Source organism: Manacus vitellinus, unplaced genomic scaffold, assembly GCF_001715985.3.
Source record: "Manacus vitellinus isolate BGI_N305 unplaced genomic scaffold, ASM171598v3 scaffold_49_pilon, whole genome shotgun sequence".
In the NCBI taxonomy this organism is placed as follows: domain Eukaryota; kingdom Metazoa; phylum Chordata; class Aves; order Passeriformes; family Pipridae; genus Manacus; species Manacus vitellinus.
In genome coordinates, this window is record NW_021940603.1 from 4,959,066 (window position 1) to 5,022,163 (window position 63,098).

Here is a 63,098-nt window from a genome sequence, read left to right on the forward strand (position 1 = left end):
AACAACCAATTGTGCTTCTTCTCACCCCATAACACTGTGATCACTAATGAGCACCAAGGCAGGCAAGCAGACAGGCCTGTGCTCTGGTGAGAGTGCCTGAGGGAGGGAATACTCACCCTTTAATGCTCCAGGGCTCATACTTACCCTGGACACTGGCACAAGACCATGATTAATGTCAAAATCTACTGGACAGTTTCTGGTTACTGTTGACCTGGGCTGAGGAAAGACTCCTGTTTAATCACAGATTGTTTTGGTCCCTTGTGTTAATCTTTCTCCTGTTATTATTTTTCCAGACAACCTCACATTTTTGCTGAATACAGACAGCAAAAGATTAAATGGCTGGCTGAATCGGTTATTTTAAAAAAAAAACATCTTATACTTGCTTTGCAATTAGGAGAAAAAATGTGTCTGGAGAATATGGAAAATTTTCAAACTTGTTTTTAAACCTGCCATCCTTTTCCACAGAGAATGCTTCCAGTCATAGAAATGTCAGAGCAAAGGCCAACAGCTGTCCTCATCCACATGGCAAGGACTCCAGGAGAGGGAGCTCAGAGGCTCCCAGGTGCTCAGGATCACCTGCAGACTCAGGCTTTGGTGTCCCAGAAGATGTCTTGTTGCTGATGGCTTCTCAGTGTTGTAATACATCTCACATGGCAAATTTCTCTGGGTGGCTTTTGACAAACTCTTCAGAATTTATTGCTTTCTTTTATCCACATCGTCTCAAAAATCCTTTTCTTTTTTAATATGGTATTTGACTACACAATGCATCTGATTTCTCAGGGAACAACAGCTCTTCAGTAGGACCCTTTTTAATGAACAACCATTAAAAAAAAAGCATCTTTTGTAGAATCAACATTTGACATAAGGCCTCAAAACCAGTGTTCTTTTTAGATTTTAACTGCTTTCCTCCTTTTGATTTTGTTTTATTCCCATACTTTGTAAGTTCCTGTTTGATTTCCCCTATTTTCATTACTCCTCAATTTTTGCTAGCAACTCTGCTCTGAGAGATGACCTTCATTATTATTCTATGCCATACAATGCATACTCCATCTGTGAGCAACACGATTTGCTTTGCTGATACTTTTTCCCCTGCTAATATAAATAACCAACCTAAGCTGTGATATCCAAACTGGGCTCGATCCCACATCCCAGACTTAGTGGCTCGTGATGCTGAGGAATTCAAATCTCACAATATCAGGAATTATTACTAAAGCCAGGTATTCTTATAATGTCAGTAATTTATTAGAATCACATCTTTCAATATGTAGGTTTCTCCAGGCCTTGAAATTATTAAGAACTTGAACAGAGGAATCTCAAAGGCTCAGAAGGCAAAAAAAGAAGAGCTCTAGGAAGGATGTGCCACAGGATCTAAGTTACAAATCATCCATCCTTGGACATCCTTTTTCTCAGGCTGAGATTCTATGGGGAAAAAGTCACTTGGTTCATGATCTCTGATTGCTTGTGACAGAGTTTATGCAGAACCTCTTGCTGTTGACACCTGTAAATTGAGCTCTACCCCTGCCAAAATCAATGCAAACCTCATTTCCTCCTGATCACACCTTCCATGGGTTTGCAGGGACAGTGCTACCCACTCCCCACAGCAAGCAATGATCTGAGAAGCTGGAAATAACCTGCTCACTTACTACTTCATCAGTGCTGCTGCTCTGCTATGTGAAGTAAAAAATTTTCCCTCTCATGGTCCCAGTAGAAAGCAGGTCACCTTTGTGAAAAGGGCACAGCATTACTGGTTTTCCCATCCTGCTCTCCCACTTTAGTCCCAGTTTGTTCCCAATCTCTCCATAGCCAGTCTCCTGTGCTGTGTGATGGTACACAGCAATCTCTCATTCACTTACAGACAGCACACAAAACCTTAACAACCCCAAACTCACCACACTGACACATCAGCTGTCCTAGTCCCAGCATTTACCACTTCTCAGGGTCACCTCTGGTCCTCTTGGGAAAGAGCCAGCCCAGCCCCTGAACTCCTCAGCAGGGACATCCTGCTTTCTCAACTGAGCTAATTTCTGCAGGTCTGCAGAGAAGCCTTTCCAGCGTTCCTCTGGCCTTCCATTTGCCTCTGCTTCTGCTCCTCTTCAGAAGAGCTACAGCTCAGCTGCCAGTTTATCCTATTGCTGTCCCCATCCTTCTGGCTCTGGTTTCCCAGCTCGGGACAGTCAGTCTGTTGCATCCCAGGTTTCAATTTATTCCAACAAACCCCTCTGCTCCCCAGTATAAGATTTTCATATAATCTCTGCTGGTCCTCCACTGCCCCCTAAATATCTAAATAGCCCCCATACTCTCCTACCCCACCAGGAAGCCTGTACCTGCCCAGGGAGCAAGGCCAGTTCTTCTGAAAGGGTCCAGACTGGCCATCATATCTGCAGACTGAGAAGTGGGCTCTGGAAATCATCTCACTGCAGAAATGGCAGATCATCAGCTACTGCAGTTCTAGGACAACTCTCTGTTTCCCGGTGATACTATCTGGTTTCATCTGCCAACATTTTTTTTCATCTATCAAGAATGGTGCAGCCCATTGAATAAGTGCATTTTATTATCATAAGAAGCTTTAGAACTTGGGGCTAATGTGTGTATGGAGAAATGGATACAATCAGTTAAAGTTTTCTACTAATCAATTCAAGAAGGCAAATGCACAGTTAATTGGCCACAGTGCTGAAAGAAGAAAAACATATTCAGTTTTCAACAAGTTGTTTCAAACTTTGCTCTTTCAATGGCTGTAGCTAATTAGGTTCTGCCTACATATCTGTGGGATTTCACAAGTCCATGAAAACAATGCCCAAAGACAGAAAGGTTTATAAGACTCAAATGGCTTCGTAGTGTGGGTTTTCTTTCTCATTATATATCTGACAGGCAGAATAACAACTTCCTACTCACACTGTATAGGTAATTAAAGTCAGTGTTTGTAAGCAATCCTACACCCCCCACCATCCCAGCACTCCAACTGGGTAGGCGAAGCTAAACCTAACATTTTGTCAAGGCCAAGCAGTATCCTTCTGTTCTAAGGCAGCTTCAACTGCCCATTAGGGGATGGGATTGCCCATCTTATTCTACCTCTAGGTAAAAGGCAGCAGCTCTTGTCTAAGACATTCAACCTCGAGAGGAAGAGCTGAGCAGTGAATAATTCACCATTTAGGTATTTATCCAGTTTGGATAAATGTTCTTGTCTAAAATAAGAGTCCTACTCATCCAAAGTGGAATCTAATGAACTCTTTGATCACAGCATGTTGGCAATTGAAGTTAAAGCTCATCACAATGATGAGTGCAACATCTCTTGTCAAGATACTGATTCAGCATTAACTCAAAATGATCCAAGTCACCCCCAGAAGGTGTTTATGAGCAGGAGAACCATCAGTGAACAAACCTAGACAACTCTGCTTCCTTTGACAATACACAGCTTTAGGCTATGAGACACATCAGAAATACAGCCTTCCAGTGAAATCCATGTCTTGCAAATGTCAAGGGCATTTGCTTCCCCAAGAACTCTCTTCTAGAAAACATGGGTATGGTTGAAGTGGTTGCAACAAGTGAAATGTAGCTGGTGGTCAGAGCTCTATTACATAAGCTTTGCATGAAATTGTTAAATCATGTAATATGCTTGACTGACACCAATGACTATCCAAAAGCTATTCACAGTGGTATCAACAAACCAGTGAGATCATTGTCCTCCTCTCTCACTTCCCAATACCTGGATTCTAGCAGATCCAGGTAAATCAACTGCATCTTCATAATGAAAACAGAAATTTAATTATTCACAAGCATTCCCCTTGAGCTTTCTCTGGGCTTTTTGTGAATGATTAACAGAGCAGCTGCTCCAGACAGCACTCTCAATCCCTGCTTGCTGGCCTGTTAAAAGCAGTGACTCATCAGCACATGACGTCAAACCCTCCTCTCCTCTGAAATGGCAGGAAGGAGGTTTCATTAAAAAGATAAAAAAAGGTATCAACATAACAGCCTGAACTTCCTCCCAAACACATGGGGTTTGGTCAGGGGTCATCTCTGCTGCTGCCTGAAGAGCTACACTGTGCATATGCACCAACAGCTCCTTCAAAAGGGTAAACTTTCCTGTTGAATACTAAACCCATAAAACACACTTCTTCAAGCAAGTTGATTTATTAGAAACTGACTCAGAAATCAAAACAAACCCCCAGCATTAGGCCTTCTGGTAAATCCTGCTCGTGCATCCCGCAGGAACGCTTCCTGCTCAGTGGGCTCAGCAGGGCAGTGAGTGCACACCCTGTCCTGGCTCTCCCCACACTCACGGCGAGGTGGGAGGACTTTCACAAGATGTTGACACAACCCAAAGTGGCTGTTAATCAGTCCTTGAGATTACTCAAATAATACTGCCAATTAACACCCCATAAGGGTGCCCAAATAGACAGGCAGAGAAGCATCAACAAGGCCAGTGCTGCCAAAATCCAGATCCCCTGTCCTCTATATGTACCTTGCTAAGGTTGTGCTGAAATGTGCAGACATCCGAAACCTCATAGATGAACACAGCCCCGGATTTGTAAAAAAACCCTGGGTCTGGTGCCATCGCAGTTAAAAGCAGAGGTAGTAACCTAGAAAGGAGCTGTTTCTCTGTAGTTAAAATTCTGGTTTTTACTCCAGGCTGCAAGTCCTGTCTCATGGACCACGACATTTTACCCAGAAAACCTGCAAAGTGATGGAGAGGGGAACAAGCCGGGTAACTTGAGATTTAGCCTTAAACGGGATTAATTACTAACATCTGTGATACCTTATTTTCTCTGCTAGCTTTAGGCAGCACAGCCAAGCCCCAGCCTCCTGCAAGCCCAGCTCCCGCGGCAGCGCATCCCAGACAGCAGCCGCTCCTCAGCTGGGAACGGCAGGGCAGGGCAGGGCAGGAGATATATTTAGCTCCGGTCCCGGCTGCAGCATCGCTTACAGCTCGCGACTCCTGACTTCCCCAGCACAGCGCTGGAAGTAGAAACACTGCTGCTGCCTCAATCTCTTCACCAAAGGCAGTCAATTAGGGAGTAGAGTGAGGTTTGGAAAGAGCACATGGCAGCGTTTGTGCCAGAGATGGAGAATGCAGCTGGAGAACGGCTGCGCTCCCACCTGCGCTCCTTCCCCTCACACCTCCTCAGGACACAGATATGGTATGAAAGCCACGAAATGACTGACCAAACACATATCACAGAAAAGGTGCCAGAAACACAGTATTACACGCAGGCTGAGAGTTGCCATGACAGCGGCCTCTGCCCAACACACTTTTTATTTAAAAATAATCAACGCTGTCTTTCTGTCATTCTGGGGTGAAATGGGTTTCCTGTCCAACCTTTTGGCTGTTAGTATTCTTAGCCTTGATTCAGTTTAACTGCTCATTTTTCTGTGGGGTCTCTGTCTATCTGCAGTCCAAATCAGAAGTTTTCTCACATAGATATGCAGCAAAGAGATGGAAAGTTCACAGCAAAAATGTCCCCTGGGTGTCCAAGTTAACGCTGGACAACAGAGTACACTGAAATGGGAGTGCTCATCTTTCTAGAATCAATTAGCAACAAAGGTGCCAATAGACTTGAATTTTGCATGTGCCTCATAATCTTGTATTTGGACCCTAAATAACATTTCAGTTTGCAAAAGCACCAAGCTGCCATCTGACAGCTGCCATAACACCCTATGCAATTACTTAGGGACAAGAAATGGGGAATACAATACCAAAAATGTGGTCATTCCTCACACAAGACTTTCCAAAAGACTTTGCATTCTTGGCAGAAGCACACACAGAAAAGAGAAGAGAGGAGAAGGTTGCAGAAGTGCTGTCAGCAGGAGCTGAGTAGAACAGAGCTCCTGGGCTCCACTGCTCTGCCTTCCCCGGAGAGACAGAGCCTTTCCTTCCCTCCGTGGAAAGTCAGTTAAAAGTGAGTAGAGAAAGGAAGAGACGGGAGATGAAGGGGAGTTTATGTAAGAACAGACATCACGAAAAAGAAAGGAAGAAAAACAAGTTTGGAGAAAACTGGGAAGATTTGCAAAAAAGTGGTAAATAGAGTATGGGGCAGTGGCCATCCAGAAATAAAAAGCAGAATGAGTGAAAGCTGTGGATAACACCACTAGAACTATCCCTCTCCAAATGGTGTGGAGACTGCATCTGAAGATCCTCTTTCTCATACCTCCTTCTTACAAAAGTCTCTCCTCTGGAGTAGGGCTCACCTTCTTTGCCCTGCTCCCTGCTCCTGCAGGGACACTGGAAGCGGGGGAGTCTGCCTTCACTCCTGCCACCGGCTGGCACCAAGGACTTCTCTAATGCTCTTGGCTGCCACCCCTGACTAAGAGATCTCCTGCTTCCCCAGGCTGTGCCAAGAGAAAGTGGCGTGCCAGAGACCTGGAGGACCTCCCTCCTGCTCTTGGCCAGGATCACCTTGGAGTAGAATGGGAGCAGTAAGCACTTTCACTCCTGTCTACCTGTGCCACGCTATTGCTGCTTGGCCTCAAACATGCAGCCTTCAGCAGCTACAGAAACTCATTACTTAAAAAAATTACAGAAACCTCTTAACAACCCCATATTTGCCAGCAGTACCTTCTTATAAGAAAACGTGGTATTTTCATTAAGGAACAGAAGGAAAACAGAGGTTCTCATCCATCCCTCTTTAAGTACCCCTTTGCTTTTCTGTTAGTTTTTTCTGTTACTGGAGATATTTAGGGTCTTAGATATTCCCCATTCTTCTGCTCCAACGTGGCTATAATATTTAGGAGAATCTTTTTCACACAGGATGCACAGGTTGCTCTGATTTGAATTTGTTAGAAAAACATCACTCAGATACGATTTAAATCAGCTGATCCTGCCTGGGACTGAAAGATGAACAAGACTTCTTGAGGTCCCAGTCTTTCCACTTTTGTGCCAGACTTAAACATAAATGCTGGAGTATACATAACAACACAACTTTTTTGGCATATTGATTATTTTCATCATCATTCACTGAACTGTCATGGTAAATGTTGCTGTTTCCTCATATTAGCCCAACCAGAATGAATCAATGTTTTATCATATTTAAAAATAATGTATGATATTTCATTGCCCTCTGCAGTACCTCTTTGCCAGCAGAACATTCTTGTCATTGCCAACACAACACTCTGTGTCAGCCATTGCCAAACAAGAACTGATTACCCAAGCCAGTTTTCCCTCAAAGAACAAGGAAGGACCACCTTGTCCCTGACAAAAGAGACCAGAAAAAACCCTCCTTCATCCCAAATGCAGCTGTCAGCTTACACACCCAGCCAATTCTTTGTTGTTTTTCCCAGAATATTTCCTTCTTGCCACATCATCATGTTGTGCTTCAGAGTTGTTATCCAGCATAATACTCATCTAGGACCACATCCCAAGCCCTCCTGAGAAATAAAAAAGAACAGATTCTTTCACCTGAAACTTCTGTGGAGATGTTCCTCTGTGACTTGTCATTGTTGGCTCAGCTCAGCTAAGGCTGACTCCTCACTGTGAGCTTGCAGAAGGACCCTGAAGCGTGATCTCCACAAGGCAGGGAGACTTAAAGCCTCTGACAATTTATTCATGCAAGATCCTGGTTCAGAGAGCAGCTGAAACCCTCAGCAAGTTCTAATGAATTTGTCACCCTGTGTAACTGGGGATTCTACATTCAGCATTGTTTTTCACAACAGACACACCAAATTGCCTCTGCAGGAAAAAATCATCAGCACTCTTATTCTCCACTGCAGAGCCTGGTGTGTAAAGACAGATGCTGGGTTTGGAGTAGGAACTCCAATTTTAAAAGGAGATGACAGAATGCTGAAGTCAACTTTAAAATACCTTCTGATCGTTCCCCCCACCAAGTTTCCTTTCAGCATTAGAGAGCAGCAGTTTTACCACACTGATACACAGGGGTAACCAGATTTTTCCATATGGGTAAGTACACAGACATGTTCCTGACCTCATATTCCTGCACTGTCTTTGAAACCTACAGCTACAATCAAAGGCAAAAGTCCTCAGCCAAACTGCTACTGTCCCCTGCCTTACTGGGGGGCATTCCAGACCAGCCACAAGTTTGTTTTCAGTGTGTCCCTTCCACAAAAGTTGTAGTGTACTGGGAAAGAGGAATGCAAATAAGATGCTATCTATTTCTAGACAGCCGAAGGATTAGCTCTTAACTATTTTCTTTGCATGAAAACATGTGGTTACAAGAGCTGTTGAATGAGTAAATAAAAAGATAAAGTTAAGTGAACCAGATAACAGAATTTGAAATAACTACAATTCATGATAATATATACTGCTGGTCTTGCTTAGGCTTTGCTAATCACTAATTTGAAGAATAGGTTATTCCTTTCCCTTAGCCTGTGTCTCATTAGTCATGTTCCAAGGCAACAGGTTTCCATGACAGCAAACATTAACTCTCTGGGAGCACAGCCCGTTATTTCTGCTACGAACACTAAGCTTTCACTACTATACTTTAACCTAGACCAGCTATCTTCATGAAAAAAAAATCCCTGAAATATCCTAACAGACATTTAAATCAACAGCTGTATTTTATTTGTACTGTGACCTTGCCAAGGAACATGCAGGCTATTGAATTTAGTAGGAATGTCATCAACTCCCCCAGAAGGATGCTGTTACCTGGTCTGAGCTCACAAATTCTGGCAGCCATCTAAATTGAAAATACAATGATGCAAGATGATGATGCAGACTCCATGCTCATAAAGACACTGGATAAAGTTAATGAAAACCCCACCATAGGGATTAACTGCAGAACTGAGACCTTTGGGTTTAGTCATCTTATGCAGGGTGAGAGCAAAATCCCCCTCACACAGGAGCTGTACTGACAGAAATATTTTCAAACGCATTTTCAGTGGAGCAGAACGTCATGGACAGGCAGGGATAGGAGTTCTCTCTCTGTATGAACTGTTATTTTGAGGGGACTGTTAACTGAATGTCTCTGGGTATCTTTGAAAGCCCCACTCACAGTTACACTCTTGTAATCTTTCCTTATAAACCAGTCCCTCCTGACACCTAATGTACCGGTTTTGCACGCTGTATTACTCCAATACAGCACAGTGCTAAGCAGAGGATAGAAAAATGTGTTATCTATGCAAAGGACTGTAAAATAAAGGAAAAAAATGGTAAATCATCCTTTTATAAGTACAGCATTATTCTGTCCAGTGAAAATTCAGACACAGACTCACATCCAAACTTTACTGTAAGTTTCCCACCTGAGTTTCTGGAAGCACAGCGGGGCTTCGCAGGAGCAGTGAGGGGGACACGTTCAAGATTCCCTTTCAGTGGCTCTTTGTTAAACAAAGGATGATGGGAGGTAACCTAAATGTCAGTTTTTTTCCTACAGTTATTTGTAAGAGTTGACACCTTTTAATGAGCCATTACACTCAGAAATTCATAATGAAAAAAGAAAACAAAAATTATAAAAATGGATCCTATGAGATCCTGCCACTCTTGCCTCTCACTCATGATGATCTGTCATACTTTTAATATTCCTTTTGACATTATTACACTTATTTTTACCCCAGTCTAATATCTGTCTCTTTCTTTTTAATTGCCATCATATGTTCAAAGATGTCACAACTCATGAGTTGCAAACAGAGAACCAGCTCTGTCCCAGCTGGTGAGTAGTAAGATCACAAGAAGAATCCTCCAGGCAGAGATGCCCGTATGAAAATCAAGCAGCTCTTTGTTAGATGCAGCTGGCAAAAGCAAGGAAGGGAATCTAGGCTAGCAACATGACTGTGATTCATGGTTATTTTAGTAAACACAACTTTGGAAACTAGGAGATAAGTACTTGAGGCTTGTCAGCAAGGTGAGAGTTTAGGTAACTGCAAAAGATGAGATTAAATGGGGAAAACTGTTAAGGAATCTGCTGATACCTTTTTGGATAATAATTTCATAAAGTCATCTCAGAAAACTTTACACTGAGCATTGCCTAGTATAGTCAGGCAAGTCGAAAAGAGCAAATATAAATGAAATGGGCAATGCTTCCCAGCTCTGTCAATTATGTACAAAGATACGTGCACCTCCTGCTCTAAGAAAAATCAAGGAACTAAGATAACAAGAGAGACATCAATCTTCTGATGAGCTCTGCTCCACAGTGCACTGATCTATGCAGAGTCCTGTTGGTGGCAATGGAGTTCCACAGAGATGGAGACACAGGCATTCTGACAGTGACCTAAGGGTAACCTGACAATAACGGGGTTTCATTTGGGCTTCTTCCCTTTGGGAAAGTTGGGTTGAGTTGAATTCCATTACAAAACCATTCAGGTGAGTAATCCCTTTCTCACTGTAGATTGTAAAAAGTATAAATACAAGTTTTATGCTTCAAACCAATCTGGTTTTAAGTATGCCATACATGCAGGCTGACACTAGCAAAACTCACATTAATTAATGCTCCCCTGCCTGCTTTGTGTAGCCCACCTGTAGGCAACAGGAAACTGAAGACATTTCTTAGAGCATGAACATAATTTAGCAGTTCTTTAGAGTACTTGACATATACTTTCCATTCAATTTTGTAGTACAAAGGCAGGTGGCACAACAAGCACACCATATTCCAATAAACTTTTGCACTAAGCAAGGAAACCATACTAATTCCTTCACACTTCTCAAGTTGAGACTGGATACATCAGTTTGGCAATGCTGTTCATTTCAGATGCTATACTGACATGGCTAAGTACCCCTAGCTAGTCTATTATTTTTTTTCCATAAGGAATTCTCCTTCATTTGAAATTACAGGGAAAGAAGTCTTCTAGCTCTCCTTAGAAAAGACAGGTTTATGATATCCTTATTCATACCAAAAATTTTTTTTAAAATCTTATTTTGATATAATCCAGAATTCAAGCAACATGACAGTTTCAAGAGTCAGAGAATCACAGCATGGCTCCAAAAAGGAGAAAAAGCAAATCAAACTACTGATGATTTCACTGAATAGAAGTCACTTACAAAGAGCAGAAGGAGCCTTTTTGTACATTCTGAAGTGGTTTCTTAATCAATTAAACACTCTACTTTTAAAAACTTCATTTCAAACCATGAGAAAATAATATACAACTCATACAATTTCATTAATTTACTATTAAATTGGATGTCTTCAGAGCTATTAAAAGCCCTTCAGCAATTTCACTATTTTTTCAATGCTCAAAGTATCCCTTTGACATCAATGCAGAGAAAACAGATGGATAAAGTAATTATAAAAAGAGCAACATGATGCTATGAAGCAGCTTGTCACAGTTTTACTATCAGACCAGGAAGCACAGGCAGAAGAGGGGGCTGACAATCAGCACAGTTGCTGTGTTAGGTCAAAGTGCCCCCACCCTCCAAACAACCCCTGTACCCCTCCCTGGGAAGATACAAACGGACTAGGAAAGGAGGAGCAATGAAAAAAATCAAAGTAAGCATGCAGGACATTTAAAGATTAGAAAAAGCCTTGAAAGAAAATACTGACTGTACACCCCAGAAATCAAGGAAATATATCTTGACTGGAAATGTGAATCAGTGCTTGGATCATTCTGGCATATTTGTCTGATAACGTGCCTAATTTTTGTACAGGATAATTTTATGATTTGACAGAGACAAAACATCTAGCTGTGAGTTATGGGCTAATAAAGAGAATTTCCCTGAGCTTTGAATTCTGTTAAAGGAGGAAATTCTCTCTGCAAGGAAGCCAGTTCAATCAATTTACAGGGTCCAAATTGCACTGAAAGACAGTTATGTTAACACAGCCGGTTCCACACATACACAGCTACAATGTTTTAAGATACAGTAAGAGACACAGCCCAGCTGACTCTTCTATTTTACCCTTTTTGCAGCTTGCAAAGTTAAAAAAAACTGTTTTAATTGTCCAATCTTCACAAAAATGGGCCATGTTCAACTACTTGAAAGCTGATCATCCCAAGAGGTGTGTGAATTTGAGACTGGAAAATTTTAAAGGGAAATATGGGTTTTGGTGGATACCAAACAATATATGAGATTATCTTCATGCTAAAATCCCAAAGACTAATTTTTTCCTCTTCAGGTTATCTCCTGCTCTCAAGCTGCACACTTCCAAAGTTTGGAGCCTTTGCACAGGTCCAGGGGATCTAGGAAGGGGATAGGAAAATGAGGAGGAAGACAGAGACAGGCCATCCACATGCAGCAGCAGAAAGGATTCATTAAACCTAGGAGAAGCCTACCTCCAGTCAGAACAGTCTTCCAGATCAAATGGAGGCATGGAGTGCACTCTAGTAGCAGTTGGAGCAGTCTTATTAGCAGACTAGAGCAGAAAAGAGAGGGAAGATCGTGAAAGAAGTGGGCTGGCCCAAAGAGATGCATATTTCTTCTTATGCTAGATGGGTTAATCTTGGCACAAAAAGCTTATGAAATCAGGGCCCACAACAATTTGGCTTTTAGAAAAAAAATTATTATTAGAGAGAATAATCCTTACATTCAAAATAATGGACATTTGTACAAAAGTAGAGTCATACAGTCAGCAGTGAACCAAAACTGGTAAAAATATCTCTTCAAAGTACTGTCAGAGTAGCATTTTATGATGACAAAATCTGTAGCTAAAAGACATGGTAAAAAACAAGAGTTCAGTCCAGCAAGGAAAAGAGAAAACTACACCCAGGGTAATAACAACTCTGGGAAACTCATATGCAGAGTAATGCAAAGTACAGAACTGTTAAACCCTTTGCTACATCAGCTGACCTTCATCTTCACCATTATACAAACAAACCCCTTCAGTTATTGGTTTTTGGTATTTCTGAGAATCTGGCACTTTGGGAAGCAATTTCAGGAAGTGCATTGTAGAGGTGCATACAGCAGTTTTCTCTCCAGGTAGTTTAACATTAAAATGCAGGCTTGTTCATGTATTCTTCCACTGTCTAGAAAAAAAAATAGAAGAAAGAACTGATGCATTATGGAGTGGTACAGTAATATTCATACAAAACCTCTTGTCCTCCTTGAGGACAGTTGTAGTTTTACATGGAATTAGATCAGATTAATTAAAATGTAGAAATAATTCTGCTTTAAAAACATGTAAACAGTGGTTTAGAATCTGATCCTCAAATCATGACATACCACAGCTGTGGCTAAACTCATCGTGCCGAGTGGCCTCTGTACACAGCTGGCTGAGTTCCACGTGCACATGACAGACCACTGGGAAAGCTGCTCAACTCACACAGAGTGTCCTGAGCTAGTTCTGCCCATGTGCTGCTTCCTTCAGAATTAGGATGGATCCTTCACTATCGAGTTAAAAATGAAATAAATCCATCCCATGCAACTGCTTTTGCCATTCCCGGCACAACACCAGAGAATTCCTGAATTCTCTGCAGGGTTCTGAATAAAGGTTACATATCTGTGCCTGGCAGAACTACACAGGTGCTTCTGAATGGAAGTGGAGTTTGCCAGCACATGCTCTTTCCAATTTTAAATGTTAATAGTACGTCATCTGTTTCCAATGTACTAGTGAAACACAAGAGATTTTTCCATATTTATATATACATATCTATACATAAAATATAATCTTAAAATATGATCTTATAGAAATATCTTTGATGCATCTTAAACTATTTCTTAATACACTATCTGTGAAATTCTAGCAGTTAAACTGCAAGAGAGCAACAGCCATATATAGTCTCCACATGATTGATTCCAAGAGGGTTGAACTGAAAGCTTATGTAACTGCACTGTTGTACCTGTTGAAACTGAATGCAAGACACACTTGGATAATTAAATAACAGAAGTGCTTAGCTGTGTTTTCAGCTCCTGTCAAACAAGGAAGATGTAGGAAGATGATGTGTTTGCCTTTTGTCTTCCTCTGCCTTACCTCCTGCAACATGTCACAGTCTTCTATGGCTTTCACTGCGGTCTTCTTTGAAGTTTCTTGTACTTCTCCACCAATTATAAACTCATCAAGAATAAAATAAGCTTTTTCAAAATTAAAGATAATATCCAGCTCACACACCTGCCAGAAAAAAAGGACATATCACATTTAAACCACTTTTACAACATTATAAGCACTCCTGGCTCAGAAGTTGTTGTGTTAATCAAATATACTCAACATATGCACTCTTGTTGCAGGTACCAGGGTGAAGAAAGAAACTGCATGTTATGTAATGTTGAAGCCTCTTCATATAAACAGACTTACAGCAAAGACATTCCACTTATTATTAAATCCATACTGGCTCTCAGAGAACAAAGTAGACTTCCTAGCCTACTAACCTTATCACAGGTCCTACATAGCCCTTGCAATATGGGTTTTACTGAGAAAGACAAATTCCCTGCCTAGTGACAGCCACCAACCACTGTTGTGTTTTGAGGTGGTACAGACACGAGTCATGGCACACTGACTGAAATGAGATGAATTAAGGTAGTCAGCATAGTTTCAAAAATATTCACAGAAAAGATGGGTCTCTTGTAGTCTTCAAAGACTTACTAAAAGACTTACTTGGACCTTCTTCAGGTCTTTTCTTTGAAAACACACCCAGTTTATATTTTTCCTCGTTCTGTGTCCTTAAGTGTTATGCAGTATTATGAAGCAAACAAAACCAGTATATCTGAAGACATCAGGAGGGAGAATTAAAGTACTTTACCCCAGGGTTTTTTTTAAAAGTAATTTTCCTCAAGCTTTCTCTTCAAATTCTATTCCAAGACAGACATACTAAGTATCAAGATTAATTTTGGGGGGGGAGGAGGGGGAAGAAAGGATGGAAAAACAATCTTATGATTGTTTCAGCACTATTTTATAAATAACTCTAATAATGAATTTCACTCTGGATTGAGAAAGCCTGCAGGGCAAGTACTGCAGATGGAAATGTGAAGTAAATGAGCTTCACCTAGCTTTGTTTATCAGACACAGGAATGAGTTCATGGGAGAAAGTGAAACCTACGTTTCCAAAGTATTTGTCCAGGAGCTCTACGTATCGATGAACAACCTCTAGTGTCAGGAGCTCATTATCCTGGTCTTCTATTGCACAGCAGAAATACAAACTGGCATACCTGGGGAAACAGAGGCAAAAACATGAGAGTGAATAGCTGGGACCTCAGTGCTCTGCTTGTCTCTTAGTAGTTACTCGTATGACAGTTAATTCCTATCTAGTCTCTAAAATAAACATTTCCTTTCATTCTTATAGTATCCCAGAAAACACTTTGAAAGATCAGAGAATTTAAACAAATTTTAGTGAGACCAACAAACTCCACCCTTGGTAAAGTGGGATACCTCCAACACTGGTTGGGATAAAATAAACAATAAATCAGTAGTACTTTCAGGTCTCTCTCACCTGCTGTAATAGCACTATAGTAAGTGGGGTTAATTAAACTGCAGGACAAGCTACTCCTCCTAATTAAAAAAGGCAAAAATAAAGGTGAAAGGCGTCACATCTCAGTAAGCCTGCTGGCTATCAAATGACAGAGGGCCAGAATGCATGAAACTGCTTAACCAAACAACCTTCACAACTAACTTGCAGCAAAAACTTTTATGTTTAAACCAACCTAAGATGCAAGAACGATCCACCTCAGTTCGCTGGTGCTCTGGCTGGCTCAGAGCAGCTGATCAGATGTCTATACCCCTCCTTTCACTGCATGGAACTCAATTTTTGCTAAATGGGAGATGTTGCTTAATTTGTCCAGCTACACCTTAAGGCTACTTTTGTTTGCTACAACTTTAGAAGAATGAACAGGGAGTAAACGTTAGGTATTGTGTAACTGGGAACCAGTGATTTCTTTGGAAAAGGAAATGGGAATTAACACTTTCCAGAGCAACAAATATTTCAAAGACAAAATTTGGCAAAATGTTGGAAGTACCTCAGAACAGTTCTTGCAGCCCCCCAAAGAGCCTGATAAAGCCCAGCACACATCCCAGCAGGCTACCTTGTTGAATTAGAAGGCACAGTGAAGTCTAGAGCCTTCTAACCACCAATACTTTTTAGACTACTCCCATGTTTCTCATTTGACAAATTGTACAAGCATTTTGCACCCCACAATTTACCCTGCTGGTTTGTCCAGGGACACTGCATTGTTATACACAGATGGCAGGCTCCTAACTGAGCCTAGCACTAAGAGTGTTGTTTGCTGCTTTTCTTGAAGTGAGCCTTTACTCTTCTCTTCTAGTATGTGTTATTCAGATGAATAATAATTATACGTTCTTATAAAATTACTCACACCTTTTGTAAACAAGCTTGAGGTCTTTCCAGTCAACGAAACTACTTGTTTTTTGATTGCGAGACAAAATAATCTGAACAATTTCTCGAATGATCTTTTTCTTCTCTTTATCAGGTAGCGTCGTGTACCATTTCTGAAGCCTTAACTTCCCCTGCCGACTGAACAGCAGTATAAAGTGTATCTAGAGTAAACAAAGCAACATGGTTAACACCAGGGCCACGGCCAGAGAAGAACAGTCCTCTGCCCATTGCCAGAAATCTTGAGTCCTGGCCACGCATCTCCAGTCTTGGTGTGATGTTTGGACATGATGTCAGTAAGGTCCACGGGAAAGATCCCTCCTCTCTCCTGTTTTTTCCCCAGGCAGCCCTCCCCTCCCTGTGGGACCTCTTCCCTAGGCCAAACCCTTTGCATCCTCTCCTACCCATCCTTCCTTACCTTGTGCAAACAGTAGCTTTGATTCCTTTTCTGTCTCTGCCCTGGGGAACAGGAGGAGCATCACCACTTTGCAGTGGTGAGAAGAGGGCACCACCCCCTCCTCCAGCAAGATCAGATACCTCAGTGAAGGGAATAAAGACTTATCCACAACAGGGCTAGGGAAATCAAGATCAGTGTGGCAGAAGACTAGAAAAATGAATACCGAGACAGTAATCGTAATCACTAACAATTCTGATATTTCAGGTCACAAACAAAGCAGCAGGTTCCTAGAAGAGGCAATAAAGGGCAGAAGAACTTTGGAAAGGAGGCTTGACTAGTTTTACTAAAGAAATCAGCAGACTATGAAACACAGACAATTGTGATGATGGACAGACCTCACTGAGCAGGGATATATTATATTAAGTAAAGTATAATATCTACGCTGTTCTAAAATCTCCAGTTTAAAGCTAGTCATAATTTTATAGGGTTTGACTCATGATTTTTTCATGCTTAGCATAAGCAGTATTACTGAAATACACAAGAGCCAGCTTTTAAATGCCAGTGGGGCTTTGGGAGAAAAGTATCAATTCACATTTATACAAATACTTCTATTAGCAGGTTAAAATAACTGACCCTAGTGTATGTGAGCAGTACAATAAGCCATTTACTCAGAGTGCAGAAATGGTGTTAAGAATGCAGGGCATCTATTTGAGGAGGACATCCTTCTCAACAGAACATCCTCTGCTAAATGGAAAACAACTCCACAAACCCACCTAGGGGGGATAGAGATGTTTTCAATGGCTGAAGACACTGTGAACTGCCCTGTTCTTGACAGGCACCCCCATTGCTGTTCTCACCAGTACCAATGCCTGGAGGCCAGGGCTGTGCAGGAAGGATGTCTAACTGTGGTCACATCCATGTGCATGATGACAGGTGCACTGCTGCTTGTCTGTGCAGTGACTGATGGCTTCCCTGGATCCCAGGAGGACCAGGGAGAAGCACAGGAGCCTTGCTTTCCTCACTTGCTCCCAATCCTTGCAAAGTCCCAACAGAAGATCTGGGAGATCCCTTACCACAAGCCCATTCCCATTAGCCTAACCTTACCCTTCCCTTTAGTTTTTCAATCTACACCCTACTCCCTTCTGCTTCTTGTTTTCTATTCCAGGTTATTACTGTACCTATACTTCATCACTCCATTTCCCCAGTGAGGCTTATAAAGTTAATGTTCACAATCACTATCAAGATTACAATGCAAATTTCTGTAAAGATAAAATCACTCCACGCTCTGGTAAAGTCTGAGCAGAGAAGTGTACCAGAGAAGCTTCTGCAAAATAGAAAAAAAAGAAAAAGCTACTGGATTTTAAACAAAGCATTCATTCATAATTCAGAACCATTCTCTAGCTATTGAGTTGCATAGTTATTGAGTAATCCAAAGATAAGAGAAAGATATCGAGAAAGACTTCAAATATAGGATTGTTTTAGGGAAAGGAGGACTGCTTTATTCATGTGTCTGTGGCAGCATCTACTGCTGGAAAAAAGGCTCTCGCTATCACTAGTCTAATGTGCTTGATAAAATTACAAGGATTTTGTAGCTGCCTTGTGCTGAGTCCTAAAATACCCTCCAGACGAGCTTGCAAATAAAAAGTATGCTGCTGGCAGTACACACACCCTGATTACAGTGAAGAGCAAAGCACCATGTTTCTGCCTTTCTCTGCTTATATTACCAACTGGGTTTGACATGGTAGTATTCCAGCTGCCAGGGTTACCCCCTCCCAGAACATGTAGGGACAGCACTTACTGTCCATACACTTGTCCACTGAGAGGAGCTGGATGAATGAAAGGCTATTCTGCACAGTACATTAACTCCAAAGCCCTTGTAAAGATGAATATGTTTTGAAAAGCTGAGCACAGGTTAAACAGATATGAGCAGCAGGTCAGGCGGAGTCCTTCTAAAAGCCATCGGGTACAGGTAGCAGCTATTTGATAAACAAATTTCTAAAGATATGGTGAATCATCAGATCGGAGAGGATGATCAGTTTTGACTGAAAATGCCAGGGAATTAGTCAGTGAAACCCTATCAAAAGCTGACAGTATGTTCAGCATAAGACTGTGAGATTTGAGACATCTTCAGGAAGAAATGTATTTGCCTGCAGTGCTTTAACAGGGAAAGAAAATGAAAGGATATTCTGGTTTACTTGTTGGACCCTCAGTTGTTGGACCCCACAGACCTTAAATCTGAGTGCCTGCAAGTAATACATGTATATCTCCAGGAGAGCAACCTTATGCTTCTAAAAGGTTAAATAAATACCAACAAACCAGGGAATCACTGTGAATACTACCATTATTTTTTGCTGATTAGTTACTTCAGGATGTTATGTTTCACCCATAGCAAAGTGCGATGCTCTTCACTTAAAACTGCTTTGAGAATTCCATTGGTTCTTCTAAGAATGCAGTTGATGTCTCACCACCACTTTCATGATCAGAGGCAACATTCTTTGCAATCAGAAAAGATCTATTAATGCTCCTAAATGCACCAAGATTCGTACACAAGCTCCAAAATCACACTGTTTCATATGCAGAATATAACTGCATACATCATATGGTAATTTTTACAGAAATATATGCAGCTAGAAAATTGGTAGAGCCTCTACTGTAGTACAATTCTAATTTCACAGTCTGCATAATAACAAGGTAGATATGACTGCCCAGCTGAGAATTACTGTAACAAAACAACACATTACAAAGCTGCAGATGCTTAGAAGAGAAAATATTGTGGGGGGGTTTTCTCCTCTTTTGGTTCTTCTTCCTTTTTCTAAATTCTAAAACCCCTTCAATCTGGGTTAACTCTCTAGGAGTTGTAATAATATTACATTCTCAAGAGGTTAAATAGCTTCATTCCTGTAAGCATAAGCATCCAACTGTTTCATTCAGTTCAGCTTTGCTCTGCCCAGTCACACTGACATGACATAACACATTCCTCACTCTCATGGCTCTGTTCATTACAGCCCACTGCAAAGATTCTGATGCATCAATAAACCTGGAAATGTTGAAGTACTGCACAAACACAGATCTAACAGCTCATCTGTTCCTTGCTCCTTGACTGTGAAAACATATTTGCTTTCCTATAGCGCCAATGGCAAGATGGAGGTTGATTAAGGATTTTTTCCTTGGTTTCCAGCAGCCAAACTACAAATAGAGGTAGATTATATTGCAATGTTTTACTCATCATTAAAAGTTCTAACTCCAGAGGAAAACAAAGGCAAATGACTTTCTACAAGCAAAATACCTGAGAAGCAGGGTGCTTGGTTCCCTTTGCTACCATCCTATGGGGGTGCTGGCTGTGACTAACAAGCACCAGACCCAGGGGCGATGCCAGAGGGAATTTTTAGGTCCGAGACTGAGTGGGTTGGGATGAGTACAGTTCCTATGAGAGCATCAGCTGCCTTCACATGTGGAGTCTGTGGAGACAAGCTTTGGTCTGGGAGCTGAGTGTAATTTTATTAGCTTGTTTTACTGAATCAGACCCAACCACCTACAGCACTGTGCGAAATGACCTCCGTAAACGTCAGTAAGTAGCCTAAATGACTCCACTTTCTATTTGTAGGCTACTGGAAAAAAATTAGGGTTTTTTTTATAAATCCAGCATTAAAACCAGATTTCTAAACTTGAACTCTATGTTCTCATGCATCTCTGAATCAACTGCTACTTTAAGTTACAAGACAGATTGGAAAGTTATGGGGCCTTCTCTTTTATCAAGATCTACAAAGCTGTACTGGGATAAAAGCTAACACCCTTAGTTTCAGGGCTACAAAAAAATCAAATGGTAGACTTTGACATGAAATAATTTACCAGTAAATGGAACAGACATAAAAAATGCAAAATGCAGGTTTGCACGTTCATGAACAGCAAACAGAAGAGAAGTATGTAAAACTAACACACACTCTGATTTCTTTCCACCTTCCTAGGGAGACCTTTTCTTCCTTTAGCTAATGGGCTGTCATGATCTGATAAGCAGCTCACCCGAGCTTGTCTTCTGGACTGTTCCCTGCCAGGACTGGAGGTCCCCTTTGGTGCAGCCTTCCCCAGTGTTTGGCCATTACACACTCCAGACTGATCAAACATGTTACAGTTGGCTCACTGGTTTCAAACTCGGATCATTTGTTGCTTTTACAGAGGTTTTTAAATTTAACCTAATCTGTACTGCAACATTTAGCACAACCATCTAAAGGTCTCCAGCCTGTACTCTATTACATATAGAACAAACCACCCACAGGGAGAGCAAATAAAGATGACTCCATGGGAAGACAGGGGTCATTTGTCCAGTTTACTGTCCTTGGTGTAAACATGTAAAAGATGCCACATTTCTTCCTGCAAAGTGAACTCCAGGGGTGTGCAGCGAGGCTCTAATTCACCCCACTGTGAAAAGAATGTGCCCCAGAAATGCTTCTGCTCCTCCCATAATTCAACCTGCACTGCATTTGCTGACCGGTTTCAAACCTGTTCTGTGGCATCTGGCTGCTCCAGGTCCTTGGGGGGGACAGGACAGGAAGACTGCAAGGAGCCTCAGGGGAGGGGAGGCAGAAGAGGAAGACTGTGGAAAAAACAGCAAGCAGCCTTCTCTGGGCAAGGATTTGCTCGGTTAGGCAGCTCTGTCACTCCAGCAGCACTGGGGGTACACTCTGCTCCAGCTGAAACCCTTCCAAATTCAGTTAAGAGCCCTCCAAAACCAAAGCCACCTTTATAAAACAGAGATTCCTAAAATTCACATGTAACTAAGGTTTGCAAATTAGGAATCGCTATCCCAAAACATCTTGGCAGAATGTGGAAACTCTTAAGATTTCCTTAAAAGCTTTCTGTAGGGCAACAGGCAATATAGGACACACTAATGGATGAAAATTCCTGGACCTCATAAAATGGTAAGTGGGATGAAAAAGCCATACCTTCAGCTGCTGCCAGAAGCCTGGAGAAAACCAGACTGACTAGTTGTACCTGGCAGAGGAAGCTACTTTTTATGATAAAGTTCTCTCTGAACTTATTCTGATTCCTTGGAAGTCTGCTTGATCTTCTAGCACTGTTTTAGCCTAGTTGAGTTCATATTCTACTTATCTTTTCCTATTTTTCATTCTTTTCTCTGATATGAAAGAATCTATGTCCCAGCACAGACAGCTGCCCAGATTTTTTTATTAGTATTTATTTTTACATCACATCTGAAATTGAACAAAACCTGCTTTCGTTAAATTGTTTCTTTTAAAAAGTATAAACATTCACAGTATTCTACCTATTAAGTGACTTTTTTTTCTCCAAAACATTTGATGAATAGTAGATTTCTTTTAGCTTTCGCTTTGTTTAGTGTTTGTTTTTTGGCAGAAGGAAAGTAAATACTGAAATTTAAAAAAAAAAAAAGAACAGCTATACTGTGAACACAGAGATGGTTTGGAATGTCAGGGTGAATTGAGAGAGATGTACTGAACTGACAACTATGGACCTATTAACAATCTACCCACATCAGGATGAGGCAGAATACTAACACACTCAAGTACAGCTATTTTGGTATTCTGAGGTTGCACAAAGTCTCCATCTGGTTAGTGACCTTTAATACACACTCTGGGGTTTTAGACCCTTCTAAAGCAAATATGTAAAATTCAAAACAGACTACTTTATTAAAAATATTAATTTCCTTACTTGTTCACTCTGTCACTAAAACATTCACAGCAGCTGAGAGACGTTTGTTAAATACTGTTGGATCTCAGCTTTAAAATTTAAAACATACATTTAGCCTCCATGATGTAAGCAAATAAGAACAAAGAAAACATGGACAAAAACAGTAACACAGAAATCCCGAAGCACCATGTTGCTGCCTAACTGGCACAGGATTCTTTCTCACTTAATCTCCATTAGGAACATTTCTGAGCAATTTCCCCTAAACAATACATCCAAAGTCCATGCAATAAAAGCCGTGCCAGATCATTACAGGTACACGTGACTATAGTTACACATTGATTTTATGCTTTTTCCTGATGCAGAAGTCACCCTTATTACTGAAGATTTTAAATGGACCAGCACACCAGCATTTAAAGGATATTTATAACATATGGTATCAATTCAGACAATAACAACCTTCTTGTTAGCCTCACTTGAGTTAAACTATAATCTAAAACAATATAGCTCAGCTCTAGTTCTGAACCAAACAGATCCCCTGAAGCTCCTCACTTCTGATCCCTACCTAAGGATCAGAAAACAAAGCTGAAGGAGCTTTATAAGTGCCCTGTAAGTGCCCCACAAGCTCCCTCCCGCTCTGCTCTTGCTTATCATTGTATCTCAGTCCTCCCAACCTTGGCTCATTCCACACAAATTGGTGGTATTCCTTCAACAGTGTCCTCCCTACAGCACAGCATGTGCCTCCTCCTCCTCCTCACAGGCTGCCAGCCATCCCACCAACGGCAACCCCGGGTTTCCAGAGGAGAGACAGCACAGGCAATGGCACCCAGTTTTTACAGAGCATAGTTACTTTTGGCTTTCTTAAATCAGTGCTTTTTTATTCCTGCAAGTGGAGTTACTCCAGTTTCCAGGCAATAAGCAAGAACAGATCCAGGCCGGGAGTTTGCAGAGAACCTGCCTCAAGCTCTGCCATAGGACAGCGGGCCAGGAACGGCAGGACAGCCGTGAGAACCAGACAGAGGGCACTCCAGCTTCAGTGCCACCCCCAGGGACAGACAGAGGCAGGGCTGGCAGCTGGCTGACCTCACAGAAACCAGCACAATTTGAAGACATTCAGAGCAATTTTTAACCAGATAATCACATCCCTTCTTCCTCCTAGGCCGGCTGGGCTCTTAGAATTGTTTTTATTTGCTTATATGTTTCTGGGAGGCAGTGAAAATCTTCATGAGGTTACTACACAGAGGAGATGATCAGGGGAGAGGCTGAACAAGCTACCAGAGCTCCTCCTAATTCACCATAACCCCAGTGTACTTCACAGTCACAAGGAGCTATTTTTCCAGTCTGTTCCTTGAACACCTAGTGAAGAAACAGAGCTGAAATCTCATCCAATGGGTTCTGGTAAAAGGTGCAGCCTCTTTTAGTTTAATTTCCAGTTCACCTTATCAGGTGTTTGCAAAGCCCTGCTGTGTGAAGGCACTGCAGGGACCTTCCCTTGACTCTGACCTCTCAAGGAGCAAAGTTAGAAGCTTTGCTGTGGGACAGGGCAGGCACATCCAGAAGGTGACAAGCTTCCCTGGTTCCTCAGCCAGCTGACAGACAGTGCTTCAGCCTGGGGATTCCCATGCCTGGTGGAGCAGGAACAGAGCCTCACACCCATTCCTCCAGCTCCCAACAAAGACATTCACAGAAAACCTGAGCTCCAAAAGGACCAAAGATACACGTGAGTTCGGATCACATTTGTGAATTACTATGAAAGAGCATAGGAATAATTTTCTTTTAAATGCTGAAGCATTTCATTCAAGCATTTTCAATAGAGAAATTCTCAGTTTTCCCTTTTAAAACGGCATTTTTTCATTAAAGTAAAAAAACACCACGGATTTAAGCTAAGCATAAATATAAAAGATGCAACCACTGTTTACAGAAGGAAGGGTCAGATTTCACAAAATGCTTTATGTTGGCCCCATATTTAGCCTCAAGACTAAATATGCTGTGAGAGTTTCCCGTAGTCCTTCCCATGGCTTCTCCAGAGGTCAGAGCAGACCAGCACTCACCCAGTACTTCATGTGTTCGCCTGCAGTGCACGGACTTGCAAGACAAAGGCACAAGACAGTAAAGTTCTGCATTTTCTTTAAACAAAAGTGAGCCTATTTCTCATTCCTTTGCAGTTTGTGCCCAGCATTCACCACAGGGCACTAAGCAGAGGGCGGTGACCACAGAGTTCCTGCACTGGTTAACAAGCCATTGAGAACTGCAAGCATCTGAGCAAACCTGTCTCCAAGCTCTAAGGGCAAGGAGCAAGGCAACAACAGGCATTTACTGGCTAGGGAAGAGGGATTTTAATGCCCTCCCAGACAGATGGATATCCAACATAAATTCAGACAGACGAGAAGAAAACACTGGTGTGTAGAGTACCTGGGGTTATGCCTGTGATATTAAGAAATCCACATCCAGGACATACCAGGCCAGAAAGACATGTCTAGCCAGAAAGGCACGCCAAGCTTGCCTTCAAACACAAATGCAAATTTTACTTTCCCATCCTACCTCAATGCCTCTGCATGCTGTATTCCTACTTGCAAAATGAAATGCCATTTGGGCATGGTTGGATCTTGCACCTCTATCTCTACATTGCAACACCTGAAGAAATGCAAAGGTCTGGGGGTGGCCACTCAAGAAAGAATGCAGCCAAAGCAGCCAAGAAAATGCAGATGACAGCCTGCAGGAATAGGACAGTAGGGGAATTAATGGGTAACTAGTAGCTGAGCATATGTGATACAGACAGAATTATTTTTACAGGAGTAGTATTGTTTTAATTTAGTCACCACTGGAAGGACCAATACTGGTACACAGAAACGCCTGATGAAGCAAAAATCTTGCAAGTACTTCAGGGAGGAGCAGCTCTATCTGCATTAGTTTCCTCAGTACTTTCATAATTTTGTCCCTTTGCTGCTCTTGCAGGTAACTGATGCCTTCAGAAGGTCTGTGGGATCGTTTATAAAGCATGGGATTTTTTAAGTAATTAAAGATGTGGCAAAACAGCAAACATTTTGCATGGTCCATGTGCTTGGCAGCATTTTCTTGCCTCATGACAGACCCAGCTGCCCACTACTCCTCCAGCTTTCTTCCTGCATTTGCCTATCCCAGATGCCATGGCTTTCTTCAATGCCCTCCAGGCACTCCACATCCTAGTAACTCCTGGCTCTGAGACATGTCTACAATTTCCTTACTTGTGAGTGAAAATATTAAAAAAAATAATACTTAACCAAAGAATCATTTCTTTTGCTTTCCAGAAATGGGCCTATTACCCAGAGACAGCAAAGTATGCATCACAATTCCTGCACGGACAGCCCAGCCCGAGCAGGCTCCAGTATTAAACAGTGACAATCTGTAATGATCATGAGCACTTGGAGAAGGAACATCCAAAACTGGAAAGTCCAACATTACACATTCTCTGCTAAGAACCCTAAAAACCATTTTTCCTAGCAAATCCCACAAAACTGTATCCTACAGGGAGTAACTGAATGCCAGATTATGGATCACCCTCTGAGCTGTACTCTGATCTAAGCAGCTTCCAGAAGGGGACAGCATAAGAAACAGGGCATGTGTAAAATCACTCTGGTAGTCCTATCTCTATGAATCACAGGTTTAAGGATTCAGGGACAGAAACTGCATCCAGACAACCCACCTGTGGACCCACCCTCCATGAGCTGCCTAACTACTAGGACACCCACAGCACCCTCAGCAGTGGATTAAAAACATTCACCTACACCGGGTAGAAAAGTATTCCCTTTTGTTTATTATACATTTAGTGCCTAAAAATGTTGCAGGACGTACCCTGACTCTTCTTGTAGCAACCAATCTTTATAGTGTTCATGACTTCATGCATTTGTATCACTTCCCCTGCAGTCACCTCTTTCCAAGCAGAAAAGTCCATATACTCATGACTTTCTAAACAAGATGCCATTCCATTGCCATTTTCTACTATCATACTAAAGTTCACTACAAGAAAAATTAACACAGAAATACCACATGGACTTTTTTTTCCATGTACAATGCTCCCTTGAACAACAAGAATAATTTATTTGTCATTTTCTCTCCTCTCATCTGTTCTAATCTGCTGTCCCTCTTGTCTTTCAGAGCTAAATGCCTAGAAGCAAAGTTCATTGTCTTTGTTAGGCCACCACACAGCTGTAAAATGGAAAATAATGTAAAAAGTGGAAAATAAAAAGTCATTCTTTGAACTATAGATAGTAAATTCTGTGCAGCAATGAAAACATCTTTTGCAGATCCACTTTAACAATTAACAGCATTGAGACTGTTGGTGAGGTCGATATTCAGAAGAGCTGAGAGTTCATTTCCAAACACTAGGAAGGTGTCAGCAGCTGCAGTCACAGCAACTAATATTTGCATCCAAGCTTCTAGATCAGTGACTGTTTATCAAATGTCTTGCTAAGTGGAATCAATGCTTGCCAACTCCTTTTCTATTTGGGCCAAATACATTTTTGGAGCCACTGTGCTCAATGGGATTCTTTTGATCTTTCTCCAGGGTTTCAGACTGTGCCCACAAGTACTAATTTGTCTCCCCTTACTGATGAATAGCACAGGTAGGAGGGAAGCAGAGCCTTTACTATGCAGGCACCAATTCTGCACTCAGAGCTTTGCAAGCAGAGCCATGTACTGTCACAAAAATAATACTGATAACACTGAGGCAGCAGCAGGATCAAGGTGTTGTAACACTTCCAGGCATGAAAGACTACAGCAATATGTCCTTGGGGACACTAATAATTTTCTTCTCTGTACTCTCTCCCCACTCTTTGACTTTGTTGAGACAGCCATTCTTTGTGACATGTTTCTCTGCTGCACCCACATGTCAGGGAGTAGAATTTAGTCTTTTCTAAGAAGTCTTTTTTTAAAAACATATCCCAAAGTAGCAGCTGGGCAGAAAAGCTGTCTTTCTCAGTAAGAAATGAAGTCAGCTTTGCTAAACAGACTCTTCCCTGAAACTTCCCTGGAAATATACAAGAGCAAACAATTGAAACAACCCTCTTGCTAAAACATGGTATTATATACGTGGCACCTTCCGTTCTGCTCTCAAAACACAGAAAAAAGGTTGCAAGTATAATTCTGTCAGTCCAAACTGGAGGAAACAATGCACAGACAGTTTAAAGGACCTGTTGAAAGTTTGTCACTTCCGAGCCTGAGTAAGTTATATTCTTGGTTTGTAACCCAGCAAACCCTTATTTCTTGACTCATAACCCAGTGTTAACAACTCTTTCCCAGAGACTGGATGACAGAGGAATTTTAAGTAAGGGTTCCCTGACAAAAGAATCCTTTCATTAGCACTGTATCTACAACGGGAGAATAGGGTAAGGCTGACAGCACTAGTTAAATGTAATAACACCAGCAAGGGTTCACACTATGACCACAGAAAAAAAAAATTAATTGTAAGAATGCACACTCAACCTTGTAAAATTCTAACCACCAATACAGCAGTCAGTCTCCAAATTGTCAATAAGCAGCACTATTGTGAGCAGAGCTCCCCTGGGACCATCGTGAGTGCTTTGAAAACTGGCATTTGTGAAGTACGTGCATCAGGGAGAGTTCTGAGATCAGCTTCCCTGAAATCAGCTCCCATATTTACTGACCTTCAAGGGTAAAATAGGAACTCCAGTTGTTTACATAAGCTTTATTAGAGGGAATTGGATATGCAGGGTTGTCTTAGGGTGTAACTAGAAGTTACATCTATATAGGGACTTAAGGTGTGGAGATTGCATTGCCATCTGTAAATTCATTACTGTGCATATTCTATTTGCATATGTAATGACAGATACACCTTTCTAAATACAGTGGACTAACACATATTTAGCATTCTGGCTAAACTACTGAGAAGAAACAACATAGCTCTGCCTTTGAGGATAGAGACAAACAACAGCACTTGGCCTCTGCTGAAGGAGTTGAGAGACTCCTGTTCGGCTGCACTGCCAGTAACTGGTATTACAGGTGCACACAATGGGCAAACTGTGCAAGACAAGTCTGAATTATCAAGCAGTGAGACGGCTTCTCCATTAAGAGGCATCACTGACCATCTCACTGCTTGAGAGCTCACAGTCCTCCTTGGGAAAATCCAGTCATTGTTCTCAAGATATTGGTCATCACGCTTAGCATAAGAGAGTACCTACAGAAACCCTTACTGACACCAGCAAACCCCCGCCAAGCGCAGCACTGGAGAGTCAAAGAGCCTCCCTCCTTTCCAAGCTCAAACAAGTCGCTGCTGCTGCCACTGCCCAGCCGTGGGGCCGGGTCACCCATCCCGGTGACCAGCGGGCGAGGGACACAACCAGACCCACACGCTCTCTCACAGCACAACACCTGATGGAGAGCTGGAGTCAAATTCCTACAACCCCTGTGAGACCGGACAGTGGAGCAAAGGCACCCGACCTGGAGGCAAGGCTGCTGTCCAAGCTCTCCACTTACCTGGCGCAGGGAATACCCCTGGGGAAAGGCTCTTCCCAGCGATCCTGTCACAGGAAAACCCACTGCCCAACATTGACCCTCTCTGCACCAGTCAGCCAAAAGACAGAGAGCCACCTGAAACCACATTCGATCCTTCTCCGGGCACGGGGGCCGACCTGAACCTCAGCTCCTCAAGTTACAGGAAGGCTTTATGAAACCTCCCTGTAAAACAGCCTTGTTTTCCTGGTTGGCCACGAAACACCGTCGGCGTGACCCGAGCTCACCCCGGGGGTCGGAAAACAGAAAACAGAATATATAACTTTCGTTTCCTCAAAAAAAAAAGGTGCAAACCTTGCGGAAACCCGCCTGGAAACGGCATTTCAGCCTCTCGGCGCAGCCGGTGCTGAGGGAAGCGGGGCAGCCCGGGTGTGCCCGGCCTCCCCCGAGCCCTGACAACGCGCCCGTCGAGGGCTCCGCGGCCCCGGGGAGCACCGGGGGCGAGGGCGGGCGGCGGGGAGGGCGGCTGGAGCCGGTGGATCGGACACTTACGCATAGCTGCGGAGCGCAGGCTGGGGCGGCGGCGGCCCCGGCCCGCCCGGGTGGCTCCCTGGGCGCTCCTCCGCTCGCCGAGCCCGCGCGCCAGGTGAGGCCGCCCGGCCGCATCGCGCCTCCACAATGCCCCGAACGGAACTCCCCCGGGCGCCTCCGCCCGCTCCCCTGGGGCGAAGGGCAGCGCTGGGCTGAGGGCGGCACAGCTGGGCGGCCCTGTGCCAGGGCAGCGGGGGCTCCCGGCACCGCCGTGCCCGGCTCTGGGCGGTGACGGGCCGGGGGTGCCGAGCCCCCGCCCGCTGTCCCCTTGTCGTTCAGGACCGCTCCGAGGGCACCCTCCTCACCATGGCACCCTTCTCACCACAGCACCCGAGATTAATAAAAACGCAGTTCTTGCGGTGCACCGGCTCTACCCCCTGTCAGGCATTCATACCCTGAAGACACTGGTAGATCTGCAGGTACGATTGCTCTGCAGCCCATCTCCCAGAGCAATTCCATCTCCATCAAAATGAAACTCAGATAGTTTAAATACCTTAAAGGGCTGGGATTTGCTAACCCTGTGCTTTTTGATGGAGCTGGATGAGAGGGCAAGGCATCAGCAAATCCCTGTAACCTCTGGCAGGGATTTGCTGATAAGGAGCTGGTGCCAAAAGAATGTGCAACATCCACAGACTCAGCACTTGAATCGAAAATCCAGGCCTAAGGCTTCTCAAGCTTGTACGAGGAGTCTGATCCAGATGCAAACGACCACTGGCATAAAATGAGAGGGGTTAGGATGCTTAAGTCCTGTGTTTGTAATCTAAAGGAGAGACATCCCCCCAGCACAGCATGCATTTAGTCCCAAGCACAGTGTATCTGGATTCAGGATACAGATCACATCTGCTCAGGGAAGAGCTGTGCCCTGCTCTTGGATGCAGTGCTAGATGCATCTGAGTCATCAGTGAAAATGGGAAAGAAATCCAAAAGGGCTTGGGGACTTTAGGGGACACTGACAATCTCTCTTCAGCCTCTGGCTTCAGCAAAGGGGAGAGATCCTTGGCCAAAAGCAATTGTGCATGTATAGCTGAGAGGGGAACTGGGCTTAAATCTGCTACCAGCTGGAAATGCCTATTTGCAAGAGCAGAGAGCAAATGCATGTGTGTGCTCCTTATCCTCATTTATCAGTGTCGAAGTCATTTCCACGTTTCCCTAAGCATGCATGACCCTACTCCTCTTGGCCTTCCATAAGCTTTGATTTGGTCTATTCTTCACAGAGTCTTTCACTGCTGTTTCCTCAGTTCTGGTTTCTGCATGTTCCAGCCCCATCCCACCAAGCAGCACATCACATGCTGTGCTGTGGCACTCCCAGCTGCTGGGTGCTCTGGTTTCATTTGTGCACAACACAACAAGTCCCAGCTGCCTACAGATCTCAGTGATCTGTTCACTTGCCCCTGGCCTCTGTCTTTCCTGAGTACACATCCCAGCCCATAAAGCAGTACTATCTACAGACCCTAAGAACATGCTTGCCCTTTTTTGCCCAGCTGTGCAGCACACACCGTGCAGCACACACCATGCCATGCTGCCAGACTGCACTGCCTCACTTGTTTTGCTGGGGCACCATCTTGCCTTCAGTGAGCCTGCCAAAGACACACTTACTGCAATCAGCATCTGTCAAAACAGACCACAATCTTACAGATTCTCTGGAAGACAGCTGGGATGAGTAAACAGGCCACACTAAGTGCCACAGTGCCCACACTGCCTTTCCCAGGAGGTAAACATCTGCCTTCCCCACGACCCTGCTCATGCTCCTGCCCCTTGCAGTCCCCAGCTCTGCCTACTGTGGCCTATGCAGAAGAACAGAGAGCTGCCTGCACTTGCACCCAAACACACTGTTGGTGAATGGGGAGTGTTCCCAGATAGCACTGCAGCACTGGGAAAGCCAAGTGTCTGTGAACACTCAGAACTGGATTTGCCTTACATGCAAGAATGTGGACACCACAGCACAGCTGTACTACAGAAGTGGGACATCAACACTTTTATTTCCAAAATGAATTTGAAATTAAGGGATGAACATACCCCTCAGTCCCTACCTATGTAATTTACTCAGGTGATGGACAGTAATTTATTTTTTTTTTGCTTAACAACTGTTTCCCAATAATCCTGCTTTTCTGTGCAAAGATCTTCCCTAATTAGGCCCATAGGATCAAGACAACCATCCTGCTGCTTTTGTGGTTTTTTGCAAGTAATCAGAAAAAAAGCAGCAGCAGCAAATACATCATGTATACAGTGCACATGAACAGCAGTGGCCAAAATCAACCTATTATGGCCAATCTTGGAGGTTGGCAGAGAGAAGAAGCCCTACAGAAACAAGGCTGTAGATATAGAATCATGCCTAAATTAGATGCTTTCCAGCTCAGAAAGCCAGGCTGCACTTAATGACTGCCTAAATAGCTGTGGTAAGGACTTGGAATTCTCCCCTCCCTGCCTCTCCTAGCACTGTGTACCTGCATAATGCTCTGATAAGGAAGATAAGCATCTTCTAATGGTTCCTACTTGGGAGGTTTGAGCTACCAGTGTCACTCAGCAATGGGAGCAGGGGGAGGCACCTGTAGCACATGGTTGTGCCAGGTGAACTGATGGGGTGAACTCATTCCAGGAAAATGCCAGAGGATGGACTCCATCCAGTTCTCCGCTTAGCCCCAGTTAATTAATTTGAATAGGAAAGCTTGCAAAGGAATGCAAATTTATCTCTCTAACTCAAAACTTCTGCAAAAGGCAGTTTTGACACCCTTCTCTTTTGGCTTCTGCCTCTGCCTGGAAGAAAATGTTCATACTCCTTTCTTAAGGGCCCTTTGAAATAGGCTTTTAAGACAGACAAGCAGCTTTTTTACTGCTACTGGATATTGTCTCCTCTTTGCTTATATTCCACTTTTCTACCAGCCTGTAGCATTCAGAAGCAGAAAATGTTCACACCAAAAGTTACAGTGGATTTAATGGGCCTTGTGTGCCTACACCTGCTATAAGAGCTGCTCTAGCTCCTAGGTATCAGTTCGGATGAGTTTGGGCATTATTTACTTGAAAAAAAGTCATTGCTAAAAGGTCCAATGCCTAAATCTGCAACAGGCTTTGTCTTAGGCCCTCTTAATCTCTGCAAGCTTTATGCACTGCAGAAGCTAATCCTGGACCATATAAATAAAGCTATATATTCACCAATGATTTACAATTGATTGGGAAGTTATGTTCCTGTACATTTCCAGAGAAACAAACAAATCCTGACAGCTTCAATTAAGAGATAAACTGCTGTCTAAAGAACAGCAGGGAGTGAACAAAATATAACATTCTCACTTTGTTCTAAAAAAAGGCACAAAAACTCCTTCCGAAAACAAACCCCAAACCCAAGCACCTTTATATTGCAGAAAGGTGGCTTTTTCCTGACATTGAGTACTACAGCAAATGAAGTAGAACACTGGCCATTTACCTGATTCTAGCCAGCACATGCCTTGGTGTCATTTTTCAGCACCTGAACTGAGCTGAGAGACTTCAGGTAAGTAGCCCTGCACAAACCAGGGAGTTGAGGCTGATGAAAACTCCACTTGGTGATTTCTTTATAAGACACCTGCTATGCAGATTTTTTTCCACTTGATACTAGGTCTGTGGAGGAAAGAAAAAACTTTAAAAGCCCAATCTAAATTCAGCTGCAGGAGGTATCTTTTAATTGCACTTTGGATCAATAGAGAAGCAACCTAACACTTGCTCTTGGTTACTAGGCAGGGACTTGTACTTTTCCAGACTGCCTTTCATATGTTCCCTTTTCCTTATTTGCTCACACAATCTGGATTCTCCACAGTTTAAGTGCAGAACAAAGCATTCATATCACTAGAGTGCATACCAAATTACATATCTGTGCCACCGATTTTGGTACCTTATCAGCAGCAACAGCATGTTCAGTAAGTAGTCCCAACATTTAAGTAGTTTAAAGTATTAGAAAAGTGTTAAAAATAGCAGTCTCAAATCCTTATAGCCTGTACTGAAGTGATAGGCATACAAGTACTTAAAGGGTGTCAAATAGCATTTTATTTCATTTCCCAGCTGTATAAAATTAAGAGCAGGCCAAAAGGTAGACAGATATTAACAAAGCTCCATCCAGCACTCTGCTTCAATCAAAGAAAATGTGTTATGGTAGCCCTCTTGTGTTCAGTTGGATTTACAGCTTTTAGATCCACAGCACCCTTCCTCACCACCCCTGAAATCATGGCTCTGCATGCTTTAACAACACTGCCAGCCAGCTCTTTGCCCTATACACCTTCCCTCAGTTTCTTTCATGTTTTTCCTCCTTCCATCCTGGCTGTAAAATCAGCCCATGCTCCTGAAACAGCAGAGTGCTCAGTTGGTATATTCACAACATAAAACAAGAGAACTGCTGTTTTGGAGTAGGAGGACCAGGACACCCCTCATTGCCTGTGAGCATGCTTATGTTCCCAGCATTTCTCCTCCATAAAGGGACTGTAATGAAAAAAATTCACAGCCTTATTTCTCTCTTTTAGTTAATGCCTGTGAGATTAAGTTTTAAACTGAGTATCCCTCAGACACTATTTAGACATGTGCAATTCTCTACCCTCATAAAAATCACTCTGATGTTCTCCAAAACCTGTAAGTACTATTGACTGTCCTGTTTATTCCAGACCTTCGCTACCAATCACCAAGATTAAAAAATCTGTTGTCTACCACTCAACTGGGGCACTGCACAGAGCTGTAGGAGGTAGTGGCTTTTACAGTATTCTTTTCCAACATGCAAAGGCTGTAGCAAACAGATGATCAAGTTATGACTGCACTGCTATGGGTGCTTTATGGGATGGAGTCTGGTAACTGAGGGTAAGGTAACAGGCTGTTTCCTAAACAATGCTCACCTTCCGTGTCTGCTGCCTCGGTCATCCCTTATTCAGTCACTGCCACACCAGCTCACTCTTATAGATCAGGAGGCCCAGGTCAGCAGGTCACTTGTACTTCAAGAGCTGCTATCACCTCTCTCAAGGAGCCAAACTCCAACATGGATGTGCTGCGGTGGAGGAAACCCGGAGGAGGAGCCATAAACTATGAGAGAAAGAAGGAGAAATGAATGAGAACAGAGAAAAGACAAAGGACAGCACTAGAACAGAAAAACTGCTGTGACTTAGCAGCAATGCAATCAAGGAGTATTGGCAAGCAGTGCCCTCTCTTGATCAGCAACATAGGGGTGGCACTTCAGCTCACAAGAACTTGAGTTTTGACAGATACATGCATGTAGATTTTGAGAGCAGCTGAAAGCATAAGGAAAACAGGCTTCAGAAAAAAAGAATCAATATAGATAGTAAAAGGCATGGTATCTTTACTTGACAGTTATAGTAGCAAAGCTAGGAGCAAGTTAAACCCTATTTTGTGTCTTTTCTATAAACAAGCTAAAGAGGAGAAAAGCATGTACCTCCACAAGCCATATCTTTGTGATAAAAAGCAGTTTAAGAATGAATGTACCAAATATTCTGCAGACGAGCCAGTCAATCTGACAAAAATTAATATAATACATCAAGAGGAATTAAAAGAAAATGCTTCTACTTCTCTGTGTGAGCACAGATTATATACTAAAACTGGTGAGAGACCCTGGGTACATGAGTTGAACAGCAATTAGTTATAGCAACTCTGAGCTGCCTGTATGTCAGGGGGCAAAAGACTCCTGTATAGAAGCAGAAAGCAAAGTTTCTAATGACCCCATATATTTCAGTTTATTCTTTGATAAAACAGTTTATATTTAATTTAATGAAAAAACTGTATAGATTTTTTTACTATTCTCTTGATGCTTTCTTCCATTGCTGAGGTGATAAAACCTACAACACTGTCTTTGAATCTGTTCAATAATTACCTTTTATGTCAGTTTAGGAGACCACATGGCTCCCTAGAGCCCATGCCCTTACTTCATCCACAGGGACAAAAAATTTTGTAGGATCACTTGATAGCAGTCACTTACAGAGATCCTTGAGAAGACTTGCCTTATGAGAACGAGAGAGGCAGAGAAAGCCTTCAAAGGCCACATTGCAACTCACTGTAAGATGGTTAGTTGATGACAAAACAAGTGTTTTAAATGTTAGGCTGGCAGAATTCATCATTTTCTGTAGTTTGATCATGGCATTTCACTGTAAGCCAGGCCATTCAGCACTGAGGCCTTGTCTACAGAGATAAAGCTTAGACAGCTTTCCTTCTGAAGTACATAGCAGTAAATCTGATCAACAAAAAAATGTCCCTTTCCTTCATCTAGCATATGAAATCTCTTCAACGAGTAAGGTCAACACCAAAAAAAGAACCCTCAGTTACTAAGAGGTGGCACAGAGCTATATGAAATTTAAATGAAGTTTTCAACATAAGGAACGTGAAAAGTGATCAACTATGCATTCTTAGTTAGAAACCAATACATGTATTTTCATGCTTTCACTACAAGTGATTTGCAGTTCTCCAACATTTTGAAATTTAACTAGAGTTCATATGCCTTATTTAAAACATAAGATGGTCTACACAGACATCTAAATACGTTTTTCTGACTACAGATCAGTAACAGTTTGATTTTTTCCGGTCAGTCTTTGTTGGAACTCGAAAACATGGGGTTTTGCCTTGAGAAAGGTAAGAAGCTTAAGCTGATTAAAATGAGACCTGTCTTTAAAAAAAAATAAAAAATTACAGTATTATATACTACACAGGCTACTCAGCCACCCTTCAAAGGTGCCAAGTTAGTGAAACTCTTTCAGATTCCCTCTATGGCTCCTAAATACCCTAAGAAAGCAGTGAGCTACAAAGCCAGCCAATGCTGTATTTGAGCCTGTGAAGGCTGTGAGCAGCTGTGAGGGATAAGGATAGTTCCCAGCTTATCTCCATCTTTTCTCTGCGAGAAAGTACAAGACAAGTGTAACCACCTCCTGTGGCTGCAGTTTGTGTCCTCTGTATGTATCATATTGTAGACTCTGCTCACCCCATTAAAATTAACATTTCTTTAATACCTTAGACAGGTCCAAGGGATCTCAGGAAAGAGGTTAATCCTCTGATACTGGTAACCAGAGAAGAGGTCTACATGAGCTGGCAAACAGAACACAGGATAAGGTTATACATCCCTAACTGGGACCATGCAGCAGTTGTCTCTCAGTGCACTAGTTCATCATGGGCCTTTAACTTGCTGCAGCTCATTCAGCCCCAATGCAACACACCTGACAAGCTGTCCCATCAACCCAGATTTTGGACATGGGTCACATAAAAGAGGAGCCAGAGCATACAATGGGGGTTGTACCTTCACAGGATGGAAGAAAAAATGGATCATCCAAATAGACTAAGTGAATATCAAGAAATATTTTATTGTACATGTAATCAAAGTTTAAAAAACAGACAAGAAGGAGCAAAGGACAGAATTATCTAGCATCTCTTATCTATGCAGGGTACAGAAATACAACTAGTAAAGAATTAGCACATATTAGTACCCTTTGCTCCCCTTCCCTGCTCCAGCAGAGGAGGTTACACAAGCGAGATGAGTAATGCTTCAAATCAAGGCTCCTCTGTAACTGCACACTTGAGCTAACAGAGTTGAATATGTTCAGTTTCAGGAGTGTGTGCCTTCAAAACAGTTGTTTATAAACAAAACCATTCTCTCTTTAGTGGTTTGTAAGCATTACTCATTCAACACCAAGAGTATACTTAAAAGGCTAATGATTTAGTGGCCATATTTGTCTTGTTATATCTGAACTGACACTATCTTTAAGTATATCAATTATAGAAAATAGATTCCTTAGGCAGTAGAGAATATATTATCTAGTGGCAAAAATGTAAAGAAGCAAAGGAAGTATTCACAGGGAAGGGAAGGGAAGGGGGAGCTGCATGCTGAGCAGGGGGTACCTTGACTAATCAGAACTAAAAAAGCTGAGGCTCTGGAGTACTAGCTGCAAAGGAGTTACACCTCAGTGTCATTGGTGTAAGTTTCAGAATGTCTGGTTTGAAAAATGTTACTCAATCCCCAAGTTTAATTCATGCCCTGGATCCTCCTTACCTACCACAGTAGGATTTTTAACAGTTCTAGCACTATAACTCAAGTTCTGCCTTACATGCTGCAAGGAAGAAGGCTTCCATTCTCCTCCAGAGTCAGATAGGAACAAGTCGGAAAGTGAACGCAGAGCATTATCAGGACTTATTCACCCTTACAACCACTCAGTTTCCTTCCTAATCTAGAAGGGTGAAGGCCTTCTAAGCAGAAAGTTGCAACTGCTTTTCTAGTACAAGCTGATTTTCTCTCAATAGCTTAGAAATAAACCTTCCCAAAAAATCTAAGATATACAGCATGTAGCAAGAGCTGAATCAAATCAGTGTGACAAGTGCTAAATCCTGAACTGAAGGCAAGACAAGTTTTGGGATTCCCACAAAAGATGGATTTGTTTATTCTTCAGTGGCCCAATAAGGCTAGCAAATAAAAACTCTTCACAAAACTTCCAGAGAAGGCCCATGGAAAGGCAGAAAAAGTAACAGTAACTAGCATATTCTGGATTCTAATGCCCTTTGGAGACTATCAGATTTTTGGCTTAAAGTGAATTATGACGTAATAACGATCTTAAATCTACTTCAGCCTACAGCATGGTCCAATGCAGATTATTAGTGTCAAGTTGCACACCTAGGACTTGAATTCACTAACACTCATAGCACCACTTGATTGTTGCTGTAAATAAAGACAGTCTAACCCTTAACTCTTCTGCCAGAAAGAGCCTATTACCTTTGATAATTGTGCAACACTACCTATTCCAGGCCAGCTGACCTACCCACATTTTCTGTCCTCACACATATGCATCTGTTTTGAGACAAATCTAAACAGCTTCAAGACTAAACTCTGTGACATATTACCTCAGGTTTCAAAGTTACAAAATAAATTCTCTTTACAGAGTATAAATGCAGAGATTCACTCAACTGTCAGACCAGCTAACTGACAATATCTCACTAGTTATTTCCTGTATGTGCCAACTGCACAGTCATAAAAGTCATGTCCCAGATCTGGAAGAGAATATTGTGGAGAATTATACAGCATTATAAGACCTAACAGGGCTTTCTGTAAGAGGCATAGAAGCAAACAAAGATGTCCCTGGACATAACAAATCCTGATAAACTATACTTGAGGAAAATGCCATAAAGAGTTATACCAGCCTTACAAACCAAAAGCCAAACTTGGGGGTCAAGAGAGTCTTCTTGCACTTCTTTGTAGACCTGTTTTAAGAAGTGCTATGCAGTTTGCTACAAACATGCTTACAGAGAAACAAGGACAGACTGGGACAGTCTCAGTTCTGATATCCATGGCAGATGTTGAGTTTAATCACACCAAGATTCTATATCAATCTGAGCTCGTCTCGTAACAAGGGCTTTTAGTGGCCATGCTCCAAGCCATGGAGCTCAGAGTAAAGGCACCTGCACATTTCATCAGGTCTGTGTCTTTAAGGCTGCTGGCAGATTCTCCTGCCTGCTTTGTTCATCTAGAGACACAACAGTAATGAGTTCCAAGAGCTACGCTCCACACAGGGGAGTTACAGGTCAATTTGTCATTCAGCTGCAGGAAGAACAGCCTGACATAAATACAGTTCTTGCTGCCCACAACAGAGAGTTTTGTAACGAGAGTTGTCAGAAAGAAAAAAGAATATACAAAAATTAACTCTCTATTAAATATCTCTAAGAAATGCAGGAGTACCTTCACAATCCGGTCGCTCCCACAGGTCACCATTAGCCCTCTGGAGATGTCCATGGACATGTGTGAAATGTTGTGTTTTCCTTCATGAAAGGTTGCCAAGGAAGCACCCCAGCAGTACTACCTCAGTTTATTAGTCCTTAATACTCACTCTTCATCCTTGATGGACTCAAAACAGGAATCACAGACACGGACCTGGAACTCAAATCCCATGATTGGGTAACTGGACCGTTTGGTACTGCACTTGCCACACACTGCTTGCCCACATTTTCTGCAATGATGCTTCATGGAGGAAGAAGAAAGCAAAAAAATAAATCATACTGTGTCCCTTGACCACCTTTACCAAGTGTTCAGTGAACAACAACAAAGCTTCTGTTTTGCAACCTGTTAGAAAACAACCTGTTACTCTGTTACTTCAACCAAAGACCAAGGACTCTCAAGTTCTGAACAGTCATCTGGGCCATTAATGGTTTTATCTCCATATTCTCTGTGTACATCCTCTTCTCCTTCTGCAAGCCTCTTCTGGGAGAAGGGGAAAAAGTGGACTGAACAAGCATGAAATAACAGTCTAAGAAAGCCAAAACTATATGAATGTCTTGGTGTCTGTGCAGCCCCTCCATAAAAAAGGCTATCTGGAAAGCTTTCACATTGTCACACAGTAAAAGGGCCATTACTGCTTCCTTGAAGTGAGCACCTACAACATGTTAGGTTGCAACTTGCTCCGTTATGGGGCACTGTTTGCCACTTTACACAACACTTGAGGATTAGCTGTTCAAAGCTCCAATGCACAGAAATATCCAGAGAAATCCAACAGAACACTCCTAGCACAGCCTGCTTTGACCTGTGACAGAAGTTTGGTGCAACACTTTCCACAGAACTTGGAAATGTCTTAGCGCTGCCTAGAAGCCATAACCTCTCAATAAACCCTCACTTCAAAGCAGCAAAAATATCAGCAGTTGAAAAGATCTAATGGCTTTATATCAGTTTTCTGCTTACATTTTGCTTAAGTGCTGAATTATAACTAAGCACTCAAACCAGCCATCTCACCTGTCTCAGCCCTATCGTCTTTGTGTCCCACATTTGCTTTATATTCCAGAAGAAAGGCTGTTCACACTTCTGACAGGAATCACTTTCCAGCCATTGAGGAGCCTACAAAAGAGCAGAGATGCAAGCAATCAGAATTGTTTTCCCTCATACAACAGCCAAGGAAGTTTGTTTTAAGAAAAAGTAAAGTTTTACTTGGAAAGATGCCCTGGCTCAGTTCTGAACATTACAACAATAGATTGCCTAGGGTATAGTACAGAGGAAGTTTAGTACAAAAACCCTGAATCCAAGACTACAGTTATTTGTTACCTACACACCTCCTACACTTTTTAAACCTGGTTACTCTGTTACTTCAACCAAAGACCAAGGACTCTCAAGTTCTGAACAGTCATCTGGGCCATTAATGGTTTTATCTCCATATTCTCTGTGTACATCCTCTTCTCCTTCTGCAAGCCTCTTCTGGGAGAAGGGGAAAAAGTGGACTGAACAAGCATGAAATAACAGTCTAAGAAAGCCAAAACTATATGAATGTCTTGGTGTCTGTGCAGCCCCTCCATAAAAAAGGCTATCTGGAAAGCTTTCACATTGTCACACAGTAAAAGGGCCATTACTGCTTCCTTGAAGTGAGCACCTACAACATGTTAGGTTGCAACTTGCTCCGTTATGGGGCACTGTTTGCCACTTTACACAACACTTGAGGATTAGCTGTTCAAAGCTCCAATGCACAGAAATATCCAGAGAAATCCAACAGAACACTCCTAGCACAGCCTGCTTTGACCTGTGACAGAAGTTTGGTGCAACACTTTCCACAGAACTTGGAAATGTCTTAGCGCTGCCTAGAAGCCATAACCTCTCAATAAACCCTCACTTCAAAGCAGCAAAAATATCAGCAGTTGAAAAGATCTAATGGCTTTATATCAGTTTTCTGCTTACATTTTGCTTAAGTGCTGAATTATAACTAAGCACTCAAACCAGCCATCTCACCTGTCTCAGCCCTATCGTCTTTGTGTCCCACATTTGCTTTATATTCCAGAAGAAAGGCTGTTCACACTTCTGACAGGAATCACTTTCCAGCCATTGAGGAGCCTACAAAAGAGCAGAGATGCAAGCAATCAGAATTGTTTTCCCTCATACAACAGCCAAGGAAGTTTGTTTTAAGAAAAAGTAAAGTTTTACTTGGAAAGATGCCCTGGCTCAGTTCTGAACATTACAACAATAGATTGCCTAGGGTATAGTACAGAGGAAGTTTAGTACAAAAACCCTGAATCCAAGACTACAGTTATTTGTTACCTACACACCTCCTACACTTTTTAAACCTACGGCAATATCTTATGTTCCTGCCTCAATAAAAAAACCTCATTCAAACATCTAAGTTATTAAACTTGCTGCAGGCATTCCGAGACTGCTGTTCTGATTGCCTAGATGATTTTTAAGGACTACTGTAATTCAAGCTGTAGAAGCTATGAGGCAGTTATCCCCTCTAAGAAGGGGGGTATCCAGAAGTAAATTCTGCATAACTATACTTTCTGCTTTCCTAGGATTGCAGTTCAAAATAATTAAGAATTCCTTTGCATTTTCCATCCTGCCCACATCTTCATTAACCAACCCTTCTCACACCCACACACTTTTCCTGCCATAAATGGACTAGGCCAAATAAAATAGAGCTTTCACACATCTCAACTCTCTCAGATCTTTAACTGAGCATCCTTGTAAGGGACAGAAAGAGGCACAATATTTTTAGTACAAAGACTTGAATTAGAACATGTATATTCTATACAACTTTATAGACCTCACGAGCAATTCTCCTTGAGACTTGACAGGAGGAAAGCTGGAACAACAAAGCATTTTTTCTCCTTAATTCACATACATTCATCACTGACAGTAAGAAAACAAGAATATTCTCAGTTGCACCACCATCTCATCATGAACATTTATTGATTCCAGATGTCCAGTTCCTAAATCTTCAACCTCAATTGTATTCTCTTCCTTCCCCCAAACAGTGGAAAATACTGTAAAGGGTAGTAACAAGTCCAGTGTGGGGGTGGAAGGGAGAGTAGAGGAAATGAGTTGCCTCTCCATCACATGAGATATTCCATATTGCTTCTTTCGGTTACTTAGAATAGCAGTTTTCACTTAAAAGCATTTTTGGGAAGACAATCCCCTTTCTGGCTCCCTCTAGCAGAAAAACAGGATATCCTCCAATTCTTTTCATCTTAATTTCACACATTAAACAGAAGATAAAAACTTGCCAATGCTACCAACACTATTACCAACATACAGTTGGAGCTGCTCAAGAGCAATAACACAGCTGTCAGTGGAGTTACCATTCCTTCTAATCAAAAAAGTCTGTTTTCTAGTCTTCTGTGCATTACTGCATATTTGGAGATACCCCTGTAACATGACTCACTAACTAATGCTTCAGAGGCAGTATGTTCATCATTGGTCAAACATTGGGTTTCTTTGCTTTTGGATTGGGCTTGATTATGTTTTTCCAACAAGTTCTGATACATCACAGCTGTTCTATCTTAACTGCATTATTTTAGCTGCATTAAAACTGTCTATTATTTAGAAGATCCCTTTATTGTGTGCAGGTCCAGAAGAGAAATGGCCACATCTTGTTTTCCCAATTGTATCATAAGTCAACTCCTTTCAACTACAAAGGTTCATAACATTACAGAAGTTTTGAAGAGAGATCATCATGCTGAAAATGTCAGGAGCATCACACACAGCATTCAGTGTGTTTAAGGTGACAGCTCAACACATCAAAAACCAGTTCTTAATCATGACACTTGCATTTAAGAAAAAGCAACAGGACAAGAAAGGCTGAGCCTTAAATACTGCTTTATGGGAGTAACCAAAACTACCTCCTATAATTATGGTTTAACCACAGAGAGTAGTAATATATATCTTTTCAGTTCCTGTGATGGGTATGAACTGATGCAGAACGTGCATGGCAGGGTCAGTTGCTGCATACTAAGATCTTCAAAAAAAGCACTGCCTGGGGACTGAACCTCTGCCTTCTGAACTGCATCTCAAAACCTGCATCTCACTTCTTTACCTGCTTTGACACGAGTTGAGAACTTATTTCAAGACTGTTGAAGCACAGTCCATTTTTTACTGCAGAAGATTGCCTGCTTTAGATTGTTCTAGCAGCAAGGGCCACAGCCATTCCAGTGAACATGCTGTCTCACTGACATAAGACTCTAAGCAGACCCAAGTGTGTCCTGCACTTCTCCTGTCCTGGGAGTCCATTTACTACAATGCAGCACGGACAGCCACTAGAACAGAACAGGTTTCAATAATACCACTGAATCTTAAAGTTTCAGACAACGTGAGGAAAGTAGAACTTTACTAGCAGAACTAAGTAAAGTCACATCAGTCTCTGAAAGGAGGGAAAAATAAAATAGTTTCTTGACCTAGGACATGAATTTACCTCTTCTCGGCTGATATCCATGTTCCAAACAGCAATTCCTCCATCAGCTGAACAAGACACCAGCTGCCGTGTCAGCTGGAGGTAACAGATAGCCTGCACCTTGTCACTGAAAACAAAGTAGACACTATTTAACCAGAGGTATTTAAACAAAGCTTAGTTTCCCAGCAAACCCTGATTTATCCTTGTAAAGCTATCTAGGACGGCAAAACTCGTTTCCAAACAGTTTGCTAAGTCTGCTGAGTAGAGCTATGAGGATGACTGGACAGGTGCTGAGTGTCAACTGGCTCCAAATGTGTGTGCAAATACTCTTCTATGTTGGCAAGGAAAGCCAAGTTACCAAAACAGAGACACCTGGAGAAATAAAGAGAAATATTTAAGATGCAGCTAAGAAGCAGACAGAGCTTCTTTCCACTTTTGCTAGCAAATCACAGTAAGTCAGTCTGTAGCTGCAAAGTAAAGGATGCATTTACCAGTAAGACAATTTAATCCTAAATAAAGTCATGGCAAAATAAAAGTCTACCCTAAAAAACTAAACAAAGGATCTCAATAGTATTAAACTGCTTTGCAACATCTAAGTTGAATTAAAAAAGTCATTCTGCTTCTCAGTAGAACTTCCTTTCCCATTCAGTATGAAGTTTGATGCTAAGTGTGATGTTTGAAGAGAAACTTAACTGTTATAAGTCTTCAGCAGGACACAGGAGGGAGCAGTAATAGCAGTCCTCCAGCTACTGACTTCAGTTACTTTTTTGTAAACAGTATTAATTCTTTAGCCATAGAACTAAATCCTCAATATTTAACAAGAGTTCTAGGGCTAAGGCTATCAGTCTTGATCAAAGGTGGATGGAGGCATCTATGAATTAGACATGAGGAGAATGCGCTATACAAAGACATCTTTAAACACAAACAAGATCTCTACCACCAGTGCATTTCTAAGTAGAATGTATCTTTAGTGGTGAATTGCCTGTCAGACTGAGTTAGAGCCCTACATTTAAAAATGGCAGCTAGTGTTGGGTCTCTGTAAAAATCAAGGGTTGATTAAATAATACAGCAGCTAACTGTCTCATCTGCAGAACAGGGGAGATGTGACACACTGTCTGAAGTTGAGAGACCACCCCTGTAATTTAGCCAATCAGTTTATCACCTCACTGATAGAAAGAGACAGAGAACAGGAACATACTGAAGCTTATTCTAGTCGGGTACATGAACATGCTTATGCATTAAGGTTCTAGACCTACCCTCACAGGTAATTCAGTGCAGTATTTACAATACAGACACATCCAATTTTTACATAAAAGACAAACCAGGTGATTTAGGATTTTTATCCACCTCTTTCTATAAACTACTTCTATATTACTTCTAGACTATAGTAATAAGAACATATCAAACGCGAGCAAGAAAAAAGATTTATCAGTAATGCTTTCCTAGTAGTGATTATCCTTCTTCCCTCAAAGTCCTCAGGGTTCTGTAAAAAGATATTTTCTCCATTATTCACAAAGATTCGAATATCTACTTAGTCTTCCCGGGACTCTGTGTTCATTACTGAACATGTAGGAAAAATAAGGCACCATGACATACTGATGTCCCTGGAGCAGCAGCGTTCGCCCCTTCCTTCCGCCAATATCCCACATGATGATGCTGTGATCAGAGGCACCTGAGAAGAGCAGTCGCTGAACAGGATCCCACCACAGGGAAGTAATACTCCCTAGGAAAGAACATTCTGCAGTTAGATGTAAGGGACTGACTCCCCAGCACAATGATGCCCTTCTGGAGCACTAAAGTGAAACCTTATTCCGGTAACATATTGAAAGCCTTAAGGCAAAGGACAACATTCAACAGCAAGATACAGTCCTGGTGGAGAGGGGAAAGAGCACTGGACAACAGAACAGAATGTCCCTAAGAAGACAGATAAAGCATAAACCAGAAAGTTTGAGTTATGAGCCTTCTGCCCCTTATATTTAGGTAGGTGGTTTTAAGAGTTGCCAGGCTGCTCTGTAAGCTTTGGAAGATGAAAAGTACGAACACTTGCCAAGCAGAGACTAGTATCTACAACTCAGCAAGGTGCTTGGTCAGTGGTTGCAGGACAGCATGCAGTGTTCACAGGTAAACCAACTCCCTAACATAAATATTTACAACCTTAAAATAGTTGGAATAAGAAATGAAGTCGCAGTTTCGCTGCTGTTAGCAAATCTGCCACCACTTACTAAATTACAAACTAAATTTCAGAAGGCCCAGCCTGGCTATGCATTACACTAGTCAGAGAAAGAAATGAGTCATCTGACAGTAGCAGCTTTATATTAAACTCATGTGCATGGTAATGTAGCCAGGAGACTAAAGGAGTAATTTTGTCACTTATGCCACCTATAGTTGTGAAGTTGGGATATTTTATTCCTTTGCAGAGATCCTTCCCTTTAAAGCATCCTTCCACTGTTCAGCTGTCATCAAAAGCCTTGTTAGTCTGAAAGCAAGATGAATGGTAATTAGAACCCAAATCAGTGCATTTCAATGCTCTGGAGCAAGAGATTCTTTTTAGCCACCTTTAGGGCTGCACCGTTTTCAGACTGACCCATTGGGAATAGCATTTGCACCACAAAAGGCAGTAGTTTGAGTATTATCTCAGCATTACACAAAGCAAGCTGTAAAATATGGTGAATTCTGGAAGCTAACCTGAAGAACAAACTCTAAAACCATTTAAACTGCAAAGCAAACACTGCTTGCTTATGAAGTCCCATCTAGCAAGAGCTAGAAAGGAAACAAGATGAAATCAGACTTTTGAAGTCTGTCAAACACAGGTGCACTCAGAGAAGAACTAGATGCCATTTAAGTTCAGAGTTACTAGATCTTGAGAACATTACACAAATACTGTAATACTGTGGAGGAAAAAAAGTTACACATAATCTGATTTACTAAAAAAAAAAAAAAGGAAAAAAAGATGAAGTAGCTAGTATTATACCAATTGAAGAGAAACCTGTTTCTGCCCCTCAAATTTAATCATCTTTTATTCTAGATCAATTCTTGTTTTAAGGGTCACAATCCCCATATGGAAGTACATAAGCCAAAGCTGTCTGCTATGCAGACACTATTGCTGAAGTTGGTGCTTGGAAGTCCATCACAACCCAATGGGTAGAACCTGCACTTATAAGAACTGCTAAGGACACATACTGCTTTCAGACTAACAGGAACATCTGCCAAGGAGTTGCATTTGAACAGACTAGTGCAAAAGGATAGAGAGGTAAAGGAGTCTCTAGGGCCAAGAGAATTATTTTGCTCTTAACTGAAACAATGTGAAATTCTGCTTGAAAGCAGAAGAGACATTTATCACTTGAAAATCTCAACCTGCCTCTCGCATTCCAAACCAGCTTAATCACTTCACAGTCATCTGTAAATCAGGAGTCTCCTCAGCTTTAACAAAGCCTACTCTATACTTACAGCTGTTAAACAAGGCAGCCTTTTCCAGTGGGTCAGAGACTCATGACCCAGTAGTTCAACCCTACCCAAATGCAAACTAGTCAACTGATTTGAAAGTTGGCAGTACCACAAGGGAAAAGGTACTGTCTTATTTATTTTTCTCAGCATATAATTAAGTCACACATTCTTCTGTGATTTGCATTCTTGCCACTCATTACAGCAGACAGTGGCTCTATATCCTGTTACAGACCATTTGGTTCTTCATTTGATACAAGGACTACAACTATACTATACAGGATGAGACATCTGCCTTTGACTTGGCATTTTTGTTTCTAAAAGGCTCTCTAGATTTCTTGCTTATAGCTTAGGTTCAGCTAAACACAGGAAATTGAACTAGAACATAAAGACTGATCAGAACAGCAAGGTTTGCATAGGGAAGAATTAAGTGGTATTTTAGAATCTAGACTGGAGGTTGTTAAAGCTGCTTTAGGTATTATCATATTACAAGGTCTCCTAAAAAAAGAGAAAAAAGCCCCACAAAGTAACACATTTGCATCCTTTCTCTTCTAAGTTAAGGAGACTAAAGCTTTTAAAGGTGGCCATCTAGTGGATAACTTGTGTTTAACTGAATGCATATATTTACCTTTATTTTTCATCTGTAATAAAAATACCTCTCCAGATTTATTAGGCTAAGATTTACCCTCAGCAAGAATGTGTGTGTTCTTTAGCAGACAGTCATATGTACAGCTTATGGTTACTACTACCCTGGACTGGTTTATTATCCCAAATCTATCCTTAAGAGCTAGATATGCAACTGAACGTCTCACCCCAGTTTACAACGAGGTGTTACATCTGGATTTAAGCAAAGAGTTACTTTACCTTCGTGCCCTTTGAGGGTTGTGATAACTGAGCACGTATTCTGCTCAAGCTTCAGAAGAGTGATCTGTCCAGAATAATCACCAACAAATGCATGCTGAGTTTCATGATCATATCTGAACAGCAGTCAAGGAGTATTTTACATGACAAATAGTCAGCTATAGCACCAAAAAAAAAAAAAAATCAGAAAAGAACATTTTAATATGTCAGATAAATATTTACATAAATACTTCTAAAGGGGTTGGAGACTGTAATAAACCTTTCTGATTCTTCTGATTCCTCTCTTCTCATCACACTTCCCTATATGTGCGAGTAAAGCTGTACTTGCATATAAAGAAAATGAGTGAGAAAAGTTTTAAAAAGCCATTGGAGAAAGCTGTGAGATAATCCATGCTCTAGTTTAAGGCAAGCTAAGTAGATTTGGGCCATTTCTAGCATATATTTACAGAAAACACTCATGCTTGTCTACAAGAGATGCCAAAACTTGTCAGGCTACTTATTTCAGTGCAGAGCTACCATTAGGAGCACCTCACTGGACACTGGGTGGCATTCAGTCTTAGCTAGTATGTTCCCCTATAAGCCCTCAGTTTTCTACCATGTTATAATAGTTGATATCCTCAAGACAAAAAAAAAATCAGGATACAAAGATGCTGACCCTCCACAGCTAGTTCATCTTGCAGTGGAAGTTCAGGCTACAGAGAAGGTGAGACCATCTTGTTTCTTGTTCTGTTCTCTGCACTTCCAAGTTTACCAGTGCAGGTCCTTGAGCATGGTATTGAAAACTGAACTGTATTTCAGAAAGGAGTCTGTCAGTTAACACTGACATAAAAGCCACACCACATCCTGACATGGGATCTATTAACATGGTGGCACATTGGGCAAAAGCATTATACCTCATAACAGTTTTGTGATACTCAGTTTTGTCACGGTGTAACTACTGTCTCCAGAAACCGAAGAACAGCAAGCCAATGGAACTAGAACATTTGCTGCCTTTAGAAGACTTTTGCTCTTCAGAATAAAAGCAAGAGCTATGAAAGATCCATAGAGCTGACACCACATCACCTAAGAGCTGTGTATAAACTTAGGTGTCCTCCTGGAGCCACACAAAACCACAAGCAACAGCAAACTAAGTAGCCTCTGGTATGCCACAGAAAAGGCTAACTTTAAAAAGACAGTGTAACAAAAAGCCCACTGCTTTAAGTGAAAATGCAGAGGCTTTGCCATCTGATGACATTCTAAAACCTCTTAAGCCTTCAGAATCTTGAGATAAACAATTCGCTTTCAACAAATCCTCTAAGTCCCTGAACATGTGATCCTTTCCTCATATTGGAAGTTCAGACTTGCATTATCCCCACTAATCCAGTAAAGAATAGGCACTCTGCTGTGTTATTCAGAAGCTTACACATAGAATCATTAACAAATAACTGCTAAGGAACCTCCAATAGGGAGACCAAGCACCTAGAACACATATCAGAAAGCTAGGTCTTCCAAACACAAGTCCAAAGGCAGGATCGATTACAAAGCATTTTCAAATGTCAAGTTCTTCAGCGGAAATTTATTTTTATCTTGATATAAAAGGTCATATTCTTTTCTCCATTTCAATAATAAACCATCCCATTATTTGCAATAGCATTAGCTACAGAACTCACTGAATTCAGTGAGGCTCAGACTGTTCAACACTGTTCTGTTAGCTGGTCTCCAACACACTCTCCAGCTTTAACCCCATTCTGTGCTGCACTTCAGTTGAGACGAACTGGAACTGCACATGAAATGTTTTGTGGGACACAACCCACCAGAACTCTAAAGAAAAAAAAAGACAGCAAAAAAGAACAACAGTACAAACCTGTCAGCTCTTCAGTAAGGCAGGGTCTGCACAGATGGAAGACCTCAGAAGGCCAGACATGCTGCTGGCAACTGATGAGTTACCTTTCTTCCTAGTTTCTTACCACCACACAGCTACACAGCCACTCCAGAGGGGCCTTCATGTTTTCAAGCAATGTAGTTCACCTCTTTCATCTTTGAATCTTGCCACTTCTAAAACATTACTGACATTAATCCTCATACATCAACCAGTACCTCAATTACTGTCCAGCCACATCTAAACTGCTACCATTAACAAGTGCTACAAAATAGTTTTAGGATTTTAAGTATTTAACTCGCTCAAAAGTTTTGATATGTGAAATACACTTTAAGTTACTGGGTTTGTAAGTCTTTTACATAGGATAAAGAATGCCCTGAAGTACTTATACAGCTGGACAGACAACCAGAGTGTTTAACCTACAAATGCTGCAGTTAAATGCAGTTTGTGGAAAAGTAAACTGCACACAGAAAATTACTACTAGTAGTGAATAAAGTTTCAACATACCCTGCAGCTTAAAGATAGAAGATATTAACATGAGCAAAGACAGAAAAATTGAAGCAGTCCAAAAGGTTTTCATGATGTTTTATGCTCTAGAAGGACTCAAATGCACACTTGGCATCTGTTGAACAAAGTGACTTGCCTAGGAAGAGTGTAGGCCAGGCTATAGATAGTTACTACTCACTTCCACAAGATGCTGCAGACAAGCACCTCAAAATTAGGAAGTAGTACACACTGATTTGTGCAACTCACAGTCACTTCTGCAATCTAACAACCGCTAACAGAAATTAAGGTGTTAAACTTCTAATCAGAGTAAGGGTTAGCAGACTGGCAAGAGATGTCACTCTAGCTTTTTTACACATAAAGGAGGGATCAAATTGATCTAAAGGTACTCTTCCATTTTCAGGGTAGCAATCATTTTTCAAAGGATACTGTAGACATGAAGCCCAAGAGGTGAAGTAATGTCTCCCCAGCATACTCCCACTCCTGGTGCACATCCAGCTGACACATTTGTCGTGACCTGTGCTGATAACCCACTCTGATGCCAGGCAGAAGGTAATAGCAGACACTCGATTCTGATGAGCTGTGAGAACAAAAAGATTTTGGCTATTTCTTCCCAAAAATCAAAGTGATGTGTTCTTACATTCTAATTCAGAGAGACAGAGGTTGAAGATGATATCTAAGCAATGCTCAAGAAGATTTTTTTTTTTACTATTATACTTGTGACTAGGCTGAATTAAAAGGTTCATATTGGCTCACTTAAGCTATTCAGAAGGCAAATACTAAACAGAACAAACACATCAGACAGCTAATTTAAGCCTTACTCCCTGAGAAGCTGAGTTCAGCCCAGATACCCAAGACACACTGGTTAAGGAACAGGCAAACCCTCAGCTTCCTCTAGTTAGCCCAGGATTTCTGGGCAGTAATGTAAAACATCTGAAAACTTTAATTGCTTCCTTTAAATACCTCTTTTCCTGACCCTGGGGAAGCTATGCTCAGATTCCTACTTTTAAGCACCTGAAAGCATATGTAGTCCATGGCACTCAATCTGCCCCCTGTGACAGCAACCAAATCCCACCCAGCTTTGTTTCAAATGGTGCCACTAAGCAAGAAGTTTCATGGACATGAGAAAAAAGTCTCCCCCCACCCAAGATGGAAGTACTTCCCTTGACCAAATTGCCAATCATCTCCCTTAGGATAAAGGGAGGTTTTGTTGCTTTAAAAACAAGGTCTTTTTCTCCTAAGCAAGAACATTGCTTCTATCAGTGTCAGGGAGTCATAAGACAAACTGCACTTTGTTTTGCTACATAATCTACAGTCTTTAAGAGCTTCCTTCTGGCCTTTCACATTAATATTCCAATTTTAACCAGCAATTGAGTTTTGTATTTCTTTTAAGGATGTCCAGACAAATGCTGAAATTAGCATCTCTATAAATACAAGAACAATTCCTATTTCCCATGTACAGGAAAAATATGGTCTTTTTCATCCCTTCTGCCCTCCTAAGATGATAGAGAGGGTAAGGACTCTTACCTTCAGCTAGAAGTAACCAAGCCCAGGGATTACAAAAAGGATGGAAATTGTAAATAGCAAAATTCACCTTTAGAAAACTCTTACCCCAACACTCATGTAGTATAACTACTCCAACTGAAGAGCAAAATCTGAACTCACTAGTTCTGGCTCATTACACTTACAGGCTAATGATGTAGTGAACTTAATGACTGCAACTTGGACTCAGCTGACTGACAGAACATTTATCTTATGGCAGTTATCTCCAACTAAGTGACAGCTATGAGGTCAGTCAGATTTAAAGCATATCTAGACTTGATTAATCTTGACTGTGTCCAGTTTACCAAGCATTTTAGACGCCTTCCCTTCACACAAATGTTAGTGTAGACACTGGTTAACAGTTTACCTGGATAGGTCTTCACAAAGTTCATCTTATTAAAGTCCTCAGAAATATGAAACTCCTAAAAGCAAAGTGAAATTGTTAGGAAACATACCACAGTGATATAAACAACACTGATACCCAAAAAGGAGCAGTAGCCTCTCAGGCCAAAGGTTATATAGCAGCAGTATATCTCACCAAAACAGAGCTGTTTTTGAGGCTGGAGCAAAGCACACTGAAATACCAACTGTAAATTAAGGTTAACAGAATTTTCAACAGGGAACATCCTTTCAGAACTGAGTTTGCTGAAGGGAGATTACAGGAAAAGATAAGACCTCATTTATCCCCAGCAGAACCAAACAACACTGTATCTTATAGTATTTAGGATTTACATGTCTGAGACTTCATAATGGATGGGTTTAAGTGAGAGTATTCTCTATTTGATGCATTAGGCTTATGAAATTTTAGAAGTCTCAACTTACAAGTTTCAGTATTTACCACAGGAATCACCATTCTATGCAGTTCTGTGTAGACTATTCACAGCAGTTATCAGTAGAATCACTGTTTATGACACTCATGCATACCCTGACTCCTTATAGGACAGTTATTATTTTGACCTTATTTTCATAGAGAAAGGAAACCATTAAAACATCTGAGAGTCACAAGATTCCCCTTCTTTACCAAGAACAGAGTGGAAGAATACAAACCCACTTTCTGTTCTGCTATGTGTGTATCTGCTCTCCAGGACAAGGACAGCAACTACAGCAAAAGTATAGAAAGAAGGAAGAGATCCCAGAAAGAAAAGAAACAAACCCAGTCTCTTGTAATTTTAGAGCTAGTGTTCAAATTTCCATATCATAAAAAGATCTGCAGAAAACAAATCCAGAGACATGTGCATGGCAAGATAGAGGCAGATCATTATTCCTGGCCAGAGGCAGTTCATAACCCCTGTTAGTTCTCCACCATGGCACCCTGCCCAGCTTAATGTACTCCCCTTAAAATAATTCCTTGACAAAGTGCAGTTGTTTGGGTCCACTGCTGCACTAATGGCTCATTGACTTCTTGAGGCTATCTGGCTCACATCTAGCCAGAAGAACCCTTGCTTTGCAGTCCTCCCCTGCACAGCTCAGCTGAACTGCCAAGAAGTTCAGCCATATAGTAGTAGCTGCATTCCAAAATGAATGGGAAGAAAACAGATTATTAGCTGCCAGCAACACCTGGAGCTCACAGACAATCTAAGCAATTCTAATCTACTTTCTGAAGAAAAGTCACAACAACTTACCATGATAGCTCCATTATCCTGGCCAACAAATATTCGTCTGCTGTCATGATGATAAGCCATGGCAGAACATGGTGCTGCCAAAAAAAGAGCAAGTACATTACAGTGATTTAAACAGAGTTATTAGGATACACATGACTTTTCAGAAAGTCAAATCGTTCACTCAGGGCAAAAGCTACTTAAGTAGCTTGATAGAAATTAGCCTGCACAGATAACATCCCTTGGTAAGATTGTTAAATTCCCACTTGTGAACCTGAGGATGGGTACATGACTACTGTAACCCAGATATACTACTACAATTTCCTGCAACAGGGTGCAACTCAGCAAGAGGAATTTTACACAGGCTGAAAGCTGAGCTAGCAGCAACAGCATCTGCAGCTGGTTACACTAAAGAACTTGAGCTCACTAAAATTATCTCACATGGAGCCCTAAAAGATAAAAAAGCACAGAATATTCTTATGCCTGAACTTTGAGCTAGTGGTTTGAAAAGCCCACTTAACTAGCAGACAAGTTATTTGCCAGCACTTGAGGCACCTACAGCTGCAGATCCCCCCTGGTGAAGGGTGTGGTTCTGACACAGCTGCCGTAGACCTTGCCCACTATGCAGCTTGTTTCAAATTGAAGTCTGAGCTAGATTTGCTAAAAAAGCTCCCAAAATCGAGATGACTGAAGGACTCCAGCACTTGGGGAAATGGGAAGGAGCTATTCCCACACACAGCACAAACACCATGGTATGCCTGGCCACCACTTACCATCTCCAGTATTGTACTTACATGACATGGTGTGGTAGATGCTGGGCCAGTACTGTCCACTGTCTCTCTTCAGCCACACTCGTATTGTTCTATGTCATGGGAAGAGCAGGGAGAAGCCAGTTGTGAGTGAGTGCATCATCCCTTGCATCTGAACCAGTTCATTACTTATGTATCAGCTCCAACCCTCTAAGCTTTTGTGCTACTCAAACATAATTGAGGAATGACATAACAGAAATAACAGCACTCAAATATTACTCTAACTTAACAAGAATAATAGTACTAAGAATAGGCACCCTTGGATTCTGAAGAGTTTTCTTCAAGACTATTTATACATTGAGTTTCAGTAAGTGTGAAATGGAAATGCTATTTCAGTTCACCTCAAAATTGCTACATATTGCATTCCTTTAATTCCCCTCCTTGGATCTGGCTGATGCAAGTCAAATTCAAGTTGCAGAAACTTTCTAGCTTTGGCAGTGCAAACACAGCTTGTTTTGTAACAGATTAAGTGCCTGATATGTTTTTAAAAAATTGCAAATCATGTCATTATGGAAGTCTGAACTTTTTCATTTTTAGAGCTTCTCTGTGCAACTCAGCCTTGAGCAAGCCAGACACTGAATATTAGTAAGAGATGCACCTAATCCTCCAGACCAGTATATTACTGACATCTCCATCCCCAAGTATTAATTAATGTGTGAATTCTTAGAGGACAACAAATCTAAGTCAGTATTATTTCCACTAAGCCATACCTGTACTCCCTCATGTAGAAATGCAAAGAACAAACAACATTAGCTGCTTTAAGTTTGCATTGCTCCTCTGGCCTAAACATGAACAGGACTGATGAGGCACTCAAATGAAAACTGAAACAAGCTGACAAGATGAGTTGGACAACATGCTAAGATTCTTTATAAAACTGGTTTTAGTTTGCAACCTTCCAGAATCACCCCTTAGAAGAAAAGGAAAAAGAATCTTAAGAACACTTAGCATTACACTGCTCTCATGACTGTCAAATCCTGGGAGGAGGGATATAAGAGCCCAGCAAGGAAGTGGAAAGCTATTGTCAATTAAAAACATTCCTACAACAGACACATTTGAAGGGCCTCTACATCAAGAAGTTAAGAGCACACATGTAGACAGTGCTCAGGTTATTTTAAGTCTACTTGAAATTTCCTCTCCAAACCATTGTTTGCCTTTTTGTTACTGTTTAAATCCAACTTCCTCATTCCTAAATGATCTGTAAATATATGTACCTGGAAACACTGTCAAGAGACTTCATTGAGATGCATTGTTCTATTTACTGTTAGCTAATACAAGGCCTGGTATTTAGAATTTTTTAGAAAAATACTAGGTTGGGGTTTTTTTCTAAACATCATATAGGATTGACAGTAAAGAGTTTAACAAAAATAGCACAGCAGGGGACTGGTATCTTGCATCAAGACTAGAACTTTTCAGGTTGAAGATACAATGGTGGCATTCTAATTTTGCAATCCACTTCAGGGCTTTTGTTTAAAAAACCACTCAAAAATAAAGCAAACAATGCCCACCCTTAATGTACTACTTTTCTAAAACTTGAAATCAATACAGCTGAGTACACACTGCCCCAAAACAATAATTTTCAGCTTTTAAATCAAGTCACTTTTCCACCAGTTCAATGACATATGTCCATTAATGCAGTCCACTAAATATTTTGCATTAAGACTGTCTCTTAAAAGCTATCACTTCCTCTTTACAAGAATCGACACCCTGCCTTATGTCAGTAAGTTAACACTTCAGAAGAGCATTTGCTATTTCTTGGTAACATGACAATATGGGAAAAACAATGTTTCCAAGTCATTCTTATGATGCAAATGCCAATAGTAGCATGAGTTACCACCTATTTATTTTTATCAGCCTTTAATTTGCTTTGTAAAGCAACTTCACCAGATGGTATCTTCCACCCTTACTAATGCAGCTCTTTCACTTCTAGCCAAAGTCACATAATTATTTTCTATATAAGAAGACTACTGGGTTATCATGGTGATTGAGATCACCCATTGCAGATTTTTCACAAGCAGATTTTTCTTCCTCTCAGTATTGCAGTTAATGATACTAAACTAGAGTAAAGGAAGCAAAGAATTGGGCTTTTCTAAGAAATTGTTTCTTGGAAGTATAATTTCTGCACTGATCATCAACTTCAGTCTCTCACTGAAGTCAAGAGCCTAAGCAAATAGCTGCAAGAGTTAGCAAAATTAACTTCTGAAAGCTTCTTATTTTAGTTTAAGTGAGATTTAGACTACACTCGCCTCATGCTTGCAAAGATAAGCTGTCAGACAGCTTTATATCTAATTATACAAAGCTCTGACTGAGCAAAATTTGAAGAGATCATTTCACTCAGCAAGTGACCTGTGCCAAAATACCACTTCTACTCAATTCTCTCTCATACAGTCCTGTTTTTGTGATGCCTCTCCTTATGTTAGGACAAATTAGTTTGTGAAATACTAGTTCTTAGCTTAAAGGACTAGAGAAGTCCTCCAGTAATACTGCTCCCACAATCTCCTTCTACTGCAACAGTGCTTTATCGTGAGAACCACCCTAAAGTCTTTAGCACTCTTCTCAAACCTTGGTCTTACTTAATGGGAGTCCTGTGCTCAGTGCCTGAGAAGAGCTGGCTACCACTCACCTTTCCTTCAGCATTTCCTATCAAGGGCCTAGAAAGACACAGGTTGGTTTGACAGCAGTCTGGGTAAGGACGTAAAAATGTTGAAACTCATTAAGGAGCACCCAGAGATAGGAACATACTTTTTAAATTACAGTAGACTCAGACAGCTGAGAGTGGCAGGAGGAAACAAAACAAGACTAAAAATGACCTTCAAACTTCCCTAACATTCAGTATTGAACCAGAAGTTGCTTTCAGCTGGACAGCATGCACATTTATAGAAGAGCCATTCAGAGCAGTTTTTCGGTAGGATTTTTTAATGTAATATAAAGAAACACACACAAAAGCCATCTTCAAGCAATACTGAGTGTGGCCTCACCAATTTCTAAGAATTTTCATTGTTCTTGATTGCTGTTTCTTTTACAGGGTGATTAAGCACCCAGTAGTGCTGGAGAAAAAGTCTGGGGTTTGAGAGCAGAGAAAATCCTGCATCACAACAGTGTCTGTGCTCGTGCTACATAAGCTGCCCTCTAAAAGCCAACTGCACATATGTCAGGGAGTAAGAACTGATGAAAGATTAGCAGGCAAATCCAAACCTGCTACAATACAAGCACTGCTGCAAGTTACTACACAGCTACCCTAGCCCTGTTCCAAGCTCTGCACCGTCCTAACACCTTCAAACCAGCAGCAATTGTTTTCCTATCTGAAATCAATTACCAACAGTTACTAACTAAAACAGTTCTTGTTTTCCTAGCAAGAACAGAAGACTGCATCTTTCTGGTAGTTAAAATAAATCAAAAGTATTTAGACTGATATTGACCTTGTTCCCAAAACACCATTAGGAGTCTGGTTTAATCACAGTGCAGTGGAATCTCAAGGACACAGCTTGCAGCTGACAGTTTTTATTGAATTTCTGTACACTAAATATTGGTCAAAACACATTTTAAGTTCCACAACCAAAAACCAGCAAAACCAACAAAACCTAATACTGCAATGTAAGCAGCTGCTGATGGTCACCAAACACCATCACTCAGGTGGGCCAGTGACTCCAGAGATCCTGTTAGCCTGTGGTAAATACATTACCTTCATCTTGCATTTAGGGTCTTGCACACAGCTTATCATCCCTCAGCATTCCCAGCTACAGCTGGGAAACACGCATCTAGCCTTAGCTATCTGTCTGCTGAGGGACAGACACACTGCAACAATTCCCAATGCTGTCTTGGAGCCAGGGTCAGGCAAGATACCGACAGGGACACAGAGTTGATTGTCCTTTTTAGATTAGTTCTGAGAAAGCTCCACAGATGGCAAGTATCCTGCTGAACAATCAGATTGGGAAAACTAACTGTTTGTCTCCTGATGGCATTCTTCTTTCCTTTTTCATCTTCAAAACTTTAAAAAAACCCTTGACTCTGTGTTGGCATTCACAGATCTACTATGGAACCTCTTGTATTCTCAAAAAAAAAAATAGAATTGTTACTTCTCATTCCAGGAAATATAATTTAAAATAGAAAGAACTACAACTTCTCTAATGAGAGAATAATCTACAACAATCCTGGAGAATGTGCACCAATGTTTTCCTCACTACTTAAGCTGTAAACACATTCCTCTGACTGGTTATTATGAAATACTTGACAGCCTCAGCTGCATTAAGGTGCAATAAAAAATACTTTAGCCCTACTCTTAGTGTACACAGCAGCTCTTTTGCTCCTTGTACTCTGTACTTTGCTTGCTGTGAGCAGCATAATCAGTTACACAGCATTAACACCTACACCCCACTTTTGTGAACAAACAGGGCAGTAAGTTTGACAACACATTAAACTGTAGGTAAAGGATACGTGAGTAGGCTTGATGTACTGTAGGAGGTATCCCGGATTAGAGGTAATAACAGTGCAACAGTTTCTGAAAGTTTAAAGATCTAAGTAAATTCCCACCGCAAGGCAGGTGACATGAATTCTGCTTTGAGCCCATAGCCTCACTTCACATTACACACACCAAACATGGGCAGCAGCCTCTGCTCTCCTCACACAGCTCTGTGTCTGACATCAAAACTTGCCCAGATAAAGATGCAGCTGCATCCTTGGCTCTTATCAACAGTCTAAACATGCAGGCTGCTGACCTTCAGCATTAGACTTTGAGGTTTAAAGGTTGGCACTGTCTGCCACAGGCAAGGTTCTGCAAGCCTGCACCAAGAAACTCTGTGCAGGTTTAACTCAGATAGGAACTCTTAAAAATTGCTATTTCCTCTTCTCTCCTTCAGGAAGTACATTGAAGTGAACACAGCCCATGCTGGCACCTAAATCCCAACTTCACCCTGCCCAGCACCAAGATACCAGAACAATCACACGTAAGAGTGGAATAAAAAGGAAGCTGCCCAGTCCCATCCAAAACCCATTATCAAACATGTACTGCACAAAGTCATCTCCATGGGAAGGGAAGAGACCAACCAACTAGCCATCGGCCAACTGGTCTGATTGTGCTTTTTGACCCAAAATAAATGCCAGAAAACTCAGTTCAGATAACACACTCCTGTTTCTCACAAGGTCAGGCTATTCAAATAAGAATTCATGCAAAAATTGATGCAAATTCAGTTTAAAATTATCCCTCCACCAAGTTACACCTCAAAGAGTGCACTTTCTTATTTTTAACACGCTTCTTTAAGACACTGATACCGTTTCTAAACAGGAGCATCTTCTATCCCTCTTAACGTTTAAAAGTCACTTTCCACACAGCACGGGGGAAATCCCCTCTCTCACCGCTACGCTGCAGACCTCTCACCACTCTCATTGCCACAACCCCTCTGTGCTACTCGCTTCCTCGTTTCCACTTGCCTTTCATCCGAATAACCGCTTAATGCCATCACAGCTGCCGTGGCAGGCGCTTCACAGCTGTGTGAGCCAGTGCTGCGGACCAGGATTAGGCGCTGAAGGCATTTTCCTTTCCAAGCAGAAACCATCCTCCTCAGTTGCTCATCACTCCCCCTCCGCCCCGCTCTGCCACCTCACTCCGTGAGCTGCTCCAGCCGGGGCGAAGCAGGTTTGAACCTTCACGGCGAGCCATCGGAGCGGGCTCGTTCCGGCTGGAGCAGCTCGGGGAGCTCCGGCTCTGCCGGCACAGGGGGAAGCACCAAGTGACTACAAGTGACCCAGCCGGCGGGGCTGAAGGCCGAGGGAAACACATCCCCACACTCCTGGTTGTGTCGTACCCTCCGCAGAGCCCATCTGCACACACGGCTGAGCAGGGGCTGCTCGAACACACACGGACACAGCGGGCGGGGAAGGCTGCGGGCTCCGCTGAGCCGCTCCTCCTCACAGCTGAGGAGGCTCCAGTCCCTCCCTGCAACCGCAGCTCCGGCTGTTTCTTATTGCTTTCTATTTCCTTGTGGCTCCAGGCACGGAGTCACGGCCGGGCGCCTCCTGGCAGTGACATCGCCCACACCGGTATCGCCCACACCGAATTCCCCACAGAGCACCCCCCGCGCCATCGCCTCTCCTCCGGTCCCCGCCCTCGCCGGCCCCGCGGCCCGGCGGGGAGCAGGCCCCGGCTCACCTGTCCTCGCCGGCCGTGATGACGCCGTCCTCCTTGGGGATGAGGAGCGCGGCGCTCACCGCGTCCTGGTGCCCCTCGACCTTGCTGAGCAGGACGGGCCGCCGGCTCTGCGGCCGCGAGTGGATCTCGGCCGCCATCGCGCCGTAACGCCCCGTGTAGCGGCGCCGGCCCGGGCCGAGGTGCCCCGTGTAGCGGCGCAGCTCAGCCGCGCGCCGATGCCGTCACGGGCGTGGGGCGGGATAAGGCGGCGGGCGTATTCTCTGGAATAGAAGGGCCGCGGGAGGCCGTATTTCGTAGAAAAGCGGAGAAGCACGATCTGGCTCCGGGCCGGGCTGGCGGTGCGGTCGTGTCCCCTCCGGCAGTGCCCGGGAGGACACGGTGGCCGTGGGCTCAAACACGTGTGTTCGTGGCGTGCGCCGCGGGGCTGGCTGTGCTCTGCCCAGGAAAAGTCACTGCCATGATCTCGGCTCAAGGAGTCACACTGGCTTGGGGCCACCACAGCACAGCAGAAGAAAGGCTATTTCCCCTGGAGTAATTAACGGAGGGATATGGGCTGAGGAAGGATGTGTGGTCACAGGAAATACATTAGCTGGTTTCTGTCCTTTAAACCAGAAGCAGCTGTAAGCCTTCATCCTTTAAGTCCTTAAGCAGCTGGACTGTGCTGTTACTGTGCCTCTGTGTCCAATGCATGTGAATATTGGCCACATAGCTGGTTAACCAAGAGCAGAATTCCTCCTGGTTTTGTATTTGAACAACAGTATGTAATATGTATAAATCATATATATATATATATATATAACACATATATATTTATATATATTATATAGCCAACACACTGGGCTTAACTGAAAATCCTAACTGGGAGCTGGATGAAGCTTTTTCAGCTCTGTCTGTCCTGGACAGAACTGTGCCCAAAGAGATGAGCTACAAGATGAGGTGCAGACAAACCTCCCAGAGCACAGTGGTGAGGTTCGTACCATTTGACCAAAGCCATCACAGACCATGTCCCACACCTGGAGCCAGGGAGGCTGAATGAGGCTTCTCCAGGCTCCTGGGAGAGGGCAGAAGTCAGGAATTATCTTTACTGCTGACCTGCTCCAAGACCCTGACCTACTCCAAGAGAGGAATTTTGTAGCTAAGAAACCCAGTAAGGGAGATTGGCTAGACAGCAAAGGAAACAGACACAGAAAGAATAGGTCCAGCTTGAAGTTTTTAAGATACTTTTGGTTAAACACACTTTGTTTCACCTCAGCATTTCCCTGTTTCCTTATTTTTCCTCTCTATTTCCAGAGTCCACCTTTCTTCCACCCTTCTTACTTCCTGAGCCCTGCCCACTCCCCATTCGTTCAGCTCATACCTGTGCCATGGTGCTTTGCTTTCTCCAATGTTCCTCTTTTGGTCCAGTTCCTAAACTTAAAACCTGCTTTTTCTCTCCATTTATTCTTCTTTCTCAGCCTATTTTTTCCATCACCACAATCAAACACAGCAGCAAGCCAACTCACTCTGCACCACCTCACATCTCCCATGAGGAGAACTCATGTCTCCCATGGTTCTGAAGAGGCTCATGTGTAAGATGAAGGGAAAATATCAGTCCTGTAACAAGGGACTGACTACATCCACTTCTTCCAGGGTTGTGCAGGCCTTCACCCAGGGAGCAGTCACAGGAGGATATATATAGGAAACAGGTTTTTCAAAATAGGTGACTCACTGTGCAGAGCTATCCCAAGAGCCCATCCCAGAGCCTCAGAGGGATGCGGGTGCCTGAATCCTCTTTGAACCTAGGGGAATTAAACAGAAATCTCCTTTTGAGGCTCTCAGTCTCCACACCTACAAACCTTACATTGCTGTACCCTACAGGGTTTCTCCCAGTGTTTTACTGCTCAATACCTGCCCCAGAGCTGAGGTCCAGCACACAGCAGAGCTGCTGGCTCAGCCCACTGCACCCAGGGATGCTGCTGTGTACAAACACCATTCTGTGGGATCACCTGTAATCATTTACCAGTTCCTTGTACAAGAACTGCTGTCACCAGAAGCTCCAGGGTTAAATTTCAGATTTTATTGAGTGATGTGCTGGTCTATGCTGCCATGAGAACCTGGCCTGAATCCCACTTGTAAGGGGGGACCTGGTGCATGGCAGTCAGGTTTGGTTACCAAGGACAAGAATATTACTCCAGGTCTGGTCTAGCAAATTGGCCCAATTAAGACAACGGGCAAGGACCACATAAGTGAAATACATAGAACAGCTGGATCTAAAAATCCTTCAAACACAATATTTCAGGCCTTGACTATGTTTGCTGTGCTTGCAAACAGCAATACAGCACTTGGCCCAGTGGACATACCTGCATCAGAATTAATAATTCGTGATCCAAGCAGCCACCAAAGGCACCTTGTTGCCCAGTGGTCTGTTTTTTTGCTCAGACTTGTACATATCTATTCCTCTGCATTTTAAGCCTGACCTATTTTGCTGCTGCCCATTGTCAGAAGTGAGATTCTGGCTCTCTGCCCAAAGAAGAGAGAGGAAGGCAGTGCTCCTACTGTACAAAGGCTGCACAGCAGGGACTCCTGCACGGCTCTAGGATGGCATATCCACAGGGAAACGTTTTCAAGAGCAACTATCCAAAAACTTTATTTGATGACTAGTGGGTTTGAACTTTTTTTAACCTTCCTTTCTTATCACATAAGATATTCCCTCCGGCCTCATCATCTGGTGCTCATCATCCCGCTGACCTTGGCTTGGGAGCGTGGTGGAAACGCATTTTGGTTCGGAGGTACATCCTTCTACCAGCTTTTCCATGTCCTGGACGGAGTTCCATCTCCCGCGGGAGCAGGGGATGTGAAAACAACTCGTGTTTCCCAGGTCCCGATGCACATCCCGCTCCGGAACTCCAAGGTGAGGGACCAGCCCCTGGACACGGCGCCGTGCGCGCGGCCGGCCGCMAGGGGGCGCTGCCGCAGCGCCGGGATCGGGAATGCGGGACGGGGGGACAGCGGGATATGGGGAT

At 42.3% G+C, this 63,098-nt stretch overlaps 2 protein-coding genes across 3 annotated transcripts; both read right to left on the bottom strand.

The window, feature by feature from the left end:
* Positions 1-12,349: 12,349 nt before the first annotated feature.
* On the bottom strand, positions 12,350-29,584 carry AP1S3 (adaptor related protein complex 1 subunit sigma 3). 2 transcript variants are annotated; one of them, XM_029962657.1, is made up of 6 exons: positions 29,190-29,224; positions 25,329-25,333; positions 16,114-16,292; positions 14,842-14,950; positions 13,779-13,916; positions 12,350-12,834 (listed from the first exon to the last, which is right to left on the bottom strand). In XM_029962657.1, exons 2-6 carry the CDS (start codon positions 25,329-25,331, stop codon positions 12,799-12,801), a joined length of 465 nt encoding a protein of 154 aa, XP_029818517.1. In that variant the 5' UTR covers positions 25,332-25,333; positions 29,190-29,224; the 3' UTR covers positions 12,350-12,798. The 2 variants fall into 2 exon arrangements, with proteins under 2 accessions (XP_029818517.1, XP_017935517.1); XM_018080028.2 differs by lacking the exons at positions 25,329-25,333; positions 29,190-29,224 and adding an exon at positions 29,527-29,584.
* Positions 29,585-36,508: 6,924 nt separating this feature from the next.
* WDFY1 (WD repeat and FYVE domain containing 1) lies at positions 36,509-60,309 on the bottom strand. Its single transcript, XM_029962658.1, is given in 11 exon segments — positions 36,509-38,203; positions 38,889-39,167; positions 40,914-41,015; positions 43,363-43,468; positions 44,938-45,064; positions 47,647-47,759; positions 50,435-50,585; positions 51,915-51,969; positions 53,170-53,243; positions 53,940-54,007; positions 60,097-60,309. Coding segments are annotated over 11 exon segments (1,266 nt in total). The 5' UTR covers positions 60,234-60,309; the 3' UTR covers positions 36,509-38,149.
* Positions 60,310-63,098: the final 2,789 nt, after the last annotated feature.

Excerpts from the sequence above, each read along its gene's own strand:
- AP1S3 (XM_018080028.2), bottom strand. Across the intron at positions 14,951-16,113 it reads CTCAAGCTTGTTTACAAAAG|GTATGCCAGTTTGTATTTCT; the intron begins GTGTGAGTAATT and ends CTGTTTCCCCAG. Across the intron at positions 12,835-13,778 it reads ACTGTGACATGTTGCAGGAG|ACAGTGGAAGAATACATGAA; the intron begins GTAAGGCAGAGG and ends TTTTTTTTCTAG.